At 35.6% G+C, this 72,089-nt stretch overlaps 1 pseudogene; it reads left to right on the top strand.

Annotated features, from left to right (window-relative positions):
- The first annotated feature begins 22,682 nt into the window (after positions 1-22,682).
- Positions 22,683-67,183, top strand: LOC101019029 (annotated as a pseudogene).
- The last annotated feature ends 4,906 nt before the right edge of the window (positions 67,184-72,089 follow it).

Genomic DNA, 72,089 nt, shown 5'->3' with positions numbered 1-72,089 from the left:
TGGTCACTTTACCTTCCTGTCTCAGGAAAGTAGGAGCTGATGAAAATACAACAGAATTTCTCTACATTTTAAAATTTTCTTTTGTTTTGTTAATGTAGTGGAGATACTTGGAGGTTAGATGTTTAAAAGAAGGAAGAGAGATTGCTCCAACCTCTTAATCCTCTTGGGGCATCTGAGTCATTTCCATGGAACCCTTGGTGTTCTGGCTTGATAAGTTTTTTCAGAGACAGGACCCTTGTCTTGTTTGGCTTCTGTACTCCAAAATATCAGCATGGCAAAATGTTTAGAAACTTAACTAAGTTCCATAGTGAACAAGGTAAAATGGATAATTCAAGAAGTTATATATATTTTCCAAATTTCTGAAGTAGTTCAGGGTAGAATAAAGAAGAAAACAGTCTTCTTTAATTTTAAAAGTTAGATACAATATATGAAAGTAACAATGTTGATGGTTTAATTTTTTTCTGGAAAACAAAGTTGTCATGTGGCACATCTAGAGTTATTTTAGCAGGCTCCAAGTGAAAACACTGCCATAGATGCTGACTGAGGTCTTGGGAGTCATAAGTTCTGCATTCAGATCTAAACTCCATCACTTAATGAGTACTTTAGTTCCGGCCAGTCACCTGATCTCTCCCTTTCCCTTTCTGCTAAATGAATGATTAGGGTGAAATAATCTCCGTGGCTTTTTCAAGCACTCACAGTTTTATTCTAGCTCACAAACAGCCCAAATGTTCAAAAACATTCTGGAATTGACAGTGCCATGAGTAATAGGATTCTTAAGTGAACAAAATGAGTCATTTTTGGATATTTACACTAAACATTTAACAATCATTTTATTTCTCTCAAAATGCATATTTATTTTTAATTTAGGCATTAAGGTGTAGATTTAAGTGTTGTTGGCATGAAGGTTCTGGCCATTTTTATAAAAGAATGATACTCTTGGGGGATTAGAAATTCTAAGATGCAAAAAAGCCTGGGAAATGTAAATTATATTTTAGAGAACCATTACAATGTTTGAAGACATCTCTCTTACAGGAAGAAATGCAATAGAAACAGATAGAGAAATCAAATAATATATGTGATATTTTAAAATTATAAAGTGCTATTTAAATATAAAGTAATATTAAAATTATGTATGATATAGTTACTGAAAGCATGTAAATTATTTCTAGATATTTTAAAAAGCCAGAGTGACATCATACTCTTATTTTTGTTCTTGTGATACTTTTCAGTAGTCTCAATTTAGAATTCCATGCTTCACAGCTTCTGATTTTACTAACATGTTCATCTGGGTTAAAAAATTGCAAAGCTAAATAATTTTTGTGGTGGAAGGCTTCATGGATTTTCTAGGCCACTTCTTGCTGAAATATTAGCCCTCTATGTAGGATAATGAAATCCCTGAGCTAGCAAGAGTATAATGGGGTAGAAGTGGAGATTGCACTTGTACTGTAAGAATGATGGAATGGGAATTTGGAAGAATTACCCTAGAGGGAAAAAGGGATAGCACTGTCAATGGCAGAGACCAAGTCAGTTAAAGAAAAGGCCCTCTTCAGCAGCGTCATGACTGAGAGTGGTTGCGTCAATGTGATAACCTGCAAACCATAGATTTATTAGCTTGCACCATGAGGCCTGTAGGCTGCCTATAGCAACATTCTGTTCTCTCCAGGTGAATCTGTAAAGGAGCTCATAATGTTTCTCAGTTAATCCCAGGTACCTTTTTTCGTGAAGATCCAAGTCATGAGAATGCCAGGAAAAATGAGCATTCTGGTATTGAGTAGGTTTGAGATCATTCTATTGTAATGAGAGAAAATACAATAAGGGTACAACCAATTGTTGTTTATGATGAGTAGGTTAATTTAAATGTTCAGTAAAAACAGTTAATCTACCAGTCTAATAAATATTGAGTCTTAAAAAATATACATACCTTATAAAGGAAAAGTCAGACAAGTAAAATATAATAATGAATTAGAATAAAGAATTCATTTTATAGATGAGCTAATTTATTTCAAAAATTGTTTTGAATCCTGCTCCCAATTACTTGTATGGGAGCAGGACCATTTTACTCTCTCTCAAGAATCAAACTACTTGTTTTTAGCTTTTCTAGGTCACCATCCTAGGCTTTGTTGAAGCATGCATTTTTGGCGTGAGGGTGGCAGCCGTTGCACTGTGTGCATGGCTGAGGAGTTAGGATCTGGAGAGTCATGAAAGGTAAGTTGTACTTGGCAAATGGCATTATTTTTTCTGCAATTCCGGTGGTCTGATTATTTGCCCTATATCAGTCTGCTCCATATGTGAAGAGGCTAAAATTAGATTAAATGAGGCAATAGAAAAATCAGCATTAGAATACAGATTCCCCAGAGTTACACTCAATTGCTTTGTTCACGGAGCCATGTTGCTTTTGAGGTGGTTCTGAATCTGTCCTAGTGTCTTAGAGGTATTTCAAACATCTGTCAACTAAGCCTATAAAGGTGATTTATGTGGACATAACCTTCCAGTCTCTAAACTTCCATTTTGTATACAGATAATTTTAATAATGTAATAAAAATCTACTAAATATATACTTAGCAATAGCTTATAAAATAATCTCCTGACAAAGAAAGAAAACATTGGATAAGATATTCTATGTACATAACTTGAAGGTTTGTAGTCTCATTTTTTCAATAGGATCACCGTCTGATTTTCTTCAGCCTGTGCAGACTTTTTGTGTGTCGGCATTTAGGGTCAGTGATTATCTTTATGTTGATATAAAAGGTTTTTATTAGCAAAGTTATTAATAGAATGCTTACTTTTCTATTACCCTAAGTCTAGGCTTGATATTCAAATCCTTTCCAAATAAACAGATTTCAAAATAGAAATGACTCTCAACCCTGCTTTCAGTAACATACAACCTTGACAATTTGTAGAGGACTAAATGTTATTTAGCAGCACATTATTTTCTGTTGGTCAATGCCATTGACTTTAGAAAATATCTGAAAACAGAGATCTTAGTTCATTGCCGTTTTTTTCCAATTTTCCCACAAAGTTCTCCTTCTTTATTTCATTAAAACCAATTAGGCATATTGCACTGGCAGAGATTAATACTGCTAAATGTCAATGATGTGTCTGCTTTGAAAAAACTATTGAGTTGAAGAGTAAATAGCAATACAATAAAAATGCCCTGACATCTTGCTTGCAGGAAAGCAAAGAACTGTAAGATAGCAGGAAGAGTAAAGGAGATAATAATGGTTGATCACTAAATTGATTTCAGTAGTTTATGTTCCCAGAAAATCAGCTAAATATACTTGCAGAAAACAAGGCAAACCAAAAAGAAAAGATGGAAGGTCATGACTGGTGGGTACAATCTTTAATAAGTGGATGCTCTTGGCAATGTTCTCAAGAATGTGTTGAAAATGAAATAATGACCTTTCTTCTCTAGGACTCAAAATGTCATTAATTAGCAACATCCTTGAAAAGCCTTGTTGTCTTCCAGGCATATGGACTGTGCTGTTCTTTGTTAAAATCAAGTTTCTATAAGAAATCCCTCACTATGCAGCAAAACATCAAACATAACAAAACCACTTTTCCTAGTTGGAAACCAAGGGCACTGGCTAGACCAGGAATCAGCAAACTATGACCAGTGGACCAAATCTGGTCTACTGCCTGTTTCTTTAAGGTTCTCGTGCTAAAAAATAATTTTATTTTTATATATTCTTTTAATTTTTTTATTAAAAAAATTGATATCCCAGGGCCTCTGGGGTCTTTGTCCCCATCCCCAGCATCATCAGCCATTTGGCGTTTTCTTGGAGAAGAAGCTATTTTCACATTTTTAAATGGCTAAAAAAGAAAAACAAAAGTAGAATAATATTCTGTGATGTGTGAAAATTACATGAAGCTCAAAATATCCACGTCCCTAAGTAAATGTATACACTATGTGAAAACACAGCCATGTCCGTTCATTTCTGCATTTTCCACAGTGGTCTTTACACTCCAACACCAGAGTTGTATAATTGCTGCAGATACCGTGTGGATGGACTTCAAAATCTGCAGTAGTTCCTACCTGGCCCTTTACAGATAGATTTTGTGGACCTGATGGATAGACAATTGTCTTAGAATAAATTTGAGGCTTGAACTTTAATGTTGAATCAGTATTTTTCTTCTATCTTCACCAATAATCAAACATAAGGAAAGGAAGAGATGCTGGAAAAGGGACAAAAGGAAAGAAAAATACAAAAGTTGAGATTTATTTGAGAATTAAAAATTACTCTACATGTTAGTATTAGTCAGGGTTTTTCAGAGAAACAAATTATCTATCTATCTATCTATATCTACCTATCTATATATATCTAGAGGTTTATTTCAAGGAACTGTCTTGTATGATTGTGGGGAGCTGGTGATATGAAATTTGCAGGACAGGCTCTTAGAAATTCCAGTAACAGTTGATGTTCCAACCCTGAGTCTGAAGACAGACTACAGGAGAATTGTTTACTCTTCAGGAGACCCCAGCCTTTCTTTTGAGGCCCTCAACTGATTGGATAAGGCCCACTCACAATATGGAAGGTGATCTGTTTTATTCAAAGTCCATTGATGAAAATGTTAATTACATTTAAAAGTACTTTCACAGCAATATCCATACTAGTGTGGGACCAAATAACTGGGCACTGTGGACTAGCAGTGGTGACATATAAAAATAACTATCACATTCTGAAATGACATAAATGACATCAGGAAGGGTATTTATCAGGAACACTGGTAAATCACATTTCTATTCAAGCAAAGGCAAATTGAATTCCTCTGCCTTATTTTCAAGTTGGGAAAATTGAAGCATAAAATTTATTATGTTTGAGGAAGAAGGAATATTTGGAAATGAATTTTAATTCACAATTCAATCTTGATGGATCAATGCACAATTTCATAAACACAGGGCACAAATAAGAGCTCGAAAAAGTTTTCTTCTTCATTTTTCAGGACTACGTAGACATTATTCAGGATTATCATTTTTCATGTCCTTTGTTATCTCAAATATATACAATGGTAATAGATATGAAAGTTATTTTCATATGTTAATTTGCTGGGGCTTGCATGACATTGTACTGCAGACTAGATGGCATTAATAACAAAAAATTATTTTCCCCAATTCTGAAGACCATAAGTCTAAAACCAAGGTGTCCACTCCACAGAGTAGGTTTCTTTTGAGAACTTTCTTCTTGCCTCGCAATGGCTGTCTTCTCATTGTGTTCTCACACGGTCACTCCTCTAGAGGTCTGTGTGTTGTTTGCATCCTAATTGCCTCTGTTTATAAGGACACCAATCATATTAGATTGGGGCCTACCCATATAATTTTATTTTATCTTAATTACTTTTACAAAAGCCTTATTTCCAAATACAGTCATATTCTGAGGTACTAGGGGTCAGAACTTCAACACGGAAATTGGAAGATAGAGATGCAATTTAGCCCATAATACCTGGAAAATATCCAATGAATAGAATATTTTCTGTCCACTAATGGAAAATTAGTATATTTGATCTGTTTTTCAAGCTTAAACATTTTCTGCTAATAAACTACCATATTAAAATATCACATATGTACAGAAAACCCAAAAATAATAAGTGTGCAGCTCAATGCATTATCAAAAACAAACTTGCTCTTGACAAGAAATAGATTATTACCAGAACTCCAGAATCTCCCACCATATTCCCTTCAAATTGCCCTACTCATCTCTTCCCACAGTTAACCACTATCTTGCCCTGTTTTTGAATTTTATATGAATGTAATATTTTATGTCTGGATTCATTCACTCAACATTATGTTTATAAGATTCATCCTTCTTGTATGTTTGGCAGTAGTTTATTTTTATTACTGTAGAATATTTGCTATATGATTATATCACAATGTATTCACTTTGTTTCCTGTTATTGGTTATTATGAATCACATTGCTAGGAATATTTATCTAAATCTCTAAAAACACTATACACTGTGAGTCACGATGTCAAAATTACTTTTTGTTAAAGAAAGGAATAACAAGAAGTACCTTTTCTCACAAGGTTTATATTTGAAACTATTATTAAGTTGGTGCAAAAGTAATTGCTGTCTTTGCTATTAAAAGTAATGGCAAAAACTGCAACTACTTTTGTAACAACCTGTTCACAAGTTTTTTGTTTTTTACTTGCTTCTTTTGATACATGTATGCCAGGCATTGTGATAAGAGCAATTGTAGATACATTGTTGAGCTCCTTCTAAGCTTCTTTGAAGGATTTTGAAGTACAGTGGAGTGGGGCAGTGGTTTGCAAACTATGGTCTACAGGCCAGCAGCTCCTCGTCAGCATCAATTGGGAATTCATTAGGAAAATAAATTCTCATATTATGAAACCATAAACTCCAGGAATGGAACCCGGAAATCTGTGATTAAGCAAGTGCTCCAGGTGATTCTGATACATGCTGAAGTTTCAGAACCATTCTGGTGAAAGAAAATGAGAAGACAGAAAATGAAAACACAATACACAGTTTCTTTTATAGAAGCCAAGGGAGTCAGTGGTAGGGCCACTTAAATCAGCGTCAGTTTTTAATAAAGACAGAAGCCTTTTTTAGATGACCTTAACATTTTTTATCATTAGTAGGAACAACGTTTACCTGCTGGCTTTTAATTTCCTTCAAGCTTGTCTCAAAATCTGTCACCATCTGTTAGACAAAGGTCACCTATATTGCAGCATTACGTTATCCAGCTACGCAGTAAGGGAGCAGCCCAGATTCAACACTTTTATGGTGATATTCCTGCTAACACTGAAACTTGTCAAACTCCAGACCCTCTTAGCTGGATCTATTATATATGCCAGGTCTTCTCTTACCTATTTAGACGTGAAACAAATAGTCAAACTCTTCCTTAACAAAATATTATAGCATGATGGGAAATAGCACAGGCTCTGAGGAAGAGATTCACATTCTGTTTGCTTCTTAACTGTGTGGCTTTAAACAGATTCCTTAACCCTACTCTATCTCAGTAGTTTCCTCTGTAAAATGGGGATGATAACAATACCTAACTTGTAGTGTCCAAGGAAGTAATACTCAGAAAATACTTAGACCCATGATTAGTATATTACAATGACTCAATAAATGTTGAATTTTTCTTAGTGGAATTCACAGTCCTATCTCTTTTTTATTCATATTCTTGCATTAAAGCAACTTTCCAGTGTGACAATTTACTTTAAATAAACAAGTGGGTTGCCTTTTTGATTATGAGTAATTTAGACAGATGAACTGCTGCATATTACATGTACTATTTTACAATATGAAATACATTGCATTCATACAGATTGTTATACCATATATAAAATAGTATTCCAGAACCAAAGTGTAGATAGATGTCCCTGTTTTTAAGTATTGTGAACTTAGGATCTTCTTTGGAAATGTTCACTTCCCTACAAATAATTATACATTTTATTGAAAGAAGTTTAGTGTCAATACATATGTACATCTAAATCTATACATTTAAAGGCTTTTTTCTAGGATTTCTAGGTTAAGTTTCTTGCAAATGCTGAGAAGGGAGTAGAAATAATTTTCTCATGGATTGTCTGAAATTTAGAAATTATGATTTTTTTTTTCTCACTTTTAAGCTATCCAAGACCTTTTTCAGAACTAAGTCAGCTCCAGGAGCTTAGTCTCACATCTATCAAGATGTAATTATTTTAACTTTTTTATATCCTTTTAAAAACAGAGTAGACTACTGTCCACTCCCTTCTCTGGGGATCCATTCCTTTGATGATTGACTATAGAGTGGGAGGGCACAAATTTCCCAACGCAAAAACTCTTTACTTACTACCTTGTAAAATAAATGCGTAGACATTTTTTATTTAAATAACATTTACTTTTTTTCTACTATAGGGGAGCCCAAATCAGAAACATAAGCTAGACAAAAAGAGAAACAGTTATTGACCTCAGATGTGTGGTTATCACATCCCTTGTGCAATAAATAGTAGTAGTATTGGATTTAATATATGAGGTTTCATGCATTTAGGAGTCACTCAGATACTCATGAAATATAGTAACTTTTACATCTTGAAATATAAATTTTTTGCTGGAAGTTTGCAAGTCTTGTAAACAGCAAACCCAACTAAGATAAGCTGTGACTTCTCCAATTCTAAACTTTCTTTCCAGAATCTTTGATATATGCCAGTTTTTGTCTTTTTGCCTATCTAGACATGAAAAAACTCATGAAACATGCCTTAGAAAAGCATTATTGCACGGTACATGATAGCACAGCTTCTGAAGTTATTACCTGCACTCACATACTAACTTTGTGCTTCCTTTAAAAACATTTACTTATCAGTTTATGTAAATCGTTTCAGCCATTTATCTTGTTGCCTTCCTCAAGATGGTTCCAGGCTTGGGCTGCGTAAAGCAACTCTAGACATTTCTGGTGTGATTATAGCAGTTCTCACAGTCACATACTCATCAAAAGCCAGAGAAAGGGTCTTATATTACCAGCTAAGCCTAAAAGAGTGTTAATATCTCTCAGAATTGGGTCATATCCTCAATGCTGAATCCAAATGTATGTGATCAAAAGGTTTGATATACAGACTGATGTACACAATCATAGCCTTTACTTGGAAATTGGAGTTGAGGTAAACTATTCAAAACACATGCTGACGGGGGAGAAAACCTAAGAAAAATTTGAGGTCCTACTATATGGAAGAAAAAGATTTGCTGCAGGGCAGCAAATAGAAGTTCCCATCAAGATCAAAGAGGCTTTCAGACTGTGAATGTGCCCAGTGGAAAGCCAGTATCCACACTCAATCCAGCTCTACATCCTCTGCTTCTCTCCAAGCATGCACCACTTCTTGCTAAGTGAAAAAAACCTTTTTCTTGGTCGAATATGCTCATGAAACAAGAGCTAAATACCTGTGCTAGGCAGGATGTAAAGAGACAGCAACAAGGACCAGGAAAGTAAAGGAGTTAACATATTTAGGGAGAAAGGTCTCAGAATTTTCGGTTATTGAAGGTCAGGGGTTGACTCCATTACCTTCTTTTCTTTCTGTAGGTGGGAGATTCGACTTTCCAAATAGCTCAAGCCTACTTTTCCCTAGAGGGCGTCTGTCTTTTCAAAAATATTGGAACAGGGTCAACGCTTCGGTAGAACTTTATCCAAACAGAATGCTTATACCAATCATTTAACTCAGTGCCTGCCGATTTTATTTTATTTTATTTTTAGGTGACATTAAAAAAAGGTCTCAAATGTGTTTAATTCTATCTAACCCCTAGGTTAGGTGCTATCCAACCTTTGTATAATAGCTTTTTAATTTAGTACTTTAGAATCTCTCTCTCCAAGTCACCCTTCAGAATGCTACCAAAATAATCATTACAAAAATCTCAAATGTGCCCAGTAAAATAAAATGTTTTTTATTTGGTGAGCAAGATCTCTTTATCCTATTCCTCCAGGTTCCTTTTTAATGTATCTTGCACCATAAGTTTTATCAACATATAGTTACTATAATCTCAACCTGCCTTGCACTTTCATGCCTCCACAAATCTAATAATGGAATTTCCTTAGTTTGAAATGTTTCTTTTCTTCTGCCACTGCCTTCTGTCCATAACTAGTGAACTAATGATCAACTACTTGAGATGATTTTTTTGAATTCCCTAGTCAGAACTCAACTTTGGCCTGGGAGTTCACTTTGTACTTCTGTTGTAGATAGATGTCTGATGTTACAGATGGCATTAAAGTAGTGCTACATAGTCAGCCTGCCCACTCCCCATCTGGCTGTAAACTAGATGACTGAAGAGTGGAGTGATTGGAAGCACAGGTTCGGGAATCACAATTATGTTCAGATTGTAACTTTTCCACAGTTGTATTATGTAAGGTAAGTTAACGTAAACCTTCAGTTTTCCCATCAGTTCAATGCCATAGTACAAGGACTTCTGGGTTGGCTCATGTGATTTTCAATCACTTTCTTTTACATCTTCCCTACCATATCTAAAGAACAAGAATTTAGCACCATGCAAATACTACGAGCCAATTTTTCCTTCGGAGGATAAGACACAGTGGTCAAAAGGAGAGAAAGAGTTGTCTTCTAAATGAATGTTAGTAGCAATGGAGGTGGTGTTAAAGACTTCTTTATCAGCAATTGGCTGTGATGCATACCTTGTTGCCTGGTTTGGCTTGTTCTTAAGTGGGGATGTTTGTTGGTTGACCATATAATTTATCACTGAAACCCAGACACATGTGAAAGTGATGTTATTAATAATTACCCTGTTACAAAAGGACTGAACAACACTGGCACAGACAAGCCTTCCCTGCATATGCTAGGAGGTTAAGTTGAATTTTTCATCCGAAAATAATGATGTATCCTATAGCAGGTCACTCCCTGATTAGAAACCCAGTCTCTACTAGTACTCCTTCTAATGCTTATATTGTTTTTGGAGCAAGACTTTACTCCAAAGTCTTTTTCACTGGCTTTTCACTGGCTTCCTTCACTCCAGGCTCTTACATCAAAATGGAGGGATGAAGGAAGAATAAATTCTCACAGCTGTGGAATATGAAGTCTAATTTCCCTTAATCTGTTTTAGAAATACACATTTAGTAACATAAATGAAAACTTTTTATTTTCCAAAATCGTACTGAGCTGAATACATATCTCTAGTTTGTTGTCCCTTTTAGTATTTACTACCCCCAAAACTGTCACTATCACTGTTGCTTTTCTTTTAATGGGGCATAAAAAAGAATTTATAGGGAAATTCTTTACATATATGCTTGTACTTATGTTATTTTCCAATATCTAAGGTTAGAATGTCCAAAGCAGGATTTAAAGATTCTTTAAAAATGGAGATAATAACTCCTATTCAAAAGAAAAAAGATTAAGATATATATTCCAATTGACATGTTATTGAAGATTAGACCATGTAAATGTGTGGTCAATTAATGATTTTTATTTATTTTTCTGCAAAGGTGCTGCTAGTTACTCTTGGTTCATCTAGCAATAGATGATCTGAATGTTAGAGTTCACCAAATATTGTTCCTGGGAATTCTTTGCTCTACCTAGTCAACTTTCTCCATGGGTAATGTCTTCCAGTTCCATGGATTAAATTTCATCTGTAAACTAAAACTCCCAAATGTTCATATCTAGGCCCCACCTCAAAAAACTAAATACTTTCTTGCTATCTCCACGTGGATATACAATACCCATTTTTCTAACTTAATATGTTTCAAACTGGCTCTTCTTTTCCTGACACCTCACAGCCCTTTGCTTATTATACCATTGAAATCTCATGTATTAGTCCGTTTTCATGTTGCTGATAAAGACATACTGAAGACTGGACAATTTACAAAAGAACGAAGTTTAAAAGACTCAGTTCCATGTGACTGGGGAGGTCTCACAATCATGGCAGAAGGTGAAAGGCATGTCTCACATGGCAGCAGACAAAAGAAGAGAGCTTGTGCAGGGAAACTCCCCTTATAAAACCACTAGATCTCATGAGACTTACTCACTATCATGAGAATAGCATGGGGAAAGACCCACCCCCATGATTCAATTACCTTCCACCAAGTCCCTTCCACAACACATGGGAATTGTGGGAGCTATAATTTAAGATGAGATATGGGTGGGGGACATAGCCATCCCATTAAAGTTTTCTGCCATCCTTCCAGTAGCTTACGCCTAAAACCTAGGAATAAACCTTAGTTTTGCCCCCTTTTTTTCCATCTATTTATGCCCTTTAAAAGTGTCTGTTTACCTACTAAAATGAGTCTTTAAATCATTCACGTGTCTTCATATGCATCACCACCATATAATCTTATTATCCAGAGCACTGTCTTCTAAGCCCTGCCTCCCAACTCATAGAATCCATTCTTCTTAATGATTCTTTATTTTAGAGAAACAGGTGATGCTTCAGTGCTACTTTAAGTGCTCCTTGAACTTCATTTCATTTACTACAAAGTTTGAATGATCCTATCCCTCCTACCTCTCTGCCCCGTCTTACGCACTTACTCAATTTACTCAAGGCACATTGTCTCCCCTTGCTTCCGTGAACATTCTGAGCTCTTCCTGCTTGCTGGCTTTGCTCCCACTATTGCTGTTGGTTAGAATATTTCCTTTTCTCTTTTTAGGACTTGGTGCTTCTTACCTTTTAAGTCTGAGATCTGGCCAAAGTCATGATGGAAGTCATCCCTCACTGCAGTTGTTCTATTATATTTTTGTATCTGGGTTTTTTTGTTATAATCTGTCTAACACCAAAAGAATGTGATCCTAAATGGACTACCATGTATCTCTATTCATTAGTATGTCCCTAACACATAGCCCAGTGCCTGACTCATAGGAGAAGACAAATAAATATTTTAAATACCCAATGAATATATTTGATTCATTAAACTAATATAAATTAAAAACTAAAATAACATTTAATAACTTAAGAAAAATTATTGCTTCCTGTCCACAGGCTACATTATTGCATTTATCTGGGTAGTGCAGCAAAAGCAAACCCATTTGCACTGTCCCCTCTTAGTACTAGACCAAGCTACCAGACTCTAATAACATGACCTTATATTTTCTATAATTTGTGAAAGCGCCAAGTGGTAGCATAAGTGTTTCTTGCGACTTGAAAAAAAAAAAAGAAATCAAATGTAAGTGAACAAGGTATTAAATTTTAAGCCAGTATGTGTAGTGTGCAAATTTTAAAAAGTAGTATAGTTTGAATAAACATATCACTAGATCAGCAGATAGATAGCAAAGCAATATTTCCTGAACAATTAAAGAAAGGAATTCAGGAAAAGACTTACTTGCCTAAGCAGGTTTTTAATGGAGATAAATTTGGTTTGTTTCAGAAGCAGATGCTTTTTAGAAGACTTATTTATTACAGTTAAGAACATTATTTAAATCTATTTTTATCACTTTTTCCACAGAACCCTATTTTCAGTGTCACTAATTTTATAAACAACAATTCTGTCAACCATATTACTTTTTCTAAGTTATATAAATCTCATAGTTCGAGAAATTGTGCATGTATTTATGTATCTTTGTAACAGGAGTGTTCTACTTCATGATTTAAGGTATACATAAACATTCCTGATCAGCTTACAGAATATAACCATCAAACTATCCATCCACAGGTAAAAGCTGATTTAGTCTAAGAGTCTATCCTGTGCTTCACAGTGGCTCTTTCCACTTTCCATTTAGAAATCTAAGGATCTCCTCTCTTACTTCAACATCATGTCTTGAGCTCAAAGCATCTATTCTTGTCCGAGTCTATCTCATTCATTGCCTATAGCAGTGTCAGGCTGGCTGCTGTTTCACACCAAGCATTGCATGTGTAAAGCATACCAGCTCAGGAGGCATGCTTGCTAAAGCAGCAGTCACAGGTTAAGGGGTGACATATTGTACAAGTGGTCATAAGCCTTGGAAGGTAAGCAGACTCTTTTTCCATATTAGACTCAATAAAGTGGACTTTGGCCATTGCCAGGGATATTTAGGCTAAAATAATTTCGATTTTTTTATTCAGTTACCTCCTGAGGTGTTAGGCCCCTCTAGGATGGCTAACAAAGAGCCTAAGCTAGAGTCAGTACAAGCCTGTGGAGATTCAGGTTTCAGTAATTGATCACTAATTTGATAGACTTTAGACCCTCAAGCAAGATAGGTCACATAAACATATATTTATCTTCCTTTTGACTCAGTTCTAGAAGGAGCTAAATATTCTCTTTGTTTTTGCTCTTCCTGGATCTGGGCCTTAATACATGGCCACTGTATTACATTGCAAATGATCTCTTCATTGCTGCATTTCAGAAATAAGGGTTGGATACATCTTGGTTTATTTTCTTCTAAGGGAGCTGATGCAAGTCACCCCACATTCTCCACTGTGGCCAGCTCTATATTCTAAGAGGTAAAGATAACTTTGGCAAATCCATTACAGACAAACAGCCAAACTAAAGATTATACTAAATTCTTCTTCCAGGAAAATAGGACCTGCCCACCTATGTTTGACAAACTAAATGGGCTTCTAACAAAATTCTTTATAGGACAAAGATCAGTTTCTGCCAATTAAAACACAATACCATGCATAAGAAAACATAACAACTTTCAATGTTTATGGGGCTAATAAAAAAGCTTCAAAATACACAAATTAGAATAACATGTAGATAATCCTGCAAAAGTAATAAAGGATTTTAACAATGCTATTATAGCACTCAGAGAACAACCCAACACAGCATAGTATTAGTATAAAGACAGACAAATAAATCAATGGAACAGGATAGGAACTTTAGGAAAAGACTCACTATGTAGGACAAATTGATTTTTGACAAAGGTATCAAGAAAAGTCAATGGTTAAATAAAAGTCTTCCCAAGCAATAGTGCTAAAACAACTGGGCCTAGTGGGAAGAGATTAGGGGAAGCAGTAGATAAATGTTAATGCTCACCTCACATCACACACAAAGAAATAAATGAAACACAGACCTAAACATAAAAGCTAAACTATAAAAATTCCAGAATAAAATGTGGAAGAAAATCTTTGTCCTTGAAGTAGGCAATGATTTATTTAATAGGGAGCAGAAAACATGGACAATGAAAGGCAGCAGACACATTGGACTTCATCAAAATTTACATCTTTTTTCTTTGAATAATAATATAGTGAAAACTAAAAGGAAAGTCATACGCTGAAAGAAAATAATCTTAAAACATACAGTTGACAAAGGATTTCTTTCTAGAATACTTAAAATAATTCTTTTTAAGAAGAACTTTAAGGTTCAGGAGTACAAGTGCAGGTTTGTTACATAGGTAAACATGTGTCATCAGGGTTTGTTGTATAGATTATTTCATCACGCAGTTATTAAGCCTAGTACCCTCTAGTTGTTCTTCCTGATCCTCTCCCCTCTCCCAGCCTTCATCCTCTGAAATGCCCCAGTGTTTGTTGTTCCTCTCTTTGTTTCCATGTGCTTTTATCATTTAGCTCCCATTTATAGTGAGAACATGTAGTATTTGGTTTTCTGTTCCTGTGTTAGTTTGCTAAGAATAATGGTCTTCAGCTCCATCCAGCTTCCTGCAAAGGACATGATTTCATTCTTTTTTATGGCTGCATAGTATTCCATGATGTATATATTCCACATTTTCTTTATCCAGTTTATCATTGATGGACATTTAGGTTGATTCTATGTCTTTGCTATTGTGAACAGCTCTGCAGTGAACATATGTGTGCATGTGTCTTTACGGTAGAATGATTTATATTCCTGTGGATATACACCCAGTAATGGAATTGTTGGGTCAAATTGTATTTATTGTATTTCTGTCTCAACAACAGGAAGACAAGCCCATAGAATGACTTGAAGTTTTGAGTGGACACTTCAAAAGAGAAGATATATACTAATACTCAACAAGCACATGAAAGAAGCTCAACATCTTTATTCATCAGAAAAAGTGCAAATTAAACTTACAAGAAGAAACCACTATACACCCATTAGAATAGTCATACTTAAAAAGAATGAAAAAAATCCAAGTCCTGTGAAGATGTAAAGCAATCAGAATGCTCATACACTGTTGCTGGTGGAAAAAAACTAGAAAACTGGCATTTCTTTAAATAGTGAAATATATATTTACTAGAAAAACTGGCTATCGGATTCTTAGATCTTTATCTGAGACAAATGGGCATGTATCTACAAAAAGACTCATATACAGATGATGACAGTAGTTTTACTAATAATAGCCAAAAATATAAATAACTTGATTGTCCATCAACAGGTGAAAAACATGTGGCATAAGTAGACACTGAAATACCACTCTGCAATAAACAGGGTCAAGATACTGACAATGGCAACAACAGAGATAAATCTAAAATTCACTATGCTGAGTGAGAGAAGCAAACACAAAGGAGTATATACCATATGCTTCCATATATACACAAGCACAGGGAATACAAGGATATTTAGAATGACAAAAAGTTGATCTGTTGTTGACTTTGGATATGGACAGAAGGAAGAATGGACCGTGAAAAGGCATGATCTGTCTTTGGAAATGATGAAATAGTTCTGTATCTTGATTGTGCATGTGGTTTCACAGGTGTATCTACCAAAATGTATTGAGTTGTACACTTTAAATGGGTGCAGATGATTGCACAAAAGTCATCTCAGTAAAATTTATTTAAAGATAGCAGAATTGGAATTTCAATTCTTAATTGTCTGGATTCAAAACCACTTTATTAGCCAGTATTTAACTTTTCTCTCAGTATGCATATGCAGCTTCATGATTCAAGCTCAGAGTTTTGCTGATGTGGCAGAACCATACTGGATATACTCATTCTTTCCATCTCCGTGAAAGAGCTACCTCTGCAGTCTCCAGCGAGTCATCTGTGTGCTATGAAATGCTAGAACTGCTACTTCATGAGGATACGTGATTGGCATTATTCCAGGCTGCTTAATCTATTTTTGTTTTCATCATTGTGCACATACCAATAAGCAATTCAAGTTTCTACAATGGAATGAGAAAGGAGCTAAACTAATTTTAGTGGATATTGTCATTTTTCCCCTTTATTTTCTATCCTTGTCACCCTTGGGCAGTTACATCTTATGCCCATAGGGTCTTCCCATGCCACTTCTTCTTTACTTTATAAAGCATGATTTTACATCGTATAATCCTATAATATAGTCTGGTTAAATATAATTAGTTTATGTCTTGTCGGAGATGATAGGTCCTTAAACTTGTAGGAAGTTATTTATGTGATTGTTGGTTATATATATATATATTTAGACTTTCCCTTTAAAGTTAAATGTGGTGGTCAGTTTTCTTTCAAGTGTCCCTTTGTTTTAGGGTTTTAAACATGAGAGAGATCATAATTTGATTTTAGTAGTTTAAGCAAGGTTTTAATTTTGAAGCTCTTCCTTCTTCCCTTTAACAGAAAAATGAATTAATAGGATTTTTCATGTGACTAAAGAAGACAGAGACTGCAAACCAGGTGGTGACAATTGCCCTGGCGACACCACATTTGTATTTATTCACTTACTGAAATTTCCACCAGATATTTTTCAATGTAGCACATTAAAAACATGTCTGTTTTCCTTTCTCAATTTTATTTCTATCACATCTACATGTGTTTAAAATTAACTCTGTTTTTCCACAGAGGACTACATTGCTCTTTTTGTTGACTATTACAATTTGTTTTGAGGGATTCAAACCAACTTTTATCCTTGCAACTTGTTTAAACAGTGTATCTGGGAATATACTTTTGTTTCTCATTTTAATTTTTTTCTGATTACCTGATTTTGTAAGATAACTTACTTAAAGTTAAATTCTGGAAAAATAATTTCCAAATCTTGGTTTTCCAAATTCTTTTTTCCTCGTTGCTTGGTTTCCATTTTTAGAATCAATTTCCACAGCTTGAGTCCTATTTTTGACTTCATTTTTTACTTGACTTTATCTGTTTTCTCCTTAACCATAGTTTGTCTCCTGCCTAGCACCCATCCTGAGCTGGGAGACATCCCAGTGTAGTAAAAAGAACAAGGACTTTGTACTCACAAAGAAGTGAGCAGAAGCCTAATTTCTCTACTGTTTAGTTGTGACCATAGGTGATTATGCTGAGGCTTATGCATCACATAGGACTAATAATAGTTAAATTACACTGTGGTTTTGAGTCTAAGGAAAGTGCCCAGACAGTAAGTACTGGTTCCCTGTGCTTAATGCTGTACTTTTCCCAACTACCCCAACCCTGACCCCCATCTCTGGCATTTTTAATTATCCATTGTCAGTTATTTCAGAGGTCACCCTTCCTGACTTGGGGCTGACTTACAGCTATATGAAATGTTCTTAGTTCTTACAATAACTTGCTATCCTGTCCTGCATTGACCTGTGCTAATTATTTTATTAACCACAAGGTGAGGTTGACCTTTGTGAGGCTCACAGTTCTGATCTTATCCTTTTGTTATTTTCTTTTTTTCAGATGTAGCAATAAAACATTTCATTCTGAACTTCCAACATTTAATTAATGTTCCAGAGTTATTATTCACAATCTATTTGTTCAAATACTAGAAAATGAAGTTAGAAATTGAGATAAGATTGATAATATTGATAGAGCAAATCTTCAAAGAACACCACCTATATTTTATAAATTGTGTTAGTTCCTGAATTACTAATATTTAAAGTTTCATAACTGTTATTATTATACTAGAAAGTATACTGTTGGGCAAAAATATGATAAAAGAACCTGAAAATAAATGCTTTATTGAGCTTTATGGGGTAGTATCTCTATGAGTTACAATAATTACTTGATTTAATGTGTGTTATTATTGTTAAATGTATTCCGTTAATTTGCACTCTAGTTCCTACTTTCATTGTAAATGTTTAACTGCCAAATAAGACTTTGGATACAGATTCAGAATAAAAATAATGAAACACTTATTTAAGCATCCACCCTCATCCATGACATGGTATTATTCCTTAACTCAAGCCTATAGCCACTACCTTGAAAGAACACTAGCAGCTTAAATTTAGGGACTACATGAGCTACTAAATTTGTGACCTGATTTTCATTAAAAACAGTCAAGATAATTCAAAGTAATACTTTTTTCAGATAATAGTTATGAGGAAACATAGTGTATTTTCAAATGCCAGTTCATCTCATAGGGATAGGGTTACTTGCCTATTTTGTTTGGGATAAAAGAAAACACAAAAAGGAAAGGAGGCCAGATGAATACTTTTTCTGCAATTAGTGGTGATGCATGTAGTGAACTGCTAAGCATCCATGACTAATCGAGATAGACAGGGCTATCCCTTGCTAATCACAAAAGATATTGGCCTGTCCATAGAAGAAAAGAGTGATTATATCAAAAAGAACAGTCAGCCATTACTAGGGCGTACTCTGACAAGAGTGTCTGTGAATTATAAGACAAAAAGACAGAGAAAAAAAAAAGGCAGTGTTAATTATCTTTAAATGAGAAGATGTGTTTATGTGTTCATGTATCTCATGGAAAGAGGCATTGCTTTGTTTTCTTTTAGAAGAGGTTTTTTTTAAAGGAACTCACTACTTGGTTAAGTCATGGAATTCATTGTCATAAAACTTAGTGGAGTAATTGTTTCTTATAATATTGTAGAACACAAAAAACTTTATAATTATTTATTTTAAAGTACCTAAATGATCTTTAAATATTAATTACAACCCAGTAGCCAGCAAGTACAGAACAAAAAATGATGCCAAATAAAGCAAGTGGGCTGGAATTTTTGTGTTATGGCAACGCAGTTCTGTTCATTTTCAGCTTGCCATTATTTATGTAAACATAGAATTAAGTCTTTGTTTATAATTTATAAATGATGCTTCTCTGCCAAACACAGGTTTAACTTTAAGTTTTGTTGTTACTACTGAGTCTTCTGCTTGGATACTATCTTTGGGTTCAGCAAATACCTTTATCAGGGAATGAGAAGTTGGAAACTAACTTTTATATAAGTTGCCAATCCCCTCTTCGTCTCCTTTTTTGGAACCTTTGGAAATTTCTCTCTTTTCAAGATGACTGCATAGATCTAACTATCCAAAGAGCAATAAAACATTCATAAAAGCTCAGTTGTTCAAAAATAACTTTTCAAATTTCAGAGCCCTAATATGTTGAGTATTCTCTATGACTCTGGCATAGCAGATGGTTCAATGGATTGAGGGCTGTGAAAGAGATTGAGGGCTGTTCAATGGATTGAGGGCTGTTCAGTGAGTGGCAAAGGTTTGGTCAGAGATTTCCCATTGATTTGTTTTTTCCCACCAGCCCTCAGAAACCTACAAACTATGAGAAGATCACAAAGGAGGAAGAGGTTGAGGATACTGAGGGAGTGTGGCTCAAGAGAACAATCATCCAAGATGCATAAAGAAGAGAAACCAAAATGACTGTTTTTCAGAGTGAGATTTCTTTTTGTGGTCCAAGAAGAGATTGGGTTCATATTTAGTTAGAGTGAGATAAGTGAATCTTGAGAAATGTGAGGCTATCAAGAGTAAAGTCTGAGTTTTCCCAACTAAGATATCTGTAGAGGATGTTAGAACTGGTTTGAATCTTAAAGAGGAATGGTTTTTGAGAGGAAGAGTAATTTGTGGTTTACACGTCACACTAGGAAGCCAGGATTTCACTTCCAGGACAGCAGAAAAGTTAGTTAATATGTCCATTAGCTGAGTTGGCAGGGGACAGAGCAATAATTCAACCACTATATGGAACACACTCTTCTGCCAGAAGGATGTTTCAGACCTTGTACTTCAAGTGATTTGTCAGAAATCTTCTTTGGATTTAGTTGTAGGCTGTGATGTACATCTAATAAGACTGTGATTGTTTCTGATTTGAAATAGGTAAGAATTGTATGCAACAATTCCAATCAAAATATTTTAAGCACAGGACAAATTGTCAAGATCAACTATATATAAGGCTTCTTATTTCATTGCTTGTAAATTCTGCCAACATCAAGCCTGAAAAAGGAATCATGTTCTCTTACACTGGATCCCTACACTTTTATAATTCCAGCAATATTCTCTTTTACTGTTTCTTATAATTGAAAACCTCTTCAAATATATTATTGGAAGAAACTGGGCAAAGCAGTATAAAATGACTATACAAAAATAATTACACAGTATGGGATATTCCCAGATTTAGTTTATTTGCATCTCTACCAACTTAGTCATATTTTGGCACTAACTACAGTCTTGGTCTACCACTCCTGCCTCCTAAGTATGTCTCAAATGCTTCTATTTCTCCTTGTTCCTATTACCACCACTTTTGCTCAGGACACAATCATCCCTTGTCTAGAATGTTGCAATAACTACTTTCCTAACTGGTCTCCTTGCTATCTGTCTTATCCACACTTCGAGTTTTCCCCACACTGTAGCTGATGGCACTTTTCTAGTGCACAAATGTAGCATCTCTGTTTAACGTATTTTCATTCTACCTTATTTTGCTTAGTAGAAATGTCCAGAACCTTTCTTGATCTCTCTCTCTCTTGCTCACTCACTGACTCTTGTTCTCACTCTCTGGTCTTCTGCGTTTTAGCACTAGTGTCTTTGTCTCTAGGGCTTTAATTAGAAAACTCTTCTGCTCCTCATCTCTGGCCCATTCACTGCCAGCTGGAAGATTCCTGATTGCTCCTTCCAGTCTCCCTTTGGATGTCACTCCTATAAGAAGAATTATTCTCTTTAGACTAACACAGGCATTCCTCCCTTGTGCCCCCAAGCACGCTGTACTTATTTCTTTGTTATTTAAAAATGTTCAAAAGGTCTTGCCATCTCCTGCTTCTTTCAACAAAGCATAAGTTCCTTAAGGACAATGTCCATAATTGTACCTCTAGTGTTTAGTCCAATACTTGGCACAAAGTAAGCAATCAGTATTTACTCGATAAGTTGAAAGTGATTTGACACCACTCCATAGCAATCTTTCTCAGTCCTCTTGGATAAAGGGGACATGGCAACATCAATTTTAGATGGTTTTCTAGACAGAAAATTTAGTCTTTTCCTGAAATAACCAGAAGGGTGTCTGATATATTAAGCTGATTACTGTGTCTCCCTCAATCAGAAATTTTCCTGATCCAGCTCTTTGGAGACATTCTGCCTATCTTAAATGTCTACAGTATGTTTCTCACTCACTCAGAAATTTTCCTGAACCAACTCTCCAGAGATATTCAACCTGTCTTTAAGCCATCTTTCTCTTGCTTTTAACTCCCCTTATCCTTGGCTTTAACCTTCTGACTCATCACACTTTCCTCTTGCTCACACACCCACATCCAGATGGATCGAAACCTTTTCTCTGGATACTGTTTTGTTTTCTAGTCAAAATTGGGGTCATCAAACATTTCACATAAAAACCCCCTATTTAACAAATGGACAAACAAATATAAAGCAAAATTGTTGATGCAAATATGTGTATATTTTGGGAAACACATATGTAACCTCAGGGTTAGCAGCTATAGAAAGGATTGTGAGTGATTAAGGAGTAGGCATTGCAGGCAGAAATAGGCCAAAGTCTGTAGCTGCCATTCAAGGTTACTTAAAAATTTAACGGGTATCTCAAATTATCAATGTATTTGTATCAAAGAGAAATCAAATTCAAAGCAAATAATTGTAGAATTTCAAATATCTTTGAATTTTGTTTGTATTTTAATTACTGATTTAGCAAGTTGTCAAAAGTGAATTTATGTAGACTCTGTACAAATGCAGTTACAAGTGAGACAAGCAAGAAGTAAGGTTGTAATTTTATACAGGTAGATGTTTTTCCTTTGTAGCATTGGTATCTTCTTTAGTTCCCCCTGGACAGCCCTTGGATAAGTGACATTTAAGAAGTCACCGGAAGACAGAAGACAGCATCTTATTACTTTAGGGTTAATCGTTAACAACATGGTTGTACTAGTGACATTGTTTATAGTGTTCAATTAAATGCCAATTTAATGACACTCCACATTTAAACAGCAGTGCTGAGCCTTTATGTAGTTCCAGCCCAGAGGATTGACCAGCTGTCCGCTCTTGCTGACCCTCCACATGCCGTTCCTTCTATTTTTCAAGGATACAGGTAATTGCTAGTCCTGAAGGAGACTGAAACAAGCTATTGTCTGGCTGTATCCATGATGCCTTTCTTAATAGGAAATGAATTGGCACTCTTCATAGCACCAAGTTCCCAGAAGAAAACTGGGTTTGGATATTAATGCAGTAGGAATTGTGTTTCATGAAGCCTTGGCTGAATATTACACTGTACATTTGCAGCTTTTTATTATACCTTGCATTTTGAGAGGAATGATGGCTGCATTACCACCGACTAAGCAGCTGCAGGGTTATCTCTTTCACACAACCAATCCACTTGGGCTTTTGGAAATAGGGTTTTCATACCTGAAAAGTATTCCCTTTCCAAGAGTGAGAGCATGCGAGCTCACCAAGCGCTAATACTCAGCTATGATGAGACTGCTGGCCCCTGATAATTGCATAAAGAAACCAATTTGAACCAAAATGCTGCTACTGAAATGTGTTTTTCTAACAGACTTCTATAAATATATGAGGTTTTGTGCATTCACATATCCTCAGGTGAATGAAGATAAAGTTAAGGTCTATTTCACCTAGATGATGCACTAGCTACTTATTCAGATACATTCTAGATGAGAATGTATCTTGAAGATATCAATTGTATCCCCCTTTCTACTTTTAACAAATATAGTAGACAGGTGCTTACTACATTATTTTTCTTCATGATTAAGATATTCAAGAGATAGTTTCCATCTCGGAGAACCTCACAGTCTAATGGTAAAGACAGGCATAAACAGAAAAATACAATGCAGTGTAGAGGTGGATACGATGTTGGTGGTATTGTACTGGGCAATACAGGTATATAAAGGAGACAGACCTGGTCAATACAAGAGAAGAAAAATTAACAAAGAAGCCATATACTGAAAAAAATGTTTTGAATCATCAATATGAGATGATTTCAGCACTTGGTTCATATAACTATATTATCAGCTTCTACAATGTAAATTTTTTAAATATGCCATGTATCACCTACCAGGGACGTCTGTGTTGGTGTGTGATATCTGGTGATGAAAATAGTATCAACCTGAGTAAATTGAGAATTAAACATCTCACTTAAACTCCTTAATAGGGCACACAGCAACATCTGGCATGTGGCAGTTGTAAACATTCTCTATCATTAATTATTAATGGAAGAAAATCAAATAATTATTTTTAAAGAATATTCATATTTTAATTAAAATTGGTATATATAGAGAGAGACAGAAACAAAGAGACAGAAAAAGAGAAATATTGAGGAAGAGAATCACACATTGTTTATTAGATATTAATACTTCAGGAGACCTCTTGAGAAATCCTGCTTTATAACAAGCCACAGTGAGAAATTCTATTTTAACTAAATTATCAGGATAGGCAAGCTATACTTCAGTACACTGGTTTGTTATGAGTATACGTTTGTTTTTTATGACTTCTAGCTATTCTAGTGAGAATTTAATTAAATGTTCTTACTTGAATAAATAACCTGATAAAGTGAGTTCAGTGATGACTACTGACTGGAGGGGACTGTCTTTGGTGATTGATTGCTCTGAGGATGCAATGCTGAATTTATTTTGCTTTGTATTCCAACTCTTGAGTGGTGTTTGATCTCAGGCACGGACTTTCTGGATCATAACATTGAATCAAAATTCCCAGGAACTCAGGTCAATCATCTGAATTATTAATATTTCTTAACTCGTGAAACATTGTCATCACCACATCATGTAGAATTTCTTCCTTATTATATCCCAGTACCTATTTCCCATCCCTTCTTTTGTAACCATATAATGAGATCAGTTTAAGTTCTTTGAATTTGTGCATATTCTTGAAAAATGTCCAGTGTTTCTGAAGTTACTATTTTCTTCCAGTTTTATGTGTAATTATATATGTGATATTGTGCTGTAATCTTTTCTTTCTTCATTGCTTTACTCAACACGAAGTTTTGATGTATTCATATAGTTGTGTGTATAACTAGTTCATTTATTCTGAGTGATACATAGTTCCCATTATGTATAGCCAAGAGCGTGAGTATTGCATCATGTGGTGTTCACATGCTTAATTTCACCAGATATTCTCATACTGTTCTCCAGAAGGTTTGTGGTGGTTTTTGCTACCATCGGAAATACAGGGTGGATGCCATCAGCCTATTATTTACAAAGAAAAAATTTCTGACACGAAACTTATGTGCAAATTTTGTAATACAGAGAAGTAGAAGTAAATCTCTGTAGTGAATGTTGTGTGATATAAAATTTAAGCAAAACAAACTGTCATGTCTTGTGTTGAGGAGATGCTCTCTAAATAGTTGTTGAAAAATTGAACTAAGTGCAGTGGACTTCTGGCTGTGTCACATATGAGCTGTGTCACCTTGAATAAATTACTGAACCTCTTAGTTCTTTCATCTCTAAAATGGATATAATGATACTTATTTTATTGGATTGCTTAAAAGATTCAATGAAATCATGCTTGAGAAGGTTTAGGTAAGCCTTAAGAAATAATAAACATTGGCTATTACTGTTGTTATTTTTATTGTTGTCACTATTGTTATTTAGTGATGCCATAGAGGTTCAACTGCAAAGGCAATTTTGAAAAGTAAGGTAAATTCTCCCAACATCTATATCTCTGTTACACTGTTCCCAATAGAGTGCTTTTTGGTTCTTAAACTTTATATAATGCATTAACTGTTAGTACACTTACAGCTGATGTTTACATTGGAAATTTTATATTTGCGTTTGGAAAACAAAATACAATTTTTTTTTTTTTTTTTTTTTAAGGCAGAGTCACCCAGGCTGGAGTGCAGTAGTGTGATCATAGCTCACTGCAGCCTTGAACTCTTGGGCTCAAGCGATCCTCCTGCCTCAGCCTCCTGAGTAGTTGGGACTATGGGCCTGCACCACCATACCCAGCTAATTTTAAATATTTTTAGTAAAGATGGGGTCTCACATTGTTGTTCATGCTGGTCTTGAAGTCCTAGCTTCAGACAACCCTCCTGCTTGGGCCTCCCAAAGTATTGGGATTACAGGCATTAGTCACTGTGCCAGGTCAAAATACAATCATTTCTGAGAAAACAGTGTACAGTAAGTACACAAGTTACATTTTAATTATAATTAGTAAGACATGACAATCACATGTAGATATTTTGAAAAAAGCAACATGCATCAACAAAGGAGACATGTACTGGGGATATTTCTGGCTCTAAGAGCCATCGCAGTATCATACTCACTGTGAGCTATTCCATGCCTGGCACACTTGTCCTGAGGTGTTTCCAAAATGCCTTTCAAAGTTTAACCACGTATTATACAATAAACACCCCCCTCAAATCACGAAAGTATTATTTTGACTTTTTAATAATAGCTGGCCAGGCGTGGTGGCTCCCGACTATAATCCCAGCACTTTGGGAAGCCGACGCAGGTGGCTCACTTGAGGTCAGGAGTTCAAGACCATCCTGGGCAACATGGCAAAACCCCATCTCTACTAAAAGTACAAAAATAAGCTGGGCAATGGGTGGTGTGTGCTTTTAATCTCACCTGCTTGGGAGGCTGAGACAGGAGAATCTCTTGAACCTGGGAGGCGGAGGTTGCAGTGAGCCGAGATCAAGCCACTGCACTCCAGCCTGGGCAATAGAGCAAGACTCCATCTCAGAAAATAATAATAATAATAGCCATTCTGACTGCATGAGATGGTACCTCATTGTGGTTTTGATTTCCATTTCTCTAATGATTGGTAATGTGAGCATTTTTTCTTGCTTGCTGGCCACATGTGTGTCTTCTTTTGAAAAATGTCTGTTCATGTCCTTTGCCCACTTTTTAATGGGGTTGTTTTGTGCTTGTAAATTTGTTTAAGTTCCTTATAGACTCTGGATATTAGACCTTTGTTGGATGAATAGTTTGCGAATATTTTCTCCCATTCTGTAGGCTGTTTACTTTGCTGGTAGTTTCTTTGGCTGTGCAGAATCTTCATAGTTTATTAGGTACCAATTGTCCATTTTCTTTTTTGTTGCAATTGCCTTTGGCATTGTTGCCATGAAATCTTAGCCAGGTCTTATGTGTAGAATGGTATTTTCTGGGTTATCTTCTAGGGTTTTAATAGTTTCATGTTTTATATTCAGATAATTAATGCATCTTTTGTTGATTTTTGTATATGGTTAAATGTAGGGGTTCAATTTCAATCGTCTGTATATGGCTTGCCAGTTATCCCAGGACCATTTGTTGAATAGGGAGTCCTTTCTACATTGTGTGTTTTTGCTGACTTTGTCAAAGAGCAGATGCTGGCGAGGTTGCAAAGGAAAGGGAATGCTTATACACTGCTGGTGGGAATGTAATTAGTTCAGCCATCATAGAAAGTAGTGTGAAGATTCTGCAAAGCACTTAAAGCAGAATTACTATTTGACCCAGCAATTTCATTATTGAGTATAAATATAAATATAAATCATTCTATCATAAAGACACATGCACACATATGTTCATCGCAGCACTATTCACACATGCAATCAACCTAAATGCCCGTCAGCAGGAGATTGGATAAGGAAAATGTGGCACATATACACCATGGAATAGTATGCGACCATAAAAAGAATAAGATTATGTCTTTTCCAGGAACATGGATGGAGCTGGATGCCGTCATCCTAAGCAAACTAATTCAGGAAAAGAAAAACAAATACCACATCTTCTCACTTATGAGTGGTACATAAACAATAACACAGGGACACAAAGAAGGGAAAAACAGACACTAGGGTCTACTTGAGGGTGAAAGATGGGAGGAGGGAGAATATCAAAAAACTACCTATTGAGCTCTATGCGTATTACCTGGGTGATGAAATAATCTGTACACCACACCCCTGAGACATGCAGTTTACCTATAAGGCAAAGCTGCATATGTACCACCGAACATGAAGTAAAAGTGTTTTTTTTTTTTTTAAAGAAAGTATTAAGGAAACTATGAATAAGAAAACAAGTAAATGAAAAAAATAGTAGAATAAAAATAGTAGAATACATATTTCTGTACACAAAAACAACTGTTGCACTAATAATATGAATTATTTGACAATTACGAAACAATGTTTTATCAATTCACATCTAAGCATCCTTCTATATAGGGGTTTTCCATATTTTATTTACATTTAGGAAATAAGTTGATAGTTCTGTTAGAATGGGTCTAGGTTTTGTAGGAGCTGCAACTTGTAATATTTGGGGGATCTCCTTTAACTAAAATAATATAAAATTATCTTACATCTATGAACATTACAAATATGCATTGCTAGTTTCTTCCCAGGATCTTGGAAGGGGTTCATGCAAGTGAAGGACTTTGAAGGTTAAGTTTCATCAATTTTATGATAAATCAACTTTTGGAATTTGGAATTGACATGTAATGTATCATAGTTATTTTTCCATATTAGGGAATAGGTACCCAGTTAACATTTTGGCACAGAACATCTGATTCTCTGAAATGTATTCCTGATTGACATAAAGCAGAATATTCCTCTTCTAAGACAGAAATAAACTATGAAGAGAAAGAAAAATGAATTGGAAAAAGGGGGAAAAAAAAAAACCCTTCAAGTAATTGTAGATAAAACTTCCTATTTAGTTCTTTGTTACCTGATAAGTCACTACCAATTCTGCTTTTAATTTTGACTTATTTGTTACTAATAAGTGCATCAGCCCTTGAATTCTCAATGTAATTGAACTGGTTGTATTTGTAGGGGCAATCACAAGCAATTTTATTTCTATTTCCTTTTGTACTTAAAGTACACTATGTGGAGTTATTTTAGTCCCTTGTTTTTGGATGAAAACTCACACAGATTCCATGACTTTTATCATCATTCTTAAGATGGTAAAAGTCCTCTAGTACTTTGAATTTGAGTCACAATTCACAATTTAAAACGTCCAGTCCTATGTAGAATAAAAATTTCAAATGTGATCTCCAGTTTATATTTTCCTCCTTCATTTATCCCCTCTACTTTTTTAGATATCCCCTCATGCGTATTTTCTGACCTCCTCTAAATGTGAAGTATGGGGCAAAAGAATGGATAAGGGGAGGGTGCAAAAAGTCTGAATTCATCGATGCTAGTGTGATGACCCAGGAGGAACAGTTCTTTCTCACCATATCCCTGAGGTTTTCTCTGCTGCAGTTCCCTGGACAGAGCAAACGAATATCTCTTCAGGACAGTCACTGTTTTTCTCATCTTGTACATTCCTCGACTTCTTTATTTTTTCTTCAGGTTTTTGTTTTTGTTTCCCTTTCAAGGAAGCCATCTCAAACAGGATGTAAGATGACCCTGGCTCTACAGTCTGGTGCATGGAAAACATTTATATACTCTTTGCCCTTGTGGACTCTGCTGCCCCACAACTGCAACATTTTTTGTGCAGCTTCAAAGCGAGAAATCACCTTTGCCATATCAGCTTTTCAGGCAAAAGTCAGAAGCCAGGCTACTGCATCTCCAAACTGCAAGGAACAAAATTTAAGTTCTCCAAAGGGCAAATAATGAAGCAACCCTCATCCCTCATTCTTACGGGTAGTGGGGGTAGGACTCATGAGGGTACCAACTACCAACTATAAAAATCCCCTTCTCTATATTTTCTAGCCTCAATGTTGATAAATGCTTTTAGAGATTTTATGTCTTGTTTCCAATCACCTTTTTTGAAATAGTTTTATCCTTAAATGGAGACTGGCTTGAGATGTGTTTTTATTCTCTTAGTACTTTATCCAAAAACATCCATAAGAAATGAAGAAGTGAAATACTTTCGGCAAACCTACACATTTTTGGTATTGGTTCTTCTAGTCTGTGCATTGTAAGTAAATAAAATGTAATATTTAGAGTGGCTCTTTCTGTATTTATAGCATGGCACCTTTAGTCATCTCTTTAAAAGGTTATTAAATATTTACTCTGTAAAAGTCCTTAGTCATTTTTTCTTAACAATGTTAATCAAAATCATATAGATGTTATGAGACTGGTATCTTTCACACAGTATGAAATATGCCATTGGAATTTAGCCCTAACCTGAAACAATGGAGTAAAAATGCCTCAGGGAAACATATTGGTCCTTCAACTGACAAGGAACATGTGAGATTGTGAATTTTGTCCAGTTTTGTTTGAACGTTTTCTGTAAAAATAAAAACAACTTTGGCTTGCTATAAAGTATGTGTCCTTTAGGACACTTATGCCAAATATTATGAATATTATTACTGGGAAACAGACACACACACATACACACACACACAACCTTTTTCCTGCAATGCCACAGAAGTATCAAGAAATTAAAAGGAAATATATTGTCAATCAACAAGGCTAAAAGAAAAAAAAAACAACCCTCCAGAAACCGAACAAATGATGAGAAAGAAAATAAGATTGAATTACAGGGAACATGAGAAGATACTTTTGGCCCTCCAAACTTACTGGGATCCTCCACTTATATGATAGAAACTACGGAAAGGAAAATATTTCCCAAATTATTGATTTATTCTCTTCACAGAGAATACATGTCTAAGCGACTCCCAATATAATTAAAATCAGGTACAATTAACATCTTTGTCTAAGTAAAACTTAAAATTTTAAATCATTGCCTATATGTAGATTAGAGATGGCTTACTTTTAAAAGGCCACATTGTTTCCAGAAGGAAAAGCTGATTATATAACAGTGATTCTTTTATTCTGACGTATTCTGTTCAATATGTTAAGCTTAGAATAGATGATGTTTTACTTTGAATATTATTTAATTATTTTCATTATATTTACAACAGCTGACAGTTTTAGTAATAATGGGATTATGGGGGGAATTTTTGTTTTCAGTAGTATCTCTTGGTAGTAATACAAAAACAATAATTCTGATTCAGGACCTGGGTAGATCAAGTAAAAATGTCACAGGTTTAGTTCATGTAAGTAATGATGCTTTTATTCTGACCATAATATAGAGCTTTAAAAACAAACAAACAAACAAACAAAAAAATCAACTAGCCAACAGTGGTTGTTGGGGGAGACTTTGTTAAATGAGGTTAACAATAACCCAAGGTGCTCCGACCAGCTGGACCAACTAGAGCTTTCATATGGTTAAACACCTTCTGGTGGCATTAGTTTCAGGCTACCTATACATTGCTGATAAGTCCTACTTTGCCTTAGTCACATTCAAGGTATGCTAAAGGAGTGTTTTTAAGTTTTAGGTTTTTTTGTTTGTTTGTTTGTTTTTGTTGTTGTTGTTGTTTAAGATTTTTTGTTGTTTTTTGTTTTTTTGTTTTGTTTTGTTTTGTTTCCATTCCAATGTCTGCTGTGCTGTCTGGAAAACAAAAAGTCTCTAACAAAATCAAGAAAATCAAATTTGAGACCTGCTTTAATGGCTGTTTCATTTTATAGTGAAAACTCAAACTTAAGTCTTCACTGAGTACATTTCTTGGCTATCACCTTGATCCTTAGGTACATGTAACACAATGCAAAGGTGCAAGTGATATACTTGCTAATTTATTTGAGACTCTTCCCTCCATTAATCCTTTGTAGAATTATGATAATCCAACGTGACAATTTTTATAAATGCATTAACATTTGGATTACTATCACTGATAAATCTCAGTCTGCCTACTTTTCAAAACTACCATTTTGCATTCTTTACACTGGCCTTATGACATTTTAAAATTCCAATGGTATTTGAAATACAAGCATAAAGCTAAGGAATTGAGATCCTAGAGTTCGACTATGAAATTTTAAATCAAGAGAAAATAATAATTGAAGGGTAGTTTAGGATAATTGTTTCATTTTCCAGTCAAGAAAATTGAGGTTGTACAGGAGGAACCAATAGGTGACTAGTGTTTGGATAACCAATTAAGACTGAACATCACCACAACATGAGTCTCTCATGTGCCTCTAATCCAGGGCTCTGTCAATCAAGACTGAAACCAAGAATGAAGAAATAAGAAATAAATATGCTTTCCAATCTCAAGTCATCTGAAATTTATTTTAAAAAGCTTAAACTAATAATTTATACTGCTTTAGGCCTGCTACTTTCATTCTTATTCATAAATAACACTTCACACATAGTAAATGCTTGATAAATATTTGCTGAAATGAATTAAATTTATTCAAGGATAAATATAGTGTACCACATCTTTTCAAGGCTTCACCACATTAATATCAATTCATGAATTTCACAAGTTCTGAGATTCTACTTACTCGGTAGCAGCACCTGCCCTTTACCTAAAAACTCTGTTAATTCTGAGACTGTAAAGCAGGTGGTCTCCCATGTGCTCAAGGACATATCACCCTGTGCTGTTTTGCTCTAGGTCAAGGAGATCTATTTGTCCTCTGCCTTTTGCACCCTTCATTTGAATATGTGCCTCCACAGGGCAGTGACATCCTCCTGTGGTGGTCACCTAATCCTTTCACGATGCCAAAGTTATTCTGTGATCAGAGATAGAAGTGAGGAGAATGGTTTTTCCCCTACATTTCTGTAATTCTCTCTCCCTGAGGTCTAAAGCAGCATTGCTAGATCACACATGCTAATAAGCAGAAGAGCTAATATATAAACCTGGTTAGCCTGGCTCCAGATTCCCCATACACTGTGTGGGGTGTGGCACATCTATTTCATACTTTACATTCTCCTGTGCTCTCTGAGGATCATCCATGTGATGTCTACCTTCAGTCTCCAGGCAAACCAACAAAATGTGCACACAAATTAATTAGTTTTTTGGGGGGTGGGTGGGGGTGTGATGGAAAGGGAAAGGACTTTCTCTATCTTCTCTTTCTAGAAGTATCCCAGTCACAACTCCAGCCTTTCAACTCAATTCATTGTAATGAAGCAGAAAGGTTTTTCATTCTGTGATATGTATTTTATAATTTTTCTTTGTATTTTTTGCTTACTTATTGATCTAAGACCTATGGTCTGGGTTTGAAAAGCTAGACAGCAGTGTTCAATTGTTTGTTGTTTTTTAAAGTATACTTTTCTCTATAGTGTTGCTGCATTATAAACAATTCTAAAATCTCAGTGTCTTACCACACTATTTCTTGCTCATGCAGTTTTACAGGCCAGCTCTGGCAATGCTGAGCTCAGATGGAGTTAGCTAGGCTTAGATCCAGGCTGCAAGTTAAAACTCAGTGTTTCTTCTCATTCCAGAACCAATGGCTCTACCCAACATATTCTTCTCATTACAGATGGCAAAGACACAAGCAGCCAAGACAGATTATTCAAGTGTATTCATTGCCTCTATCTTCATCACATTAAATAACATCCCATCAACCAAAGCAAGTTATCTACATTAGAATGAATATTCCACCTACTCTACTGGAAGGCCCTCCATGAGTCATGAGACAAAAGGTTTGGATGTAATCTTATTACAGTGAGTGGGTGGGGGGAGTGAAGAGCTGAAAACCTTCATCCATTTTGCCACAGTTGTCAATAATGACAGTAAGAATGGTGACAGTGATGATGATGATGTAAACAAGTTTTCTTTTCCTCAGCTTTTAACATTAAGCTTTATTCACCCTGAGGTTTTTACCCTTAATTTAAAGGCCTAGTAAGTTGGCCTTACAGGAATTTTTCTTTCCCCCCATGAGCCATTAAAGAGCACTTTAATAAAGAGAAAAAGAAATTCCTTATGAGTGAAGAGAGGCATGCATTGGAGATGATGTGTTACTGTGAGACAGGGTACAGGATGTGGAAATTTGCTTTGAAAATGTGACACCCAAATTAACATCCTGCCTAGCTCCCATAAGGCTGAGTATTAGGGAGAGAGGACTGTAGTCTCAATTGTGTAAATTTAGAAGTGCCATTAAAAAAATAAAATACAGGCTGTATTATTTTGTTGCTGAAATAATAAGTGTGTGTCACACTGGGAATGGGGGTTCTTTCTTCCCACTTTTCGGACGCTCCTAAAAGCCAGCAGCCTGAGAATGAAGCAGGAACAGTCTGCAAGTGAAATAAAAGCAGGGGAGACTTATGGTTCAGCAACCATAGATAACAGTAGGTGATCCCCATTGTTGAGATGCGATGACTTAATATGATAGATGGAGGGAGGAAAAAACTAGTAGATCCTACGGTGAGAGAACTGGCTTTAGAACGTACACACACAACTTACTTGAGAGGAAAATTCAAGGAAGAATTTTACTGCCACTGCAGTCTGTTTGTATCCAAACTAGTGTGTTTGAAGGCATTCTGGCTTATATTATTATTGTTGTTGTTGTTATTATTTATTACCACTATTATTCATATATTAGTGTTTTAACTTCGTTGATGAGACAAGATGATGAACTTTGACAATTCTTTTGTTCATGAAAGGAATACAATTACCCAGTTCCACTTTGCTTAGGCTATGATACAGGAAACAAAATCAGACCTATCCTAAGAAAACAAGAACGAAGAATAGCTTATCAGATCAATAAAAAATTACTGTCATTTGGATAAGAATTTGCCTGATGTACAAAAATTTGCTTGATACTCTCAAGTTTTTATGTTTTCATAATATGCTACATAAGTGCTAGCATTTATTTGTTGCTATCTAGTTAGAAGAAAATAAAAGCTGCCCCCCATCAGTAACACAAAATTGTATTCCAATACTTTTCATCACATGAGGGACATTCCACAGGCTATGAAATTCTCAATAAAACTGTAAACCTCATTGAATTGTCTCACACTGAGTTGAATATCAATAAAATTACAATTTTATTGGTAACTGCTGGACAGCAGAAATGGGAATCACATTGATTTACATTATCATAGTTTAATATCCTTTAACAGATATTGTTCCTTAGGTTTACTTTTCAAAGACCTTTCTTCTCTCTTTAAACCTACCCTTTCTGTGGTACTTTCTTTCTCAAAAATTTCATCTATTTTCATGCTTTAAGTATGAATGAATCCTGAAAGTTTATCTCTAGACCAGCATTTCAGTCTCCCTGACACTGAGCGTTGGATATCTGCAAGGAACTGAAACTTGGCAGGTGAAAAAACAAACCAATTCGTTTTCATACCTCAATATTTCCCAAAACATTCATTTCCTCTAGACTTTTTTATTTCTTCATATAGATTTAGATTTTTTGAACTTGACTCTTATCCCTCCTTTACTTTTTATATTTAACAATGCAAATTCTATTTCTATATCAATATTTTGTTCTCATATTTCCATATGTATACCATTTCCTCTAATGCAGAGTCTCTTAATTCTTTCTTTGAAAAGTCCTTCCAAATGTAATTCTCAGGTTTATTTCTCCTGTCTCTTAATTTGTCAACAGTAGCCCACTTCTGATTAGTGTTTTTAGGGTGTAACCTCTCTGCTACTCTACTTCTTTTGGGGTCCACTTCAAATGCCATTAACTCCATTATAACTTTTTATAGTTTCATAACTGTATATATATATGTATAGTCTCTTGATCATGTTAATTTCTTTGTAAAATTTTTCCCTGAAATATGTTAATAGATTCAATAGAATATTCATCTCTGCACCTCCATCATATAAAGGGCTTTGCTGATTGTCATGTGTGAATGGGAAGTGTGTGGACAGGTATACTGAGTAACAGGAATCATGTCACCCATGATTAATCTTTTCAAAAATGTAATCAATTTTATGTTTATTCCCTCATTTTCCCCCACCAGATATAAAATTGAGTGCTCTGATGCCAAGGATGGTGAGTTACTCATCTTTCTATTCCAGGCTGTAACTCTCATGAAAAAGATAAACATTAAATACTTGCTAAATTTTATCAATGATTCTACTTAGGCTGTATGGATTTATAATTTAGTTTCCAGCAAAAAGGGAAATATCTATCTATCTATCTATCTATCTATCTATCTATCTATCTATCTACTTACCTATCTATCTGCCTAGCTGCTTACCTATCTGTCTATCAAATATTTTTCTTCCAATGGTGATGCAATTGAATAATTACTTAGGGCCACATCACTACCAGGGAACACAAATGCTCACAAATAACTATTAATATTATTTTGCTTTGATTTATCAGAAAACATTTTTCCCCTAAACTGGGAAAGACGTTAATGCCTTCTAATAGGATAAAGTGACTGCTAAAAATACTGCAGGTTCTTTTCACTGAAGACCTAGACTATTGGATCAGAAGCTCCTGCCATTAACAGCCTTAGTGTAAGTGCCTTCCACAAAGTGGATGTTACACACAATTTGAACTAATTACTTTGAATGACTATTGGTATTGAAAATGGTATATTTTCAGTGAAATTGAATGAGGCATTCTAATTTGTCTTCAAATTCAGTAAAATTTCAATTAATAGGAAAAAAACAGGGAGATATGCAATTCATATGCCCAATAATTCTTTAGCTAAGTATTCTCTACATTTGCTGTTTTCTATTTCCCTTTATTACCCAGTCTAAACCAACTTCTACTGCTTCTCCCATGATAGCTAGAGTTGAACATTTGCTGAATCTTGTAAGCATGTCTGCTATGAAATTAAAAATAAGTGTGGTTTATTTGAGATGATCTCATATTTTTGTAGTTGCTTTTTGGGATGTGGGGTTCCAATAGCACACACTATCCCCAGCTTCTGTTTCATTAATTGACATTAAATACACTATGAAACTAGTGCTAAAGTGGACAATTCAACAATTAAAGAGACAGTAAATGGAGATAGTATATTTACTTTACCACTGCCTTCATTATTCTAAACCTCCTAACAGCAGCAATAAAATATTTTAGCAAGAGTTTCCAGATGCAATAAGAATTTAATTTTCTTCTCAGAAAGAGGAACTTGTTTATAACTCACTAGAGAAGACTGAGCTTATAAGATATTTAATTGTTCTTATTGTGATAAAATTCGGGCCCAGAGTAATTTATTTTCCCTTTCAATGTGGAAGATACACATAAAGCTAAATAATTGAAGTAAAAATTAATAGGATTGAGTTACAAAATGTTACTTTGGGAATATTGTAGTGATGGTTTCAATAGAATATACATCTCTGCACCTCCATCATATAAAGGGCTTTGCTAATTGTCATGCATGAGTGGTAAGCACATGGACAGTTATGCTGAGTAACAGGAAGCAACTTTTTTTTCTTTTTTCTTTTTTTTGAGATGCAGTTTCCCTCTTGTTGCACTGGATGAAGGGCAGTGGCACAATCTCGGCTCACCGCAACCTCCACCTCCCAGGTTCAAGTGATCTCCTGCCTCAGCCTCTCAAGTAGCTGGGATTACAGGCATCTGCCACCATGCCTGATGATTTTTTGTATTTTTAATAGAGATGGGGTTTCACCATGTTGGCCAGGCTGGTCTCGAACTCCTGACCTCAGGTGATCCACCCACCTCAGCCTCCCAAAGTGCTGGGATTACATGTGCGAGCCACTGCACCCAGCCGGAAGCAACTTTTATCTATACTACATTCACACCGGTGGTGAGGCTAAACACCCCATTTACATGTGGGACCTGCTTTTCAGGGAATCACCCTACATCTTTGCTTTTTAAAAGCTACCCTTGTACTGACTATGTAGTTCATTTAGCGTTGCTTACTACAGGGGATTTTTAAGCTATTGGTCATATTGCCTGTAAAGAACTGTTTTTCCCCAATATTATTCAATGTTAGTCACAGTAGCAGAAATTTGAAGAACATAATTTCTTTTTTCTTTGAGATAGAATCTCTTTTTCTGTCACCCAGGCTGGAGTTCAGTGGCTTGAGAATAGCTTACTGCAGCCTCAAACTCCAAGAGGGCAATTCTGCCTTGGCCTCCCAGAGTGTTGGTATTACAGGCATGAGCCACTGCTCTTGGCTCATAATTTCCATGTAGCCATTTCCAGTGGCGTCATGCTGTATATGTAGAATTTAATTATTTTTTAAATACTCTTTTTTTAAATATTATACAAGTGAGGCACGGATTTAGAAACTTGGAAAATGTTTACAAATGCATAGAACAAAACAACATAATCTTGAAACACGTTGATAACATTTTAATGTATTTTTTGCCACTCTTTTTACTTGCATGTGCGCGATCGTATATGCATGCATTGAATCTTGCATTTCAACATATAATGTGCTGGACAGTATGGGATGTGTATACACATACACACACACACACGCACAAGCATTTGAATCTTGCATTTTTATGTTATATTGTTACTGGAAATGTCCCCATGCCATTAATTATAACAAAATTACACGAATGGCTTCATAATAGGTTGATGTTAGATATACTTTAATGCATCTGTTCATTTCTCTATCGTGAAACGTTGATTGTTTTCAGTTTGTATTACCACAAATTCTATTGTAATGAATTAACTTCTAAGGAAAGTTAATATTCAATAAACCATACTGTGATGGTTAATACTGAGTGTCAACTTGGTTGAATGGAGGAATGCAAAGTATTGATCCTGGTGTGTCTGTGAGGTTGTTGCTAAAGGAGATTAACACTTGAGTCAGTGGACTGGAAGAGGCGACCCACCTTCAATCTGGGTGGACACGAATTAATCATCTGCCAGTGAAGCTAGGGTAAAAGCCGGCAGAGGAACGTGGAAAAACTAGACTGGCTAAGTCTTCCAGCCTTCATCTTTCTCCCGTACTGGATGCTTCCTGCCCTCGAACATTGGACTCCAAGCTCTTCAGCTTTTGGACTCTTGGACTTACCCCAGGTGTTTGCCAGGGGCTCTCAGACCTTGCCCACAGACAAAAGGCTGCACTGCTGGCTTTCCCACTTTTGAGATTTTGGCACTTGGACTGGCTTCCTTGCTCCTCAGCTTGCAGAAAGCCTCTTGTGGGACTTCACTTTGTGATCATGTGAGTCAATACTCATTAATAAACTCCCCTTTATATATACATCTATCCTATTAATTCTGTCCCTATAGAGAACCCTGACTAATATACATACTAAATTATCTTCTTTCAGAGTTTACCCTGCATGTTTATCCAGCTGTGTACATGGCAAAGATAGTTCCTTTTTATTATTTAGTTTCATAGTCTAAACTATTCCTAAAACCTAATATTTTTAAATTCCTAACTTGTGTCCCACTTACAAAAATATTCTATACAGGTTAATTACAAATGAAATTACCCGCTGCTTTAAAAACCATTGGTGCTTTTTTATTTCTCAGTCCGTTTCATCTAGCCGTGGTTTGTTGTTTTTTACCTCTGCTTAAAACCTTCTTTGTAAAACTATTTTCTGTTTCGGTCCCCTCCTTTCAAAGCAATACCCAAGATGTACTCAGTCTTCTTTCTGGCCTTTCTCACTTGAGGAACTCCTTTGTTCTAAAGACTTCAACGACAATGGCATGTGAATTAATTCAATTTTTTTTAACACATATCTCTTACTATTGGTGAAAGACCTTTGAATCAGAAAATACGCTGTGTGATTTCTTTCCCTTACTTCATATACTTAATACAATGCTATTATCACTACTACTACTGCTACTAATAGCAATGCTCACTGGCCATTTGCTATATAAGGGCCAAGTATTGTGAAAAGCACTTTATTTATCTGCAACATGTAAATTAACCTTCAAACTATTCTATGTGATGTATGTTGTAATTATTATTTCACAAATAAATAATGTGAGTTCCCAGGGCTCTGTAATTTGACAAGGTCTATATGACCCTAAAGGGCAGATGTAACTTACTACACTATTCAGTTTCATCATAAACCATATATTGCACATAATACTTTATCATATTTACAAGTAGCTCCTTTGTAAGTCAGTTGTTTGTTTCTTATTGCCTAATCCAAAATGTAATATAGAGTTTAACCATGGATTTTAGCAGTAGAACTGAGAGAAAACAATTCAGAATTTGAACCTGAAACTTGGGATGAGAAATAGTTCTCTTGTTAAATATGTAGTTCTTTAATCCCTCATTTGGGCATCTCTTTTCAACTTGTAAAGTATGTTTTAATTATTATGTTCTAGTATTTCTTGTCCTCCTCAGTCAATGAGGCCTGGATAGTGGACATAGGGTTGGTTATGAAAACTTTCATTGATGAGTGAACACAGCCACAGATCTCCAGATATGGGGAACTGCAGGGCCAACACTTGCTGGCAATATGAGCCCATTCCAGGAAACATTTTCTGTCTTGGGACTCCTAGCTTTCTATTCACCTGCTTTGTTACTTCTATGGCTTCTTCCTCTTCTATCTTCCCTGTTTCATAAGATTTCTCTCCTGAAAATCATGTTCTCACAGTTATTCTCCTGATTGAGGAAAGGTTTATGGCTCTTTTGAAGTTTTTCTTCTAGCTAGATTTATTTTCCTGTCAACAACAAAGAAACAACAAAACATTAATTTTGAGGGGAAAAAAAAGAGATATGGTCAAAATTATCCTCTAGGAAGAAGGAAGTCCCAAGCCCACAGTCCCAAGCCAGTGTGGTCTCGTTGTTGAGATTATGGGCTTTGACTGTAGATCTGATTTCAGTCCCATCTCAGTCACTGGCCAAGTTATTTAATCTTTTAGAGACTTAATTCCTTCATGTTTAAAATTGGAACACTGCAAAATCCAGCTGTATTTTATATAGCTGCAATGAAAGTCTTTTTTGTTTTGTAGCAATGAGCAAAAGAGAAAATGGGGGAAAGATGGAAGTGGAGACAGTAACCAAATACAGTGTTTTCACCTACTCAGCTGGCTGGAAGTGCTGTAGGGAACAGACACAGGGGCAGTAACTGCTTCTAGTTACTGTCAATAAATATGTGCTGGTTGATCGATATCAAGTTTATTAGACAAAGGTAATTATTGCATTTGTAAGTAAAAAATGTATTAAAACTGTCATTAACCTTGTCAAATTGCTAAATTTGAAAAATGAGAGTACAATTTTCATTTCAAAAATCAGGTTATTTCCTTGATTCATCTCAGCATTCTTTCTCTTCATAGCTGGTTGCTTAACTACATATTACCTTTTTAATTCTGCATCTTTGTTTCATAGTATACCTTCATTTGCATTTCTAAAATCAGATGTTCCTTTCACATAACACAGTATCTTAATTAAAATATTAAAAGATGCTTTTTGAATGAAGAGAATTTACATTGCCATAAAAATGTTCAGAGTGATGCAGTGTGCTTTTTAAAATATATTTTAATTACACTTTCTTTGTAAGTTATTTCTAGTTATTCAGTTAACCCTCACAGCTTTTTAAGATGGATTAAAAATATGGAAGTGGAACTAGAGGCAAAAAGAATTATGACAAAAAAAAACCCATTAAATTCACAGTACAATTTTGGGGAAAATAGGTACTTGTTTTCTATTTAATTCTCACTAAAATTATTTGGTTTTCTTGATCAATTGATTGATTCTTTATTCTTCACATACAAAATAGAGCTAGTCACATTTTTGGTCCACAGCTTATTCTTCTAAATCTGTGAAAATCCATTCTCTTGTTTTATTTTACTTATATCTCCTTCCCTTATCTCCATTTTCATTCCATTCACCCTCTCCGAGATGTTTGAAATACACCCTTAAATATTTATGAATCCCTTAAAAATCTATATGTCTATAAATATTTTAAGCTAAATAAAGAATGCTTTATTCTGTTTCCTGCTCTACTTACTCAACACTATGAATTTGAGGCGTTTATTATTGCTGAAAGTACCTCCAGTTTGTTGCTTTTAACAGAATTTATTTCGTTGTATTCATCATTACATTAGGTTTAGGCAGGGTTTCTTCAACTTTCTGCACCCACCTACAACACCATGATAAACATCACGGAAGAACCATGTATGAACTTTAGAGTACAAACACTGAGTCACAGAACACACATTTTTAACTTTTCTAAAACTTCCAATATGACTTTCCAGAATGGCTGAACCAGTTTAATCAGTCTAGAGTTGTCATCTTTTCTACTTCTTCAGAAACATGCAATGACATCCCCTCTTTAATTTTTGTTATTCTAATGGGAATAAGTGATAACTCATCAACTTGTTTTCTAGTTCTATGCATAGTTCCATAGGAGACTGCATAGTTGGAACTCGGGCTCCATCACACTCATAAACTGTGGGACTTCAGGTAAGTTTCATAATTCCCGTGCCCTTCAGATCTTCATGAGTAAAAGGAAATATTAATAACACTAGCACTGAATTCATGTGGGTGCTGTAAAAGTTCTATGAGCAAAGATAAATGAAAGCACTTAGAACCAGGTCTAACATGTTATAGGCACTATTATGTGTCACTATTATTTCATTCATCAAAATATAAATTCCATGAGGGCAAGATTTCTGTTTATTTATTTTTTACTTTAATCTCAGTGCCTAGAACAGTGTCTTTACATGATGAAATACATTGATGATATAGAATTTTTATCACATTCCTGAAAAATTCTTAATGTGTCATTTTTAATACATTAAGGGATTCCATTTTTCTAGTGTGTTCCTGTACTAGTGTTATAAACCCAGAAAATCATCCACCAAAGGCAATGTGGCAAAAAACAAGAAAAATATAATTTAAATCCTCTTTCTCACTCTCTCAAGCTAATCTGCCCTCCTCTGCATGGAAGCACTTTGTCTCAACTCTTCCCCAAGGATTTTCTGTAGCCTTTCTAGTTTTTCAGAGTTTCTTTTTAATTCCATGGCATTTCTAGAATTGAGTTATGAAAGGGAGTCAGCAGCCTAGACTAATTTGCTCCTTCTTTTATTAATGTATCAAATTTGCAGATAACCTAATGCAAAGAAGAATCACAAATTTATTCAGTGCAACAATTAAGATTAAAATAATATATATTTGCTGGATCAAAACAGTGAAATTCAATTTAATATAAATTGAAATGTAAAGTATTGCATTTATAGTTAAAATTCCATTGTCAATATATGCAATATGCAAGAATTAATAGCATGCTATATTAAATTATTAAGAGTAATTAGTTGCCCAATAGATTGAATATGAAATAGTAATGCATTGTGGATTCTAAAAAGAAAATCCTTTGGAGTATCTGCTTCTGGTAGACTACAGGTTCTGATAGAACTTCCTACATCAGGAAACTAGGTCCAAAATAACACAGATTTTTGATCTAATGACAACTTGCAAATGTAAGCAAGTTTTCCATTGACATTGAAAATTCAAATTCTTCTTCCTTCTCCTCCTGGTCTGCCTCCTCCTCATCTTTATTACCTATGAGCTTGTGTCTGAGCTAAAACAGAGAGTAATGAGGTATGTGAAGGAATGAAGTTGTCCTGGAGACAGTTGCCAAAAGAAGTATTGCAATAAAGCACTGATTCTCAGGCCAATAGCGCTCTTGCATGGATCTGGGGCCTTCATTGGAGTTGAAGAGTTTCAGATCATTGGCAACTTATGCCTGTCCTAGAAGATGTAAAACTTCCTTAAAAGAAAGCATTGCCAATATATTTATAAGATTTCTACAATTAAAATCAAGGAATGAGGTTACAGTGGTAACCAAGCATATAATGAGGAAAACCACAAGCGAGTTGTGTCAGTTGAAACAATTAACATGGTTAGACACTCCACCACCCATCACAATCTGCAAGAAAGGAAAAGTAACTACTTTAAAGTGCCCAGAACCTTCTCCATAATAAAGGCGTGCTCTCTAAATGAAAGATATAGGCTATATAATGGTCATAAACAAAATGCTTTTTTTTCCCCCCATTTTAGGGAATATAATTCTGAAACAAAACTGAAAGTGGATGTCATTCATGAGAAAAAAAATTTGGCAGATATATTAGTTGTATCTAGTCTTGCAACTTATTCTAAAGATTCAGCTCATCTTGATGCAATTACTACTACTGGGTCTACTGAAATCCAATATAACCTGGCAATCCCAATACTGAGTATATACCCAAAGGAATATAAATCATTCTATTATAAGGACACGTGCACACGTATTTTCATTGCAGCACTGTTCACAATAGCAAAGACATGGAATCAACCTAAATGCCCATCAGTGATAAATTGGATAAAGAAAATATGGTACATATAAACCACGGAATGCTACACAACTATAAAAAAATGTTTTTTAAAGGTATTAAATAAGTGATTTTTAGGGATGACCAGGCATATCTGAAAAAGAAACAATAGAACTTTCAGATATGAAAAACATGAAAACTAAAACAACTGTAAAAAAAACATACATAAAAACCACAGTGCAGAAATGTAAAGGGTTTCTACATAGCTGAATGCAGAATTATTCTGAAGATATATCTGAAGGAATTACCTAGGATTCAGCACTGATAGGATCGCTTCCAGAAAATATGAAAGAGAAATTAAGGAAAACTACAACTAGAAGATCTAATTAGCATTCCGGAGAGCAAGAATAGAGAGTGTAAAAGAGGGGAAATACATTTAGGAATAATGACTACAAATTTACAAAGGTGATGAAACACATGAATACACAGATTTAAAAAAAAATGGCCAAAGGGTTTTGTTCATGAAATTGTGGTACACATAAAATAAGTTCTGAGAACTATGAAATGTGAAATAGACAAAGGAATTGGCAATGACACCACTCAAGAGGAAATATAAATTTTGTTCAATGTTAGAGAAAGCTTAATAGTAATTAGCACAGTCCATAAGTTTAGATAAATATCTGAAATTTATCTAGGAGGCTGCCTATGATATTTTTTGGGGAAAAAAAGTGTGATCAGTGGGCCATGTGAACCTTAGCACCGTAAAACTCTGTAACTGAAAAAAGCTGTAGCAACAATGTCCTGTAAATAACTGTCCTAGCTGATTGACATCGTTAGGGGTTTGGGATTATTTTGTGACACTTTTGTGAAAATTATGTATGGTGAGAAAATCATGTGTCCAAAATTAGAATACTGCAATAAATGCTGTTTAGTGATTTAATGGAAAGCCAAATGAATAATTTGATAAAAGTTTTTATTTTTCTCTCCATTATATTAAAATTGTATGGGAGCTTTTAATATTGGGCAATGTTTTCCTTAAAAAGTTATGTTATATTTTCAGTTTCAGCTCTGACATACAAAAAGCTTAGAAGCAGTCACTCTTGTTCCCACAAGTAAAAAGATAAGCAAATTAAAATGAATTTTCTTAGAGCCATCTTAAAATTGAAGTCCCAGGGCAAATTGCCACTCTGAAATATGGAGAGACAGGTCAATAGAGAGAATCACAGCCAAGGTCAGCTTACCTGAAGCAGAGAAGCCACTGGACCCAGTGACTGGTAGGAACACTTAAATAGTACTTTTGATGATTTGCTAGAGGCTGCTTGTAAACTCAAACACACAGCCTCTAGTAAACCAGTTTGAATTCACAATCTGCTTGCGATTATATAGTTTGAGAATTAGAAATTCCTGGGAGCCCAGTTTCCCCACTTCTTTTCCTTTTGAGTTAAAGAATTTAGATCTCCAGGGGACTGATTCCCTGACTGAGAATTGAACCTAGGCCACAATGTTGGAAGTACCAAATCCTAATCACTAGATTACAAGGTGGAGAGGCCTTTGGGGGCCCAGTCTTATGCAGGTATAGGGAAAAGAAAAGTAACTAAAGTGCTCAGAGCATTCTCCATAATAAAGGCCTGCTCTCTAAATGAAACTACTTTACCAGAGCCTTATATGACTTGGAAGGAAAAACAATTAGCCAACTGTAGCATTTCTGTCACCTTACAGGAGATAGAATAAAGGCTAAGAAATGCTGAACATCAACAGCTTAGAGAAGCTGGCTCAAGACTGAGATTTAATCATAAAATTACAGAATGCTTCCTGTCCCTAACATTTTACCATCCCATCAACAGTGCTCCGTTATAAGAATAGTGGATTACAATTGAGAGAGCTGGAAGACACACAATTTATTGAAGGAGTTCTTACTGAAATTCAAAGACAACAGGAGAAGAAATAGACAAGGGAACTAGAAGAAACTGATGCATCTGGCAACTATAGCTTGTACGGCATAGTTCCTAGCAAGATTGACACTGGTCCTCACACTAAAAGCCTAATTACCTCAGTTGCTGTTACCCAATACATCCTGTGTGGCTTTCAACGAAACATTTAAAAACATGGTAAAAGAGGAAAAAAATCTGGAGAAGCAAAGCAAGAATCAGAACCCAATGTGAATATAACATTAATTCTGTAATTAACAGAAAGTGAATTGAAATAAAGATTAAAATGTTAAGGACTATAATAGAAAAAGCAGACAACATGCAAGAATAGATGAACATTGTAGAGAAATGAAAACTCTGAAAGAATTAAAAGGAAATGCAAGAAATAAAAACGACTGTAATAGAAATGGCAGATGCCTTTGATGGACTTCTAGCTAGAGTGTGCACCACCAATTAAAAAAAAATCAGTGAGATTCAAGATATGTCCATAAATACTTCCCAAACTGAAATGTAAAGACAAAAGAAAACTGAAGACAAAAATTTTAAACACAATATGCTGAACTGTGGGACAATTACAAAAGGTATAAATGCGTGTAATAGGAATACCAGAAGGAAAAGAAAAAGTTATTCATTGCTGGTGGGACTGCAAAATGGTATAGTGATATTGGAAGACAGTTTGACAATTTCTTGCAAAGCTAAACAGAGTCTTAACCATATGATGCAACAGTCTCATTCTTAGGTATTTACCTAATGAGTTTGAAAATGTATATCTAATATAAACATGCACATGAACGCATATAGCAGCTTTATTTATAATTGCCAAAAGCTGGAAAGAAGCAACCAAGACACCTTTCAGTAGGTTGAATGGATTAACAAATACCATATATATTACATGAAATGGGGTGTTATTTAACAATAAGAAGAGATGATCTATTAAGCCACAAAAAGGCATTGAAGAACCTTAAATCATATTACTAAGTAAAAAAAAAAGTCAGTCTGAAAAGCCTGTATATAATATAATTCTGACTCTGTGACATTCTGGAAAAGACAATACTGTAGATAAGGTTAAAAAGCTCAGTGGTTGCCTGGGTTTTGGAAGACAGAGCATGGGGTGAATAGGTTAAGCACAGAGGTTTTCCAGGACAGTGAAATATTCTGTATGAGATTGTAATGGTGGATACATGACATGCATTTGTGAAAAACATAGAACTGTACAACAAAAAGTGAACCTTAGTATAAATTATGAACTATACTTCATAATAACGTATCAATATATCAATATGTTCATTAATTGTAACAATGTACCACACTAATACAGGATATTAGTCAGAGGGGAAATTGTGTGTATGTGATAGGAAGTATGTGGAGACTCTATACTATCTGCACACAGTTTCTGTGAATTTAAAACAATTCTTAAAACGAGCCTATTAAGTTTTTTGTATTATTTCAACTTTTATTTTAGATTTGGCGGTACAAATGCACACTTGTTATATTAGTCTATTAATTTAAAATTTTATGTCATTTCATATAAAAATAATAATATTCAACTAATTTTGACTATGAAACCAGCATTTTTATATCATTTCCATTTTATATTATTGGCTCAATATTAAGATTCCTCAAAAAATACATGGAAAATACATACTATGAAAAAATGATGCACGGATTTTAATTTTTTTACACCAAAATAAATTCATATTAACTTTTTATATCATGTCTGAACCTGATCGCCTTTGAAGCACCAAGACAGATAAGACATCAGTTTGAAGAGTCCCCTGTCAGAGCAACATACATTTTGATAAAACTGAAGAACAAACATTAAATTTATGATGAAGCTTGGGTGAAAGAATGGTGAAATAATTGATGCTTTATGAAAAAGTGTATGGGATCAAAGCTCTAAAGTATTAGCAGTTTACAAATGGAGAACTTTTGTAGAAGGGACAAGACAATGTTGATGATTAAGCCACCGATGGTAGACCATCTAACACCAACTTGTGAGAAAAAAATTCATCTTGTTTATGTTCTGATTGATGAGGACTAATGACTAACAGGGAGAAAAATAGCCAACACTGTAGACACTTCAGTTGGTTCAGTTTACACAATCCCGACTGAAAAATTGAAGTTGAGCACATTTTCTATTCAGTAGTTGCCAAATCATTGTATCCAGATCAGCTGCAGATGAGAGCAGAGCTTTCAAGGGAAATGGTAAACAAATGAGAAGAATTTCTTGGAAGAACTGTAATAGAAGATGAAACATGGCTTTACCAGTATGATCCTGAAGTCAAAGCACAATCAAAGCAGTGGCTATCAAGAGGTAAAAGTGTTTCAGTTAAAGCAAAAGTGAACCAGTCAAGAGCAAAGATCATGCAACAGTTTTTTGGAATATGCAAGGAATATTGTTTGATGACTTTCTGGAGGGCCAAAGAATAAAAAAAGTTGCTAATTATGAGAATGTCTTGATATCCAAAGCTTTAATAACGAGATGCCTGGGAAAGCTTCACCAGAGAAGAGTTCTCCACCATCACAGCACTCCCGCTCATTCCTTTCATCTAACAAGGGCATTTTTGTGAGTTTCTGTAGAAAATCATTAGGCATTCACCTTACAGTCCTGATCTGGCTCATTCTGACTTGTTGATGTTTCTTAATCAAAAAAATCTTTGAAAGGCACCCATTTTTCTTCAGTTAATAACATAAAAAGGACTGCATTGGCATGGTTAAATTCCTAAGACCCTCAGTTTTTTAAGGATGGACTAATGACTGATATCATTCCTTACAAAAGTGTCTTAAATAGTGTCTTGATAGAGCTTATGTTGAGAAATTCAGTTTATGTTTGTATTTTTATCTTCAATTTTATTTTCCACAAACTTTTTGAAGTCTCCTCATATACTTGTGTGATACTGCAATAGTATAGTTTAATATTTGAATTTAGATCTAAAACACAACTCCAAAGTATTGTTGAATTTGATTACTATATTGCTCAAATGAACACTTCAAATTAGGAAAAAAAAAAATCTGTTATCTAAATAACCATGTACACACACATATATAGATATATATTTACATACACAGAGAGAGTAAATCACATTGTTTCCAAATATTAATAATGCCTTAAAGAATTAGTATTGACTATATGAGTTTCCAAAATTAATAAAATATGAGCATCCTTTGTTAATCCTCTTTGGTAATATAAAAATCCATTTCATTTTTATAATGATGAGGGTTCTAATTTTACCAAAGATTTGCTTTACTTCTCTATGATGATAACTTAACCACCTATTAAGTACTAAATAACTGAGGTTCCTCTCTTTTCTGAGTTCTTTCCACCACTAATCTAGTTAGTATTTTATTCTTGATTTTAGTTTTACTGATACTATCTTGACTTCAAGATTCATATTAGCCATTCATTTCTCAGAGGATCAGATGAAAAGGTAAACACTTACTTATAAAGTGCACGACCATAGCTCAAGTGAATTTTATGCACCACAAGGAGGGACTTACACATTTGCTGGTTTCAAAAATAATTTCATTACTTCATGTGCAAATAAAGTAACATTTCTAAAATTATTAAATAAATTGTTGATTATTTTTTGTATGCTTTTATGATTTAAAAGCAAAGTTTTCACCTAAATATCTTTTCACTGTTTTAAAAGTAATACTAAGGGGTATACAACAAGGCATCTTTTACATAATTATAGACAATGAACATAAGTGTACTCACATCCTTATGATCAATTTTATTGAGTGAACTCATAACAACAGACTCATGAGTATTTTGAAGTTAAAGGAGTAAATTTTTGTCCCTGGCTGAAAGTATTAGTCTATATGTAGCAATATTTTAATTTATTCATTTGTTTCATCAGTCATTAAGACTAATTTACTGAATCTACTATATATTAGGCACAAAATGCAGTATAGATACAAAATATTTTGTCATCATACAATCCTCATTTGGAAAGTTATTGGTTATATTGTTTGTTGTACCATTTGAAGTACAAATTAATCCTTGAGATCTTTAAGTACATCCAGTATTTGGGGAAAATTTTAATGTTCTAAAAAGTCATGTACATTATTCTATACTAAATATCACAAATACATCATAAAAATGAGTCATTTAAAAAGTTCCATTATAAATAAATAAACAAAATTGGCACATAACTTCACTCTTCAGAGAAGAATGAAAAGGAATCATGTGGAGAGTAGATACTAAATATGTTGACAGAGAAGGAGAGGGACTGAGAGGCTGATTGAGAACAGCTATGAAGAGGGGCAATTGGCTTCTTGATTTTCTCCATCTTGGAGTTATTTTAACATTCTATTATATCTAAGTATCTTGTTGCACCTTGGCCTACTGCCTAAAATGAGCATATAGGTGTACACATTTAACCAGTACATAATTTAGATCTGTTGGAAATTCTTCCTATGCAAGTTCCTGTTCTTTATTCTTTCATTAACATCTTTGTACCTAAGTTAACTTATATCCTTTTATTGTTATTTTGTCATCTTAATCTATAATTCATTTTTCCCTTTATAGAAGCTATCTCTACTAAACAGTACCAATCTGAAACATAGAGAAAAATAGAAAAAAAGTGAGATCTGCCGTATATAGTTTTATTCCTAGACATAATCACAGGTAGTAGTAGTAGCTTGATATCTTGTCTATTTTTAAAATTTAATTGAAATGCATTTTATGAGATTTTCCTCCTAGAAGCCTTCCTTGGTTCTTTGATTTAAAATTGTTTCACACAGCTGTTTCTGAGGCAGCTTGCAACTTCCCCCTTTTAGGAGGTAAAACATTTCCATTAAATATCTGTTTAATTGTCTGCATTCAGCCTCCCACTCCCACACAAATCTAACTAGGTTGTAGGCTCTAAAACAAGAACTCTCTGTCTTCACCATTACTGTATTTCTAGCAACTAACAAAGTACTGTGCACATAGTAGGATCAACAAATACTTGTTTTTACAGAACTAATTGTTGTAAAAGTGTATATTTTCCTTTTGCAATTAACACAGTAGCATAAGTATTTCTCTATATTACAGTATTTACTCTTTAAGCATTTTTTATGTGGCTCGCCATCTGTTCATTGCATAAAAATCAATTTCAAGATTGTTGGACTCTTTGACTTATGTTTATCACCACTATAAACCAGGGTTCTTAGCAAGGCAATTTCCCACATCAGTTCCTACTTCCTCTTCACTTCTATAAACCGTAACTAAATCTTCGTAAAACAGACAGAAGCAAAGTCTTAACTCAAAGACTAATGAGCATGGCAAATCTAATGAAAAAAATCCTAAAACTTTCTTTATGCCTGTTGGTTTATCTTGTAATTTAATGGCATCACAGTAAGCATTAAGGGATCCTCTTCCTTCTTTTTTAAAAATGTGACTTCTCTTATTCTAATTACATTTAAAAACCCTTTTCTCAATTCAACACTACATTTTACATAAAAGCAATAAACAGGGCATGAAGAAAGTTTCTACATTTAATTTTGTTATATTTGTTATTTTAATATCTGAGGATGATCACATGTTCATTCACTAATATGATTAATATGTTTACTAGGGTATGATGTACGATACTGAGGCCATAGTTTAGTGGGATGAACAGCCATGTAAACCAAAACTTATTACACACTTCCAAATAAGGGCCATTAACAAAACATGTAAAATATGTAAAGCTAAAAGATCTTTATTTCCTGTGTTTGGGTTTTCATTTTAGGGAATGCTATCTAAGAAGCTTCTTCAACAGGGAGCTAATGGGCTAATACTTAGAGAATCTGCTTGATGTCTAAGGGCAGGTTTATCATATTTAATAAATGTGTATACTTAAAGTACATGGTAAGAACAATATTGTTACCTTTCTGAAAGCAATAAGTATTTCATCAAAATTATTTTGTATAGATTAGATGAGGGAAATTTGAATTAACAGAACTCTATATTCTTAATATATCAAAATATCTCAAGTTTTTCAGTTTAGACAACAAACTATCAAGTGGGCAAATACATGTAAGTATTGCCTCTTGACTCACTTTTAAAGAACTGTTTGGAAACTTAACGAATTGCTAAGCAATAACAAATTACATATCAAAAGGGGACCTCTGTATACGTTGGAGAAGACTAGTTTGTATTGTCATCATTGTCTGGCAAAGCATGAATAAGTTTAAAACACATTTTTCTATGTAGAATGATATATCTTTCAGCTGGGAGTTTGGGGTGTTTTATGTAAATCTTTTTACCTGAGTGTATCTGAAATTTCCTTTTAGAATCATCTTCAAAGTAAGGACAGATAGAAGTGTCAAGGTGCTAGATCAAAATAAGCAATGCCTTTTAAAAACTCTTATTTTTGCTGTAATTCAAAGAAAGTTAGTAAATATTATCATCTCAACATCATTATAGGAAAATAAACATTTAATATGGGCCCTCATATGCTTACCTTGAACAGCAAGAGGACTTTGTAAAATAAAAAATAGAAAAGCGGGAGACTACATTATTTCATACACTGAACAAAATAGTGGCAAATGTTAGTGCCATCAAAAGCAAATAAAGGTTTCACAAGTGTTTCCACTTTGTGCATACCTCTAGCTTAGCAGTTGTTACATCGAACTGTGGTGATATGCTTATGTTTTGTTTTTCTTACTGTACTGTAAACCTCATTGTACAGGAAGGACAATGTCTTATTTATCCTTGTTTCATTAGCACCTAGAAGAAATTATAGCCTCACAATAGTGCCTTAAGAAATGCTTAAACAACTGAAATAATAATAATAATGAACCCTTTGATAATGGGGTGTTTTAAAATAGCTGTGCCATGGACAAGCTAGAATAGTTTTGTGAGTAATCTTGTCATATGTAAAGCCTAAAAGAAGTTGTAAATGGACTAATCAGATAACATTTACTCTGGGATATTTTTTTCTTTCACTTAAACCATTACATATGTTTACCTTAGAATATAAAAACAACTCAAAGCAATGCTCTCATATTAAGACATGAAGCTTATTTTAACATTGAGTTTTCTTTAAAAATGCAATCACATTTCACTAATATGACAGAATTTAGAAATTGAAGTTAGCCATTAATAATATTTCAATGAATTCCACAAAGCTCCAAATAAAACAGATGCCACCACAGGAGCATACTTTGTATTTTTACATTATTTGTAGAGAACCTGAGTAAAATAGCTAGATTAACGATATTACCAATGGACCACAAAGTCTAGAAAACAGCTTCCTTGTGCTCCAAAAGATCAAAGCCTCAACTAACGAAAAAAAAAAAACAAAAACAAAAACCTCACAAAATAACCATTATAAGACTGACACAAAAACTCAGTTGTCAATGTACACACTTATTGCAGATGCTTACTATACAAACTGTTGTTAAAGATGTAGTATTCAGGATCAACTGTAAATTCAGAAGTTCAAGAGAGATGAAAAAAATCCTGCCATTTGCAATTACATTGATGAACTTAATGGACATTAGGCTAAGTGCAATAAGCTAGACACACAAAAAAAGTACTGCATATTCCCACTTAAACGTGGAATCTAAAAAAGTCAAAGACATAGAAGTGAGAGTAGAACTGTAGTTACCAGAGGCAAGGAGGTAAGAAAAAAACTGAGAGATGGGCAAAGGGCACAAATGCAGTTGAGCAGGATGAAGTTTAGAGATTCAATGTACAGCATGATGACTACAGTCAGTAATAAATACTGTATTGCACATTAGAAATTTGCTGAGAAAGTAGATTTCGGTCGGGCGTGGTGTCTCACGCCTGTAATCCCAGCACTTTGTGAGGCCGAGGAGGGCAGGTCATGAGGGCAGGAGATCGAGATCATCCTGGCTAACACGCTGAAACCTCGTCTCTAATAAAAATACACAGGAAACAAAAAAATTAGCCGGGCGCGGTGGCGGGCGCTTATAGTCTCAGTCACTTGGGAGGCTGAGGCAGGAGAATGGCGTGAACCTGGGAGGTGGAACTTGCAGTGAGCCAAGATCGCACCACTGCCTAGGCGACAGAGCGAGTCTCCATCTCAAAAAAATTTTTTAAAAAAGGGAAAAAAAGAGGAGATTTCATGTGCTTTCGCCACAAAAAAAGAAAGAAAATGGTAACTGTGTGAGGAGATGGATATGTTAATTTGCATGACTGTAGTAATCATTTCACTATGTATATGAATATATATTAAAACGTCATGCTAAACATCTAAAATACATACAATTATTTAAAAATAATTTTTAAAAACAGAGAGATGTGGTAGAATGGCACAAAAAGCTGATAGATCCAGAGATATAATGGCTCAGAAAATGTTGATAAAATCCTTTCCTATATTCTCCAAATGAAAAGATCTTTAAAAGAGTCAGATCTTTGTGAAGTTATTACGGAAAATGAAAACGGTTTGTAAAGTTTGAAGTTCGAGGCTATTGGGAACTCTGAGGAGCAGGAGAGAATGTAGGCATATGAGACTGAGCAAAAGATGGGAAACAAGAACTTATTAAGTATATGCTGTGAGGTATTAGTAGGAAAATTAGCTCTACTGGTTATGGCACAATGTTAATGAGCCCAAGATTGAGTGTTCCCTATTGACTTTGGAGGGGGTTAGGTGTGCGGTTCAGTGGCCTCTGAATCCAAGAAAGCCTTGGCAAGCTTTCTTGTACATGTGTTGCTGGGGCTCGGGGTACAGAAATGATTGTGGGAACTCCATAACTCATCACTTCTGCTGGATGCACACTCTCAAGCCATGCACATTCCAGTGGCTATTGAAGCATCATTTGGACTCTCTCTCTCTTTCTCTCTCTCTCTCTATATATATAAACAAACTATATATATATATATATAAACAAACAATATATATATATAAACAAAAATGAGATTCCTTGTTTTTACAGTTATTTTCTTGATATTCTCTTTTGATGCTATTATTGGAGAACGTGGTGACCATTCAGTGAAGTATTGGTTATTATGTATAAGAAATAATAAACAGTTTCATGTACTTTAATGTAACAATTTATCTTCTAAAAATTTAGCTTAGAAATAATTTGATAACTAAAATAAAGCTCATATCTATAAAAATAAATTGTAGAGTTATTTATGTTATGCAAAAATCAAATACAAGCTAAATATAATGTCCAATCATAGAAGAATACCTCCACAATTTTAGAACATTACTGTATATAATGTTATTCATGAATAAAATAAATATAATTAAAGCAATTGAAAAAGAATATAAGAAAAACTTATGAGACAATGCTGGAAGAAAAAAGCAGCATAAAATGTGAAATACATTATGAATACAACTTTTGAATATTTTAATTTGAATACTACAATTGAAATGCATACACATGCACTCACACACACACAGAAACAAAAAAATATAGAACCTGGTTAAGAAAGAGAAGTTGGATTAAGTAGGGACAGGCAGTATAGATAAGTGCTCACTGCAGATTCTCCAGTCACATTGGCATGGTCTGGATTTTCACTCCTCCATTTACTACCTATGTGATCATGAGCAAGTTATTGCAACATTCTGTACCTCAGTATGCTCATCTTTGAATATGGAATAATAATGGCCCTAGTCTCATAAAGATGTTTCATGGCTGGGCATGGTGCCTCATGCCTGTAATCCCAGCACTTTGGGAGGCTGAGGCAGGCGGATCACGAGGTCAAGCGACTGAGACCATCCTGGCCAACATGGTGAAACCCCGTCTTTACTAAAAATACGGAAATTAACTGGGTGTGGTTGTGCACACCTGTAGTCCCAGCTACTCAGGAGGCTAGGGCAGGAGAATCGCTTGAACCTGGGAGGCAGAGGTTGCAGTGAGCAGAGATTGTGCCACTGCACTCCGGCCTGGTGTCAGAGCAAGAGACTCTATCTCAAAAAAATAAATAAATAAAAAATGTTTCACAATTGAATGGCATGATATATGCAAAGGCTCTGATCATATACTGGTACTCAATAGATATGTATTGTTATTCGAACAGTGATAATAGTAATTATTTTTACCATTAGTCATTTTGTATTTTTCCAGTTTTCATTTTTAATATTAATAATGATAGCAGGAAATATTTAAATGTTTACCTTTTGCCAGGCAGGGGTCAAATATATTTACTTCAAAACTAAGCATACCTGAGTTTGAGAGCAGCTCTGTAATTTTCCAGTTTTGTAGTATCAGAAATCTTAGCCATCTTCTCTATTAGTTCCACCTTCTGTAAACAACCCACTCATGGGGTGTTGCACAGATTTATATATGATGAGGCTTATAAAGCACTTAGAAATTATTTAATAAAAGGCAATTATTTCACTTACATTTTGCAATTCCAAAGGATAGTTACATATAGGATCAACCTTATGTATTGCAGTTGAGGAAACTAAGATTTAGAAGTCAAGAGCCTATCCCAGCCACGCTGCTAATGAGAGGCTGAACCAGGATTTTAACTCCTAATTGATCTAGTTTACTGTTGCTGTTACGATTTGTAAATAACCTTTCCCTACAGCCACATCAATTTCAGGAAAATAAAGCAGTAAATAGAAGGCGGAATCACAGCCCTTTGAATCCTGGCCTAAGGGGAGGGGATGCTGTTGTGGGTGAGGGGTTAATGGAAATCCTTTGAGGTTTTCACAATTCCCATCCTCTTTTTTGCTCTCACTCGGGTGCCCTGGATTGTAGTGCCATGTAATGTCCTGGCTCTGCCATCAAGCAAGCTGCTGCAGTGCTAGCTTACCCTCACTGCACTGTTTCTTATATTTCCTCTCTTCACGCCTCTCCACTCACATTCACATGGCCATGCTTGGGGTAATGTACTCTGACACATCTGAGATATCTGGTTAGCTTGAGATATTGGATGACTTACTATCTCATTTGCGCCTTCTCCAGCTGAGACGGCCTCAACTGCTTAAATTCCTAGTCCCTTTCCTGGACTGGAACTCCTCACCCCATCCTCCCAAAGCTGTAACCTCCTGAGAGTCTGGGTGTGAGGAGAAGTGGGTGATTGAGACGCTCCACCACTAACTGGTATCATGGGCAGAAGGAGAGAGAATTTCATGACATGCCTCTGCAAGGTGACTTTGTATAAGAAAATGATCAAGTAAATAGCAGTTTCTTGTAATATAGCATAAAAAGACACATGACATTTAAATAAAAATGTTGTTAGTATCCTAGCTTGTTTCAATAAATGTTAAGCAGAAGTATATTTATTCAGGTATTTTCTCCTCTCATATGTTTTGAATCTACAGTCAAATGTTTTTCCTTTATATTCAGTTTCCCATACCTTTTTCCATTCGGAATCGTGTCAATCAGCTTTATAGCTAAAGACAGTGACATGCTGACAGAAGGTGAACACTACACGATCCGGTGTCTGATTAAGTTTGCTGGTTAATGCTCTAAAAATTTGGATAAATGAGTTTTTAAAAAGCTGGTAGTAAAAGCCTCATCAAAATTAATCCCAGTTAATAGTATTGTGGGGAACCCATGATGCTGGAGGTGAATAGTACTGAAATCACAAAATCGTGGCTTGAGAAGGCACCAGTTATCTAATTTGAGGCTGTGTGTGTGTGTGTGTGTGTGTGTGTGTGTGTGTTCATCTTCTTGATGTTTTTGAACCTGTTCTTGGAACTCACTTTCTTCCCATAACTTCATGAGCCATAATGCAATGATTTATTTTTTTTCCCTTCATTCATGAAAGGTCTTTTTTTTTTCTTTTTGCTTATATATATTTTTTTCTGTTCCTGCACTATTCAGTTCCCACCTCTTGTTTTGAGATTTTATTCCATGCCTTGCATAGTTTATGACTATAAAAATACCAAATCTTTATCCCAATCTCTGAATTTTCCCAAGTAAAACAGTGTTGAATCTCCAAATATCTAGTATAACTGAGTTCTTCATGGTTACCTGAAACTTATCATTGTCAAAACAAAATTGATTAATTTCTCTCCACATCAACTTTATTAACATTTTCATGTCATCACATTTATATCCATATATGCAAAATAACTATATCTTCGAGGCTTATATATCAGTAGGAACTGAGGCCTACTGCCAATAGCTACATGTGAGGGCTTGGAAGTAGATACCACGAGTCTAGTTAAGCCTTTTGATAACTGCAGCTCCAGCAGATAGCTTGTTTGCAGCTTTATAAGAGATCTACTGCTAGAGACAGGTAGCTAAGCTTCTTCCAAGTTCCTGACCTGCAGAATCTGTGTGAGATAATGAATGTTTTTTAAGCTAAGTTTTAGGGTAAACTTTTATATATTAGAAGATAACTAATGCCAACTTTCTAATATAAATAGCATATCCATGTGATTAAACTGTTTTTAAAGTAAAAAGAATGGAGAAGGATCCAGCAGAGCTTTACTGGAGTTGTGCCTTCCTGAGAAGTCAGCCTCGGAGTAGAAAAAGGACTTGGTGGTCCTGGAAGCATGGACAAACTATCCTTGAGGTTCTGTTGGAAATCATAAAGGATTTGAGTCATAAGGATGTTAAAGGTCATGTAAATTAAAACTTTCACCTAAAGCAACCATCTTCTCTCCAGTCTTGACAAATAACTGAAAGGATCTGAACTGAAAAGATTCACTTAGGAGGGATGACAATTATATGGTGGCTATAGTGAGGACCCAAGTCATAGCTCAGGCTCTGGTGAAAGAAACTGAGAAGTCACTCCTTTACCTTTTAATCTTCTAATTATAAAACATGAATAGACAGACTTTTGCTACACAGATGGCAAATCTGGCAATGCTGCTGGCACTATGCATGAAATAGTTGGTTTACAAGATGTTTTCTACTCTAAAACAAAATATTCTTCCAGTGTTTCATGTTCAAGAGTATATTCATCAAATTCCAAAGAGTTTTGGCCTGACTTCAGTTAACAGGTAAGCCGCCATCAAAGAAAGCAAGAGTTCCTCAGACACAGATTTAGCTGGTAAATTGGAAGCATATGCTCGGGATCATGCCACTTTGCAGAATCAAGAGAAGACTAAAGCAGCAGCAGACTCCATGGAAGTTTCAGCTGAGATAACAACATCATTAGCAGTAGCTTTCTGAAGCTTATTACTGGCTTTAAGCATGCACTCATAGGATGTGCTCAGAAAGTGTGATGTTATACGTTCCTATGAAGACTGAAGTCAACCTACCATAGTCTTCTGGACTTCTGGAAATAAGAAATTTGCAAATTGTAACACCCTCTTAAGATATGAATTTTTGAAAATTAAGTGCAGTCCAGTTTTCTGATGCAATATATGTGCTCCTTTCATCACACTGGTTTATGAATTGACAGTGAGGAACAACTTGTCCACCCTAAAAGTATTCAACATGAGTATACAAGTTAGAAAGCTTTCCTAGTGGAATAACTTAATGTGTAAAGGAATATCAGAGGCTGGGTAATTTATAAGGAAAATAAATTTATTTGGCTTATGGTTCCACAAGCTGTATAAGCATGGCGTCAGCATTGGTTTAGTTTCTGGTGAGGCCTCAGGAAGCTTTTACTCATGACAGAAGATGAAGGGGGGGCAGTCGTGTCACATGGTGAGAGAGGGAGCAAGAGAGAGAGGCAGGAGGTGCCAAACTCTTTAAGAGTTAAATCTCCTGGTAACTAAAAGAATAAAATCTCACTACAGAGAACTAATTACCACAAGAGCGGCACCACGCCTTTCATGAGGGAACCAACGTCTTGATTCAAATACCTCCCAACAGGCCCCACCTCCAATATTGGGGATCACATTTCAACATGCGATTTGGAGGGGGAAAATATCCAAACTATATAAGGTACCAAATGCTTCTGCCTAATATTTCAAAAAGTTTTCCAAAAGTGCATAGGACTTTAATCTTTGAATGAGAGTAGAAGTGGCTGACAAGATGCAATATGTCAAACACGAGTAGCAATGGCAAAAACTATAATTGGAGAAAGATTTACACTCATGCAAAATATAAAACAAAGATAACAGTGGAACCACATGGGAGGAACCCATTAACTCATCATTTTGGTTGATTTGAGGTATAAGTCATAGATTCAACATATCTGTTATTATGAAGAAAGAGGCTAGACATTTTTATACATTTATTTGGTAAGATATAAGGAGTAGACCAGAGTGAGGAATAAGGATAAAGGATATTGAAACAATAAAGGATATTGAAAAATATCCTTTTCAACAATAAAGGATATTGAAAAATATAGACTCATTAAATCTGTAATATGTGTTGCACTATTAGAAAGGTGCTGGCTGATGGACTTCTAATGATTGAGATCAATAATCTGATTGGCACTGTTATTATGCACTTTGTCCTTATATTTTCTCTCTTGGCTTCTATGATATTAACGTAATTAAAATTACTCCACCCAGAAGTTCTACAAAACTTCCTTTTGAGTGTTTTGAAAACTTTAGAGAAACTGAATCCATTACTTAACCAGTAAAACTGTTTCAAAAAGTAAGTTATAAATCAGAGATAACATACAGAAATGATAATAAAAGGAGATTTTATGAAGCCACATTTAGTATGCATGGCCACAGCAACTTGAATTATTCATTGTCTCTTAAGGATATATTCTGATGGATGGAAAGGCAATATTGATCAGTGGATGATCAATTGGTGAGGCCCTGACCTCTATCCTGTAAGGTGGTATCAATTAACTAGATATCAACTGCAGCCTTGAGTAAAGTACACAGATTCCTCAAAACAGAAAAAAAAAGTCTAATCGCAGCAATGCAAAGGATATAAGACAAAAGTTACATTGTATCTAAGGATTCACTAGGAAAGAAACATAATGAAGGCACATCTGATCAGGAAAACAGTGGCTCTGTCAATTTCTACATTTAAAAAGGCCCATCCACTGTCTCAGAAAAAGCTTCAGAGGGAAATTTTATACAAAACAAATTTATTACCAACCCAACTGTACCATGGCCTAATGTTCAACAAGTGGATATATCAGTTCTAGATTTGTCTGATGGCTGAGGAAACTGTTTTAGTCAACATAGTGGAAGTGCCATTGTATAAAGACAGACCATTTTGTTCTGTATTTGAAGTTTTCAAAGAATTTTTAGTGCTTTATCACTTAGCATTTATGTATATTGTTAATGATAACAAACAAATTAGCTCTTTGGTTAAATTATTAATAACTGTGGCATCCTAAGGGTCAAAAGAAAATTAAAAATGGGCTTGGCTGGCAGGAACAGAAACAGGGATAGAGGACAGCAAATGTTCTGAGAAACTGGGCCAGCTCTAAATGGCTCACTTGCAACCAAACATTAAACCCAAACCTGTGCCGGGTCCATCCTGCAGACCCTGGCTGAGAGAAGGATGGAAGGAGTACTCGGACACAGGTATGCAGTGTAAGAGCAGCTATGGGGCTGCTAGTGACTGAAGAAAAGGGCAGCCTCAAACAGCTGGAGCTGCTTGCTTTTATTCAGTACACATATAATGCTGAAAGCCTGGAGCAAACACAATCTGTGGGTAATTAATATTGTTGCCCCTTTCACGGAGCAGTCACACACATGGATGATCAAAGGTCAGTTTCTGGACAACAAAAGTAAATAAGCCATTTAAGATAAATCCCCCTATACTCCCTTGTACCTATTCCTCGCCCTCTGCCTCAGGGTAAGAGAACAGCTGCCTTCAGCTTATTCTCCCCCAAAGTTATGCAGAGCCTTCCAACCTTTCAGAAGGCCTGCTCCTTTCCCTATAGCTTCTCCCACCACTCTGACTGATCCCCCACATGCCTGTACCCAAGCATCCTGTTTCAAGCATTTAGCCCAAGCAGCATGACCATTTAAAAACCCCTCTAGTCTCCACTTCATCACAGACAGCCTTCCCTCTGCTGTTTGGCCCATTGCTCTCTTGCAATATATCTCCCCTTTCTCGAATATATCTGCCTTTCTAAACTTATGACTGTCTTGGTAAATTATTTTACCACCCATGCTGGTCTCAGGCAGTCATTGTCCATGACATTTTGTGACTCTCTCCCCTCTTCCTTTCTGTCTTCCAACTCGGGACCCTCTGTGGACAGCACCCAAGATGGAAACAACTGACAGTCTATGGCCAGGGCTATACTCTGGTGAAACTGAAAGTTGTCTGCATGGAAGTGTCTGACTACCACCATCCACTCAGGTGAGGGACCTAAGTTCATTTTCTTTTTTCAGACTTCCAGCAGCCAACATCTAGTAGTGCTCTGGTAACTAGTGGCATCTGGCCAGCGCAGCTCCCTGGTATTGCCAGAGGGCCAAAGGGCAAACGTCTGGTTACCCTGTCCAGAGGGAGAAAGGTTGTCTCCTATCCTTTCTGGTCAGAGGTCTCAAATCCCCGCATGTTGCAGAATTATCAGCAGCAGCTCCTCTAGGGCAAATCCACATACATTTTGAGTGACATAAACCATGTCTTCTTCTTACTCTAATTCTCACATAAAGGCAGCCAGACCTCCGGCTCCAAATGTTCCCAAATCAGGTGATCGCCAGTGGCCTCAGAGTGATGAGTCTCCTCATTCCCATCCTTCCTCCTGGGGCTGGTTCCAGGCTGAGTTCTCCCTTCACCTTCATACCTCTGACCTGGACAGGCCATCTAGTGCAAGGCCCCAGTAGTACTGTCCCCAGTGCCGGGAGGTCTTTCCAAATAGGTGCAATATACCTTTAGGAAGGACATCTCAAAAGTACCCCAGTAGACTTGAGTGGTATCCTTTCCCCTGTCAGGACACCTTCAGAAAAAGTGCACTTCATGCCCCAGCAGACATCAGCCTCCAGTGGCTCATCATTTTCCAGTCCCAGCATAGAGCAAACTTTGTGTATTCCTTCAGACTCACCTCTGGGTTGCATCCTAAAACATTGGGACAAATTTCGCTCTCAGACTCTCAAGAAGAATTGCCTAATTTTCTTGTGTAATGTTGTTTGGTCTGTTGATAAACTCTCAGATCAATTAACCTAGACTCTGAATAGGACTTTGGATTTTAATACTCTTTTTCAACTCAATCTGTGTTGTCAAAATTCCTCCAAAAGGCCTGAGGTTCCTTACATCCAGGCTTTTATGTCCCTGGGGTTGGGACCCAGACCTTCAAGGAAACTGTTGAATGTGCCTAGCAAAGTTCTTACCTCCTCCTCCTGACTCCAGACATTTTAGATGAACCTTCTTTCATACTCCCATGGTCAAGATCCTCCCCACCTTCCTTTGACACAGGAGCTAATTATTCAGCCCTCATTAGTTTTTCTGGGCTTACCTTTTTGTCTTTGATCCTTCTCGCCAGCATAGATGGCAGGCCACAGCAGTGATGCTTTATCTCCCCATAGTATGTACCCTGGGGAAAAATGTTTTCACTCAGTCTTTCCAGGTTCTACTAAGCTACTGTCCTATCCCATTACTTGGGACACAATGACAAACTCCAGACTAGCTTTAAATTCCCTGAGCATGCCTGCCCAATATTGGCATTACTAGCTCCTCCCACCAAAAGCCCCAAGGTCCTAAAATCCTCCATTTTACAAGTTCCTCCAGAGGTATGGAATATCTCCACTGAAGAAAGTTCCTTGTTTGCAGACTCTGTAAATATTCATCTGAATACCTAATATTTTCCCTAGGATGCCATAACATGCCTTAAATCTTGAAGCCCAAATGGGCCTACAGACTCTAATAGAAAAATTATTGGTCATGGGGTTATTAAGTCTTTGCAAGTGGCCATAGAACCCTGATGGTAGCTGTTAAAAACTCAGATAGCACATATAGAATGGTACAAGACCTAAGGGCCATCAGTGAGGCAGTAATCCCTATATACCCCAGTTGTTTCCAATCCCTACACCCTTTAAGGGTAAATTCTCTCTGGCACTTCATGGTTCACAGTATTAGATTTTAAAAATGCCTTATTTTGCATTCCAATACATTCAGACTGCCAATTCTTATTCGTCTTTGAATGGGAAAACCCCTCCACCCATGTTTCTCAACAGTGAACCTGGACAGTCCTTCCCCAGGGATTTAGGGATAGCCCACACTTGTTTGGACACACTCTTGTTAAAGACCTGTCCACCCTCCAAATCTTTCCTAATAATGCCCTGCTTCAGTCTAACGGAGAGGAGCCCACAAACCTGCCCCTCTCCTTAAACCCTTTCAAAGATGAGGGACTCTGCCAGAGAAGGACTGGCAACTAGATTTTATACACATGCTTACTTGCTAGTCTTTGTAGATACTGTTACTGGATGGATAAAAGCCTTTCCCACAAAAACTGACAGGGCTTCGAAGTCATCATGGCCCTTTTGGACCAGATACCTCCCCATTTTGGACTTCCTTGTTCCCTACAGTCAGACAATGGCCCCACTTTTATTTCCCAGATAACACAGGGAGTAAATGAAGCTCTTCAAATTAAATATTACTTACATACATCCTGGCACCCACAATCTGCGGGGAAATTAGAAAGAGCCAAACAAGTCATAAAAAGATTCCTTAACAAATTACACTATATGTCACCCTGAAATCTGACCAAATTCCCACCATTGTGGGCCTCATCTCAGTTAACACAGTATTGCTCTGAAAATCAGGATTATACTTTATTTGTGTAACTAATGCTTATGTATCCCTGCTTGTTCTCTAGGATATGTAACTCCACCTCCCAACTCTACACTGCCAACTTAACTGAACTAATGCCAACGCTAGGCCTCCAATAGTCTCCTATATACTGAGATGAAACGGTCATTCACTTAATTTCCTTTCTTGCCAGCTTAAGTATAACTGGTGCTGCAGTGGCAGGAATTACAGATGTTGTCCTTATCTCCTCTTTCCCCAAGAATTTGCAAAATTCCTGGACACAATCAGAGAAACATTAAATAAAATGAATCGACAAATCAATCCCCCTGCTAGAGTAGTCCTACAAAATAGATGAGCCCTTAATCTACTCACAGTAGCCCAGGGAAGGACATGCTTGTTTCTTCAGGAAGAATGTTGTTTCCGTGTAAATCAATCAGGAAATATCCAGCAAAAATCAAGGGAAGTACAGAAACAGGCCACTTGATTATGAAGAAAACCACTTTCAAATACCTAATTTCTTAAAGAAGGTTCTAGGAGGCTCTATGAGGTCCCTCTGCGGGGACCAATTGCATCTATACTGCTACTTCTCTCCAGTACTTGTCTCTCTAACTTACTGGTTAAATTTGTTTTTTTCTAGAATGTAGCAGTTTCATACCAAGCTTCTGATGATGCAAGGGTATCAGTGAATTATCCCCAAAGACCCCAGAGTCTCCTTTAGACTCTGCTAGACATCAGTTCCATAGAAACATGCTCTCTCTCCCAAGACCCATCTTCCAGGTGTGCCCAACCTTTTAAGTCCCATAACCTGAGACAGTGGTCCATGGGGTCCCTCTACCCACCAATAACTGTAGGTAGAGTCAGCTTTATGCCCCAGGGCAGCAGAAAGTAGTTGGAAGATGAGACCTCTGTCTTAATCCCTAAGATTTGTTCTTGTTATTCTGTCAGAGAGGGTAGGGGAATGTGGAACCCAAAAGAGTTAAAAGAAAATTAATAAATAGGCTTAGCTGGCAGGAAAGAAACAGGGTTAGATGGGAGTGAATGTTTAAGAAACTGGGCCAATTGCAGATGGCTCACTTGCACCCAAACATCAAACCCAAGCACTCAGCTCACTGCCCACTGGCACCCAAATATCCTGGTTCAAGCATTCAGCTCAAGCAACTACCCTTTAAAATACTCATCAAGTCCCTGCTTTGTTGCAGACAGCCTTCCCTCTGCTGTACTGCCCACTGCTTTCTTGCAATGCATCTTCTCTTTTCTCTAATAAATCTGCCTTTCTAAACTCATTACTGTCTTGGTAAATTCTTTAACTGCCCTTGCACGTGCCTCAGGCAGTCACTGACCACGACAGTAATCAGATTAAAGAAAATGATAGAAGAGTAGAGTTGTGAATATATAGAGGAACTGAAGATATAAATAAGGCTTTGGGGTACAGGTTGAATATGTGGGGATTTCAGAAGTTATACCACTCATATATCTAATGTGCTTTCCTGTAGAAATATGCAACAGAATCATCATGATTAATTCATCATCTGATTATGAAAGACATAATTAATTTTTAGGGCATTAACATTTTACTACAGCAATGTTTTCCATCTTTATAGAAATATTTTCATTCACTGATTTTCTATTTGGAGTTCTATATGATGCCAGAAAGCACTATAGACTGTTCTATGTTACATATTTTTATATATTATATGTTTATATTTTTATATTGTATATTTGCTATAAATTCAAAATTATCCTAATACTAAAATATTAAATTGGAAATCATCATGGTAGCTGGGACATATCCTGAAAACTAAGGTCCTCATTGCTGTTCAGTACAGCGGGGCTCAGGTCTGAGTGCTCTCTGTACTACCTCACTTCCACTCTGACCAAACCAATAGCACCCCTGAATTTATTCGCAAATTTCCTGACGGCAAGTTTCCAGCATTTGAGAGTGACGATGGATTTTGTGTGTTTGAAAGCAATGCCATTGCCTACTATGTGAGCAATGAGGAACGGTGGGAAAGTACTCCATAGGCAGCAGTGGAGGTGGTGCAGTGGGTGAGCTCCGCTGATAGCAACGCAGTGCCCCCAGCAGGTACCTCGGTGTTCCCCACCTTGGGCATCATGCATTACAACAAACCGGCTACTGAGAATGCAAAGCCGGAGGTGAGGCGAATTCTGGGGGCTGCTAGATGCTCACTTGAAGCCGAGGACTCTTCGTCTGGCTGACATCGCAGTTGTCTGCACTCTGTTGTGGCTCTATAAGCAGGTCCTGGAGCCTTCTTTCTGCCAGGCCTTTCCCAATACCAACACTGGTTCCTCAACTTCATTAACCAACCCCAATTCCGGACTGTCTTATGGAAGGTGAAACTGTCTGAGAACATGGCTCAGTTTGATGCTAAAAAGCTTGCAGAAAGCCAGTCTGAAAAAGATATCCCATGAAAAGGGAAAGGTTCACGGGAAAGGAAGCAGTAGCTCCAGGCTGAGCGGAAGGAGGAGAAAAAGGCGGCTGCCCCCGCTCCTGAGGAGGAGATGGACGAACGTGAGCAGGTGCTGGCTGCTGAGCCCAAGGTCAAAGACTTCTTCGCTCACTTTCTCAGGAGTACCTTTGTTTTGGATGAATTTAAGCACAAGTACTCCAACGAGGACACACACTTTGTGGTGCTGCCCTATTTCTGGGAGCACTTTGATAAGGATGACTGGTCCCTGTGGTAATCAGAATATCTCTTCCCTAAAGAACTCACTCAGACCTTTATGACTTGCAATCTCATCACTGGAATGTTCAAGCGACTGGACAAGCTGAGGAAGATGCCTTTGCCAGTGTCATCCTCTTTGGAACCGACAACGGCAGCTGTATTTCTGGAGTCTGCGACTTCTGAGGCCAGGAGCTTGCCTTTCTGCTGAGTCCAGATTGGCAGATGGACTACGAGTCATACACATGGCAAAAACCCGCTCCTGGCAGCGGGGAGCCTGGTTGGAACTACTTTTCCTGGAAGGAGACCTTCCAGAATATGGGCAAAGAGCGATATTGCCAAGTGAACATCTCTTGCCAACGCCTACCTGCCTGCAGGGTGATGGGGGTCATTTAAGGAAAATGAACACTGAAAAATGAAACTAAACTAAACTAAATAATAAAATAAAATAGAGATGGTCGACAAGAGTCTATTTATGGGATCTCATACTCCATGTTGAAGAATCGGGGAAATATAATATTGTCCTAAGTTGAATTTCTTTTTCTTACTAAAATATACACCCCTTCCCCAGGAATGAAATTCTCTTGTTTTTCTGATGTTTTCCTCAGTCTCTGAAATAGTGTTTGGTATAACCAGATCCCAAAACAGATGTTCTGAATTGCCAGGAAAATCAAATTAAAAGTTGTTTAAAGATAAATTGATTTCACATTTCAAAACATTTCAGCTCTACTTTAAGTATGTCAAATGTGTTAGAAAACTAATCTGCAAGGGAACTTTTTTTATTTTCTTAAAATTGAACACATATGACAGGAATTATCTTTCACTGATTCAGTAATAATTTTAATAATAATAACTGACTTATGTAATTTTAAACACTTTTTTCACCCAATATTTTTAAAAAGTTAAAAAGAAATAATGTTTATTTTCTCTATTTAAAAAAAAAAAAGTTCTAATAAATTGTGACTGAATACGAGAATTTTAGCTTTTCCAGTGAGGAACAGGCACTGAATGTCAAAAATTAACTGCGGCTGTTCTAGAAGTGTTGCTGGATCTAAGACTGGCCTCTTCAAATGGTAATATTGATCATTTCCTCTGGAATACAGGTAGAGCTAATTACAAATTAGTCAAAGTGATTAACTTCTGCATTCCTCAGCCTCTGAATTACTTTAAAAGATGTCAATGAAAAGCCCAAGGAGACTATTGTTGTTAAGATTTTATTTGAAGCCAAAAAATGCACAGAAAGTTAAAAACTAGCAATTTACTCTTCTAAAATACTTTCTTACTTCTCAGTGAAATAACATTGCTAACATTCACAGTTTTACTTCATTTTAAGCAAGAGGCATTAATATCATAACGTTGCTACTAGAAATAAAATTTGCTATTTTAAATATGAGTATATGGAACCATATGTTGACATTTTCTGAAACTGATGTTTTGGAGACATAAACACAGTTCAAATCAGCACAAGTTGGTTTTCATTAATTTTATATATACACATACATATATATATATATGTAATTTCAGCTGATAAATTAATGGACACATATTCTAAACCAGTGGTCCTCCATGTTTGCAAATTTATGGGCCCCATTCTAGATCTAGTCAATTAGAAACTCACAGTCTAGGCTAGCAATTGTGTTTTAAACCAGCCTTCCAAGTGATTCTTATCCATGTTCAAGATAGAAAAGTATTGTCCTAAACCAACATTGTTGAGAAAAACCTACTATTAAAGACAGCATTATTGTACTTCCCAAATCTGAAACATTGAAGAATGTTTCCATAAAACTAAATGTCTATAATACTTTCAAAACAAAGATTATAAGAGTTTTTGTTTTCAGGGTCAGTGAAGTAAACACAAATCTTGGTTTTCATTACTCATACACAAGAAGTCAATTGTAGGGGAACCCTCTGGGTAACTTAAAGAAACATTTAGGGATATGATTTGGTAATTTGTTTTCTTAATTATTCATTTGTAGCCATGTTTTGTTAGCTTCCAAATCTAGAGCAAAATGATGTATTGGTTATTTTAGAATTTTCCACTAAACTATGAAATATATATCGGTAACATCACTGCAAAGAGATATCCTTGATTGAGTCCTGTGAACAGCAGTTAAAGGGAGATAAAGAATTCCAAACATCAAAATGAAATTTAAATTTCTGTTGATGAGGAGAATTCTTTAACTCAATGAATAGAAAATAACAATGCATAGGACTTTACATCTTAACCATAATTCCAATTATACAATTTAATGGTCCAATCCTCCTTTATAGTTTGAAATGGATTGCTTACCTTGGATCATTTTTTTGTTGTTGATATATATTTTGTGGGTATGTGTGGATTTTATGGAGAATGACAGGGAAGAAGGAGGAGTTTAAAGTCTATTTTTTTTTTCTTTTTTTTGCTGTGTATGAAGAAAGTTAAAGCTGTTGTTAATATACCATCATATCAACCCTATTTCCATCAATCTTTGTATTATGATATTATGTATCTTATATTAATTCATTGATATGGCAAATTATTTTAAAACTTGAAAAAATAGGCTCAACTGAGTTTCTCCTTTAGTTTTTCATTTGAAAAATGTCTAAATAAACTACATTTTTTTGGATATATAGATCACTATCTCTACAGATTTGATATTTAATTTTTGGGTCAATTGTATAATTTTGAAAAAGTAAAACTCTCACATAACATATACATATAGATATAGATATATAGACATATACCACCAAATTCTTCTCCAGAAAATATGGTATAGTGATCTCTAACTACAGAAATTATATGTACTGTGTATGTGTGTGTGTGTGTGTGTGTATGTATGTGTATATATACACATATATATACAATTATATGTGTAATATCAATTGTATTTAACATGTAATTTCTATATCTATATCTAATTTTTATAATTAGAGATCACTATACCATATTTTACATATAAATTTATTATATATAATATATAAATTATATATATTTTATATTATATAGAGAGAGGGATAGAGAGAGGAAAAAAAACTAAGGATGAAAAAGAAATATGTTTGCAAACTACTCCTACAAAATGTAATGGACATTTTCTTATGAAAAGCCTTTGAACACAAACTATTTTAAACTACACACATATATATTTTTAAACTATGAATAACACAAAAGTGATTTGTTAAATAAAACATTTAGCCCATGCTATTACCTAAGCTTGCATAATATGCAGAGAATCACTATTTGGCTTACCTCAGAATAGTAGTTTGTCAGTAAGAACCACAACCACTTTTGAAGGTAACAATTCATAACCAGAATGTCTTTCAAATTCACCTGAGAAATTTAGATACATACACTTAACTGGACCCCATTCTAGAACTACTAAAGAATAATTTTCAAGGTATGAAGTCCGGAACATTTTCTTAATTGATGGTAAGAAATTTTTATCTTAAAGCAAATAATCTATACAATATGTGATCCACTGGGGAAAAAAAGGAATCTATGCTAAGTGGCTGTTTTAGATGTTTTACTTCTGTGGGGTTTGCCTGGGAGGATCATTAGAAGTATTATTTTGGTTTCCTCAGCTCATTCTCCAACTATTCAATTGATTCAACTTTCCAAGTAAATCTAGAATGTGTGATGGATGATGCTATGGTCTGAATATTTTCATCTCCCCCAAATTCTATTCTGAAACCTAACCCCATAGGTGATGATATTAAGAGGTGGGGCCTTGGGAAGTAATTTGGTCATGAAGGCTCAGTTCATAAGGCACAGTGTCTTTACAAAAGAAGCTCAACAGAGCTTGTTCACCCCTTTTCCCATGTAAGGATACATAGAAGACACCATCTATGAGAAACAGGCTCTCACCAGACAGAGAATCTGCTGGCATCTTGAGCTTAGATTTTCCAGCCTACAGAACTGTGGACAATAAATTTCTATTGTTTATAAATTACCCATTATTTTGCTATAGCTGTTTGAAAGGACAAAAGCAACTTCCTTTTTCCAACTTCCAGAACGATAATTTCATTCTCTCTTTTGTTCTTGTCCAGTTGTCTATTATTTCAATGTCCCTTTGTTTGTGAAGAGAAGTAGAAACTCGTGCTTAGTCCATCACATTTAATTAAAATGAAAATTAATTTGAGTGATCTAATGTGAGTCATTTTAACCTAGAAAATTTCATTTTCTTTTCTTTGGGGGAAGAAGGTTTTCCTGAAGTATGAGTGTGATTATTGCTTTTGTTCTCATTGACCGAGTCATGTAGCAAAGAGCACAAGTTATTTTTGGTTTGGGTTTATTTTGTTTGTCTTCTATAGACATACTCTACTTTTGATTGGTCTTAGTTTTTGACTGCATTCAAAGAAGAGTTTTGAGATTGTTCTAACGTGTCCCTGAAACTTCTCTTCAGAATATCCAGTGTCAGCTCTGCCTTTCACTGCCTACAATGTAAATGTCACTTCTGCTGTTTCTACTTTCCTGCCTTCTGCCTTATCTCTCACCCAGAATTCTTCCCATTCCAGCATATTTTAAAGATGTCTGGCCACAAGTCCTAGAAGTAACACTATATTGTAACATTAAAATTGGTGATTCATTCTAATATTCCTTAGACTACTATGGCAAATAATTTCCGGAAGTATGCCCATTCTCAGGATAATAGTTCTTACTTTTGTTCTTTATTTCTTTAGGCAAATGTGTTTGTTTCCCTCTACTCATTATTAGAAGAGAGGAGATTACATACCAGACATATACCAATAGATAAGATGACTATGTTGACAGCACTCACATTAGTCTTTTACTCATACCTACTCTTCTTCTCAAATCTGTATTTGAGGTCAGATTGCCCTGCATAATTCATAGATCAATGTACATAGTCTAACGGAAATAAATTAGTGTATTATTTTTAAAGTTTGAAGTGGGATAGAAAAAAGTAAAAAGGCATATACTGGTTTTCTGACAATTTGAAGTTTTGTTAATGTCAAAAATTCTTCAGGGTCTCTTTTACTTTTCTACCTATAGTACTTTAATTGTTGAGATTTTAACTCCTAAGATTACAACATAAGCCCACTTTTCCTGTGTTATTATAAGAATCAATGCATTCAAATTGATATATGAGGGTGTGAATGGTTATTTAGACTAGTTCATTGGCCATCTGGAAGATGTTAGCCACATGGCTGAGAAGACTGTGGCATAGAATTTTGATAAGTATAGTCCCTGAATCTTTGACCCAGAGGGAAGACGAAAGAATATGAAACACTCAATTTTGATGGTTTTGAAAGGGTAGGGAGGTGGGAAAGAAGGTATTTACCCTGTTTTCTGAGGTTTTGCCTTTAGTGCTACCTCCATAAATTTGGGAGGAATTTGGAATTGGTTATATTAGGAAAATAGACATCATTTTGATAAGGCTAGATAGACTGGATAAAGGAAATGTGATAAATATACATTATGGAATACTATGCAGCCAAAAAAAGAATGAGATTATGTCCTTTGCAGGGACATGGACAGAGCTAGAGGGCATTATCCTTAGCAAACTAACACAAGATGAGAAAGCCAAATATTGCATGTTCTCAATTGAAAGTGGGAGGTAAATGATGATAACACATGGACACAAAGACGGGAACAACACACACTGGGATCTTTCAGAGGCTGGAGGGTGGGAGGAGGAAGAGGACCAAGAAATAACTAATATGTCCTAGGCTTAATACCTGGGTGATAAAATATGTACAATGGCCAGGCATGGTGGCTCACGCCTGTAATCCCAGCACTTTGGGAGGCCAAGGCTGGCGGATCACGAGGTCAGGAGATCCAGACCATCCTGGCTAACACGGTGAAACCCCGTCTCTACTAAAAATACAAAAA

Source organism: Papio anubis, chromosome 3, assembly GCF_008728515.1.
Source record: "Papio anubis isolate 15944 chromosome 3, Panubis1.0, whole genome shotgun sequence".
Lineage (NCBI taxonomy): Eukaryota > Metazoa > Chordata > Mammalia > Primates > Cercopithecidae > Papio > Papio anubis.
This window is presented reverse-complemented; position numbering and strand designations above follow the sequence as displayed.